At 39.5% G+C, this 72,089-nt stretch overlaps 3 protein-coding genes across 4 annotated transcripts; 1 reads left to right on the forward strand and 2 right to left on the reverse strand.

The window, feature by feature from the left end:
• Positions 1–22,036: 22,036 nt before the first annotated feature.
• On the reverse strand, positions 22,037–33,501 carry LOC139984877 (uncharacterized). The gene is made up of 8 exons (XM_071998991.1): positions 31,974–33,501; positions 27,229–27,290; positions 24,604–24,679; positions 24,366–24,464; positions 23,471–23,917; positions 22,938–23,264; positions 22,415–22,496; positions 22,037–22,129 (listed from the first exon to the last, which is right to left on the reverse strand). The coding sequence occupies exons 1-6, from the start codon at positions 32,273–32,275 to the stop codon at positions 23,237–23,239; spliced, it is 1,014 nt and encodes a 337-aa protein (XP_071855092.1). The 5' UTR covers positions 32,276–33,501; the 3' UTR covers positions 22,037–22,129; positions 22,415–22,496; positions 22,938–23,236.
• An 8,377-nt stretch (positions 33,502–41,878) lies between these two features.
• On the reverse strand, positions 41,879–49,771 carry LOC139954930 (uncharacterized). Of its 2 annotated transcripts, XM_071954944.1 has the most exons (8): positions 46,835–47,135; positions 46,422–46,567; positions 45,513–45,606; positions 45,039–45,236; positions 44,252–44,419; positions 43,667–43,817; positions 43,214–43,344; positions 41,879–42,754 (listed from the first exon to the last, which is right to left on the reverse strand). In XM_071954944.1, the coding sequence occupies exons 4-8, from the start codon at positions 45,183–45,185 to the stop codon at positions 42,434–42,436; spliced, it is 918 nt and encodes a 305-aa protein (XP_071811045.1). In that variant the 5' UTR covers positions 45,186–45,236; positions 45,513–45,606; positions 46,422–46,567; positions 46,835–47,135; the 3' UTR covers positions 41,879–42,433. The 2 variants fall into 2 exon arrangements, with proteins under 2 accessions (XP_071811045.1, XP_071811043.1); XM_071954942.1 differs by lacking the exons at positions 41,879–42,754; positions 43,214–43,344; positions 43,667–43,817; ... (3 more) ...; positions 46,422–46,567; positions 46,835–47,135 and adding exons at positions 47,209–47,228; positions 47,589–49,771.
• Positions 49,772–67,741: 17,970 nt separating this feature from the next.
• Positions 67,742–71,842, forward strand: LOC139954705 (uncharacterized). The gene is made up of 4 exons (XM_071954626.1): positions 67,742–67,868; positions 69,527–69,712; positions 69,936–70,027; positions 70,989–71,842. The coding sequence occupies exons 1-4, from the start codon at positions 67,742–67,744 to the stop codon at positions 71,307–71,309; spliced, it is 726 nt and encodes a 241-aa protein (XP_071810727.1). The 3' UTR covers positions 71,310–71,842.
• The last annotated feature ends 247 nt before the right edge of the window (positions 71,843–72,089 follow it).

Raw genomic sequence — 72,089 nt, forward strand, 5'->3', positions numbered from 1 at the left:
AACTTATGTTAAATTCGGAGGAAACTGAATATAGCAGTTTGTCGATCATTTAACCATGCTTTGACTCAGTGATCATATAGCAGCTGGAATCTTACAATAAACAATTAAACAATGTGAAGCGTGTCACAGTGACAATAGCATTTGATATTTACATGTTATTCAGTATATCACGCCTTTTTGACAGTAATCACAAACACATTCTTGCTATATTTTTCAGAGACCCACGAGTTATCATTTTAAAAGGTTTGAAATTCTGACACTCTTCAAAATGCGGCAGTACTTAATTTTTAATTTTATTCAGTTCCATATCAACAGCGTAATGATATAGCTACATTCCATTTTTGACATTCAACATATTAAACATCACTTGTGTATTTAACGTTACTTGATCGAGACGTAGTTTGCAAAAATTTTCAGGAAAATTCGTTTCTTATATATAACTATTGGAGAATAAAACCATTACCTTGATCCGGCACATGCATATGGATTTCGCTGTGTGTACTACGTATTGTAATGTAGGCGCTCTATTTTTGCCTTTATACGGCACTTATGTATGTTTATTTACTATATATATATATACATATATATATATATATATATAGCCTATATATATATATATATAGCCTATATATATATATATATATATGTATATATATAGCCTATATATATATATAGCCTATATATATATATATATATATATAGCCTATATATATATATATATATATATATATATATATATATATGAAAATCGTAATGAGTTTGTAAATCAAGAACAGTGAAACAAACTTCCAGCCTCCACCGGGACTCGAACCACGGGCCTCCCGCTCTGTACGCGGACACCCTAACCACTAGGCTATATGGACGCTGATTGTATGTCCAGAGGTTCGAAACCGATAGGGAAGGTTTATATGTTTGGGGCTTGCTATTCTGGTTTTAAGACTTGCATGTGTCTCAAGCATGAATGTATTACGGTACCCTCACAGGATAATACTTCCGTGTCTCAGGTATGCATTTCTTTAATGGAATTATATAACGGACACAGGACAATCTTAGCTATTATATATTTGCATATAGGTGCGTGATTTTTACAAACACCACACGTGAATATGCCAATTTTTTGGCATAATGCTTATTTTCTCAAGCGATATAAATTATTTTCGACATTTCCGTAAAAACTAAACTGTAATGAACGTCGTTTACGTATTATACACAGGGACGTAACTAAGGCCTGATGATTGAGAGTGGGTAGGGGGGGGGGGAGAGATGTAGTGGCTGAAATTCCAACTGGATGGGATTTGGAGCCAGAAAATTCCGACTGCTGCCTTGTAACCCGCAGCCCCCCCCCCACACCCTACTCGTCAACGATACAGTCAGTGTCAGTCAGTCAGTCAGTCAGACACTCCATCTTTCGCGACTGCACTTTTGTTTTTTCGGTACATTTGTACCACTGGCCCTCCACAAATTTATTAATCACTCTGGTTAGCGAGTAAGCAATGAGTATAAGTTATCTGCTTGATAAAAAAAATTAAATTGTTCACTTCATTCCAACTGAGCATTGGGAATGAAGTGAACAGTTAAACATTTTGCAGAAAAATGTTGAGTTGACGAGATACGATAAGTTGCCAATTAAACATTTTGCAGAAAATTTTACAATTGCTCAATTGGGATGAAGTGAACAATTGAACATTTTGCCAAAAACATGTCCAATTAACGAGATAAGATAAGTTGTCACTTGAACATTTTGCAGACAATTTTTCAATTGCTCAGATGGAATGAAGTCAACAAGTGAACAATTTGCAGCAAAATGTCCAATACACGAGATATGATAAGTTGTCAATTAAACATTTTTCAAAAATTGTTCAATTGCTCAGTGCAACTAAGCAATCCAACATTTTTCTGTTTTTTTTGGGGGGGGGGATAAGATTTTATCTTGTTATTTTAACAATTTACTGAAAAATTTCACTTTATGGGCAAAGTTTTTCTTATGTTGATGGTCATTTTAAGCTTCCGTAGAATAGAATTGAGGGTTTTAATTGTATGCGTTGTACAGTAGTTTATTAGGCATTTTTTTTTTAGAGTATTCAAAATCACACGAAGTTTTGTATGGTGGAGTATAAGAACCGCGAGATACAATTTCTTAATATGACAAGGAAAACGTGGTAAATATGACTGATTAAAGGTCAAGTTTGACCGAAAATTGTAGGTCACTCACAAATAGCAAGAATTTATGAAAAATAGAGTTCGACAGTCGGAAAAATTAGAGTGCCACAGTCGGAAATTCCGTACTCATAAGCGTACGTATACAATTTTAATCTAAGGCTGATGGGTACAGTTTCTTCCTCGTTATTATCCCCCACTATAATTTTCAGTTGATATATGTAATCAACATATTATGTTAAATTAAAAGTAAGTATAGGTATCATCAACCTATATATGAAATTGATCGCAGAGTCAATCAGGCGTAATAGATTTAGGGAGGGGAAATTGATTGTGGGGTGAGGGGCTTCGAGTTCAAATACGTATACTCATCAAAAGTAGTCTGTAATGGCCCCAAATTACGGCATGCTGTAATTGCTGGAAGTTTTCAAAAAAGTCCTTTCCTGAAGGTGTTCACTCTCCATATTGTTCGCTGACATTATAAACACACACAACAAGATGATTTCCCAGTTAGGTAAATTTCCTCCAAGGTGGTTAATAAAACAGTTTAAGAATTTTAACATAAGGTGACCATATTTTAATATGTAGCATATATGGGACCAATAAATCATACTTAGTATGATAGTAATATTTAGTAGTGTAGGGTCTACTCGTTTGTATTGGGCTAGTGAAGTTGCATATAACAAGGTTTGAACCTAACTGGAGACCAAAACTTCCCGGTATGTAACACTTTCGAAAAATAAATGAAGAGGCGCGGGAGGGGGGGGGGGGGGGAGGTCGGTGGTCGGACAGAGGATTCAAGAAAGTATGTAATATATTGGCTTCTTAAATAGTGCAGTTCCTAAAGGGTCTACTCGTTTGTATTGGATTTTAATGCCTTCTAAATCGCTTAATTTTCAAACGGTTTCTGTGAAGACTACTATATTTCAGTCATACTTTCCCAAGCGTGGGCACAATTCTCCTAAGCGTGGGCACAATAAAGTTACTGTCACACATGCATGTTAACCACTGGCGGATCCAGGGCCTTTGTTTGGGAGGGGCCAAAGTGGCATTAGAGTGATATTGGGGAGGGGCCTAAGGGGAGGGGATGCCCCCTCCCCTTTGGAAAATTTTCTATTGCTGATTGCCCTCAGATGCAATTTGGTGCGACAAAAGTGTACAATGGTGATGTTTATTTACTTCTAAAAAAAATGTTTCCCAGGTGTAATTTTCTAAAATATTTATAAAACAAAGTTGGGATCATCTTTCTCAAGAAATTTTATTTCTCATAGGTTATAAATTTCTTACAACCAGCCTGTAACTGCAAAATGGTGTTAAACTGTAAATCCTCATGCTCATACATTTACATAGCTCCCAACTCTTGAGAAGGCAAATGCTGGTCCATGCCACGACTCGCCGTCATGGGGGAGGGGTATAAGGGGAGGGGTGTCCCCCTCCACTTTTGATTTTTTTTTTGGAATCCTGGTGATGCCTACATGTAAAATGGTGGCACTTAGAAAGGCTTTTGTCACCCAAAATTTTCTGAGAGATATGCATTTTTTTGTGTGTAACATCAATAAATTGAATAGTAGGTGATAATTCATTCTTTCCCGTGGCATGAAAATGTTCGCTGCTTGCCCCAGTGAAAAGAAATATAGGCTAATTTGAGGTTCAAATGATGCTGTAAAGGAGGTTTTATACTCTATTATGCTAAATGCTAAAGAAATGATGGTTGCTAAGTCAAAATTTGATACAAATTTTTGTATGTATACTTGACAATTACAATGCGGTTTTTTCGGACGCTTGTGGGGGGCAGCGGGTTTAGGTGTTAGAATGCGGGTCTAATTCTCGCGAATTGCGGGTCAGTTGGGAGCTCTGCATTTAATTTTAAACCAGAAAACGAAAAGGTTTAGACTGGTCTACCACTGCTAATCCTCTCGATTTTTTTTAATTTCCAATCATATGATTTAGCGGATGTTCGGAAACACTTTTTGGCTCACATATGTATATGGGTGTATATGTATATGTGTGGGGGGGGGGGTCGGGTGTCGGAAAGAGGATTCAAGAAAGTATGTAATATATAGGCTTCTTAAATAGTGCAGTTCCTAAAGGGTCTACTTGTTTGTATTGGGTTTTAATGCCATCTAAATCGCTTAATTTTCGAACAGTTTCTGTGAAGACTACTATATTTCAGTCATACTTTCCCAAGCGTGGGCACAATTCCCCTAAGGGTGGGCACAATAAAGTTACTGTCACACATGCACGTTAACCAATATGTATATGTGTATATATGTATATGTGTCGGGGGGTGGGGGGTCGGGTGTCGGAAAGAGGATTCAAGAAAGTATGTAATATATAGGCTTCTTTAATAGTGCAGTTCCTAAAGGGTCTACTCGTTTGTATTGGGTTTTAATTCCTTCTAAATTGCTTAATTTTCAAACGGTTTCTGTGAAGACTACTATATTTCAGTGATACTTTCCCAAGCGTGGGCACAATTCCCCTTAGGGTGGGCACAATAAAGTTACTGTCACAAATGCATGTTAACCAAAATGTGTTTATATGTATATGTGTCGGGGGGGGGGGGTGGGTCGGACAGAGGATTCAAGAAAGTATGTAATATATAGGCTTCTTAAATAGTGCAGTTCCTAAAGGGTCTACTTGTTTGTATTGGGTTTTAATGCCATCTAAATCGCTTAATTTTCGAACAGTTTCTGTGAAGACTACTATATTTCAGTCATACTTTCCCAAGCGTGGGCACAATTCTCCTAAGCGTGGGCACAATAAAGTTACTGTCACAAATGCATGTTAACCAATATGTATATGGGTATATATGTATATGTGTCAGGGGGGGGGGTGGGCCGGGTGTCGGAAAGAGGATTCTAATATAAAGGCTTCTTTAATAGTGCAAAGCATGGGCACAATAAAGTTACTGTCACACATGCATGTTAACCAATATGTATATGTGTAGTGTATGCGGCTGCGTACATTATACATATGTTGTCTATGTATATATGTTAATCGTACATATGTCTGTATCTGAGACTGTATCTGTGGACTGTAATGGCCGCAAATTAAGCAACTTGCAATAATTGCTAGGAATGTTCAAAAAAATACTTTCCTTGGAGGTCTTCGCTCTCCAAATTGTTCTCAGACATTCTTAATGAACACAAAAGATGACTGAATGTCTAGTGAGGTAATTTTTCTTCCAACGAGGTAATATAACCGTTTAAGAATATTGACCAGGGGTGAGGTGACCATTTTTGAATATATGGCATATATGGGCCAATACAGCATATATACTTTAATCCTTCTACATAACCTATATTAGTTGCATATAACAAGTTTGAACCTAACTGGACACCCAAACTTCTCCCGTATAGCAACGTAAACACCTTCGAAAATTAAACGGGTGAGGGGGGGGGGGGGTCGGAGTGTTTGAAAGAGAATATAAGAAAGTATATGATGTATAGGCTTTTGTCTCACTTGCATTTTCTTCATGGGGCCTTCTCGTTTGTACATGATGTAATGCCTTCCAAATTGTTAAATTTAAGAACAGGTTTTATGACAACTAGCCTAATATATTCCAATCATACTTTCCCAAGCGTGGGCACAATTCCCTAAGCGTGGCACAATACGGATCATATGTATATATGTGTGTGTATAGTGTACGCGGCTGCGTGCAGTACACGTTGTATATGTTTATTTTAATCGTTACGTCTGTATCTAGCCGGTAAGCAATAGGCCCTACCTACAAGTTGTTTTTCATTCTATATATTAATCTTCGTGGCATTGTTCCACTAATTTTGAGGTGAATGTTTGTAAAACGTTTCCATGTTTGAATTCAGAGTTCAATAACATTATCTACAATAGAAAATATTCAATAGAAATGAACGTGGAACACATTTCTGGCGTCAACATGTGTCATTTATTTACACTTGCTTTCTATCGCTGTAACAGAAACATTTGCAGCAATGAATGAGAGAGGAAAGGGAGAGCAAAATCTTTATTAAGTTGTCGCATTCCTGCAGTAAAGAGTGCACCGTCTTAACTACAAATTTATAAATATATACTTTGTACCTCGTAAAACGTGTTTGGTAAAGTATGTTCTTTACTTTGAATCTTTTACTTGCAATTGTTTAGATTTTACACCCCAATACAAAACCAGTATATCCCGCTCCAAAGGTTTGCTGTTTTGGCCCCTAATATACCAGGTATTCAAATATGGTCACCTTTGATACAAAAAAAATATATATTGTATTTGTATTACCACCCTTGAGGAAATTAACATTCAGTCATTTTATGTCTTTAATTTAGAAAGTATAAGAACAATTTGGAAAGTAAAGACCTCCTGGAAGGTAATTTTTGTAAACTTCTTGCAGTTATATATGGGTGCTATAATTTGTGGCATATGCAGACTACCTTTCATCCATTTAGCCACCGACAAATTGCTCAACGGGCAAGTATTAGCTTTGAAGTTATGTTTTCAGGATCACCGCCCTATAAGTGTGTTATATACATGTGCACATAATGGTAGCAGTGTTATACATATGAGCTGTTAATGTTACCCTAAAACTGTGGCTTTCTAGGCATTAACCCATCATTTCATGCTCACGACCCGACCTATAGCCAGATTGTTTAACAGGTGAGTTACAACTCCCTGATTTAACTAGTAATTGACTAGGAAGCACATTAACGCAGGAGGATCGCCATCCTTTTGGAAATTTTCCAGTTCATATACTCCCTTAATGGGGTGTAAGAGAATGTATAGCAAACGCTGATACGTGTGCGAAAATTATCAAAGGAGAAAACAACCTCCCCGTGTGAAAAGAAAACAAAGAACAATAAGAAAGCGGACGTTAATTCAGTAAGAGTATACTATTACTTTCAAACGTAAATAGTATCAGCAGGGAGCCTGTTATGCAACTCCCTGGTATTAGTCAGCCGTACATTTCGTACGCTATTCGCGGTCACATTATTAACCCTCCTGTTGTCATGTAAGCAGTTTGAAAACAAGCGCGTTTTTTTCATGCTAGTTTTGCTGTCGTTTGATTGGAGGATGAACAGCGACTGTTCAGGGAGGTCCAAAATATCACCTCCCTGATCAACAGATGAGGGTTGTTCATTGCGGTTTCACAAATTCTCTACAACAAACCAATTGCATGCACTGTTCTGTTTGATACAGTATAAGGCAGGCCGTATCGTGTATTTTCATTGTTGTATCTGCATATGCATCAAGAAGCAGATAAACCAAAAACGTACCATACTAATCGGACATAAATAATAATAATAATAAATAATAAAAAACGTCAGGCCAACTTACTTTAACACATAAATAATTATACATAAAAAAGTTAGACAGACAGATGAAGAGACCCGTGTATGTGTCTTCTCATCTGTTTTCTCATGATTCCAGCTGTAGGGATAAGAATATCGATCAGCCATGCCATAGCGCCAAACTTAATTCTTTTTGATGGTGAGCTGTTTGTTGAGGTATTATGATCGAGGACCCGCAACGTGAATTACGTAACTTACCAAAATGAGCAACTACGAGGAACTTTGCTGACACTCTCATAGAATTAGCTTAAGGAGTTTTGTTGGTTTGACGGCTGCATATATATATATATATATATATATATATATATATATATATATATATATATATAAATATATAAATATATAAATATATATATATATATATAAATATATAAATATATAAATATATATATATATATATAAATATATATATATATATATATATATATATATATATATAAAAATATATATATATATATATAAATATATATATATATATATTATAACTGAACAAAGTATGAGAAATACATTGTGAGGTACATATGGTTGTATGTATGTGCAAGCCATGCACATTCACATTGAAAGATATATGCTATATTAGAACAATATCAGATATTCAAATATGGTCATCTTTGGTCAAATCCTTTAACATTTTTATATTACCACGTGCACGTGCACCCTGAAGGAAATTTACCTCACTGGACATTCAGTCATCTTGTATGTCCATTTACTAGAATTTCAAGAGAACACTTTGGAAGAGTTAAAAACTTCCCTTTTTGAAAACTTCTAGCAAGTACTTTAGCATGCTATAATTACAGACGAACATATAATGAACCGAATAGGCAGATGATTGTCTCGGTAAAAATTACCCGTCGGCATAAATTAAATGTGACGTATATGGGCGTTGTAATCATACCGTAATCACGTTCTGTGTATTTTTTGAAATTTCCGACGCTTAAGTTAATATTAATCATCTCTTAAATTCCGAATCTTTATTGAGTCAACGTAAGCGATGTTGATGTAATCATGCTGTACTGACACTCGTGGTATGTGTATGCTCTGGAATTTCCGACGCATAAGTGAATCTTAATCTTCCCGTAAATTCCGAATTCAGTGGAGATTACATTCAACGTAAACGCAATGCGTAAGTTGGTGTAATCATGCTGTAATCCCGTGGTGTGCATGCTTCGGAATTTCCGACGTGTATATCCTAAACATGCCGTACTGTGCCTGTTTCAGGTGAACGAAAATAACTTAAACTTGACGTTTAAGGATTTCGTAATCAATACGTAAACGCTGAAATGAAAATATTTGGGTATTTGTAAGTTAATTGTAAATATACAGTAAATTTTTAACTGCACTCGTTTCAGCCAACGTAAATGTTGAAATTTTGTTCATGAGTTGCAGTCACAGGGTAATATCATTATCGGAAAGATTGACATGAGAATTGTGTCCAGTGTTTTATTTCATGGAACAATCAACGTTAACGTCATGCTTAAGTTTGGCGTAAGTTTGTTGTAAACGCGTTGAATCTATGCTCCGAGTTTCCAATGTGTATAAGATAATCGTAATCCTGTCGTAAATTTCTTCGTGGCGAGATTAAGGTCAACGTAAACGTGTAGAAGAAATAAGTTTTAATAAATACGAAAGTAATTATTAACTTCCGATATGTAAGTTGTCATAAACGTAACGGAAATCTGTTGTTCCGTGTTTACAATGTTTACGGATGCGTAAACACATCGTAAACGCGTTGTTCTAAAATGTACGGGTTTCCGATGTTTAAGGTGACCGTAAGCAAGACGTAAACATCCAAGGACTGTGCTTACGATAACTTAAATGCGTGTCTTTTTCCCGTGGAGCCTGATTAATTATGGTGTCTAAATGAATTAGGTCTATAGGAAGCTGAACCTCCGAATGCATATTATGGCAGACCGATGCTTTCACGTGATATCCATGTATAAGCTCATTGGAAGTTGCTCTCCATGTGAGGGCGCTTCATAAGAATACTTTCTAAGGCAAACCCCAGAGAACTGGAAAGATCTGTGAACTTGAAACTTATAATTACCTTGAAAGCTAATTGGAAAGGTACGTTTTGTCAATTAAATCCCGATTTTCCCGTCTTTTAACTCCAAGCGGATGTGACGTAGTCGTGTACGTCAATAAGTCGGAAATGCAAAATTCAATGGCATGATAATTTGTGGCGTATATACAGCATGACATTTTCTCTTACTTCTTAAGTTTCACATCTTTTCTTATACTTGAATAAAAGGCGGCATGTTAAAAAAGACATACAAAAATTTAAAAAATATAATAAAAAAATTACCAGAGGTCGGAGGCAATCGATATGACATTGCAAAACTGAGCTTTGTCTTTATTATTTAAATATAAAATTTCAAGCCAGTCGGGCAAAGTTTATATTGGCGCAAAATACCGCTCCACAATATAACGTCATAAAAATCGATAAAAATACTGTTTGTGATAGAATTGGACTCGCTGGGTCCACTGATGCAATGATCAGGACGATCAAATGCATTATTGTAGGGATTGAGAGGAGAATGAAAGGGTATATAATTATGATATCATTCCGAGTCTATACAGCTAGGGGAGGCCAGTGGCGTAGCCAGAGGGAGCCAGGGTTTTTTTCTTCTTCAAATTTGCTTTGTGCTACAGTCTTGCCCCCCCCCCCCAAATGAGATCCAGTGATGTATTCAAAATTATACTTTTTTTTAACATTTCTTCGAGTTCTGATCACAAGTATTCATACCTCAGGGCTCATGTTCATACTTCATGTAAGGTCAGAACTTGGTAATCAAACCGAAATATTATACATTTTGGGCCTTCATCATACCCACATACGGAGATCGTTGATCAATATCGTCCTACAGAATAAGCGCCAATAATTTGGCCAAATGTATAACCGTTACAAACTAACGCTAGCAACCCATGTTTATTTTCAGCGACCAAGGATGCCACTTGTGGAGAATAGGCCTAGTGAAACTTGTTTCTGTGGGAATCTGGGCATGTTGTGAATTAGAGTAGCAAATTTATTCACTGTATCCTTTTCATATTGTGCGGAATTATGCAGAAACCAAGACGACTGTCTCCGCTATAGAGGTAAATTAAGTGAAAGTGTGTCATGTTCCACTGAACCATTAGATGTGTATTTGTGCAGACGAGGTGCCCGTTAATACATATATATTTCTTGGTAATTCCTACCATCAACCCCTCTTAAGAAAAATCTTGCCCCCTAACAATTGAATGTTGGCTACGCCACAGTGGGAGGCCACGTTGACTTAGAACTTATGTTGTTGGTACAAGACCACAGATGGGACTCACCATTGTTTATAGTCTTGCCCGATTTAAAATGTCCCGTGATTAAAATGGCATGCAAATGTGGCCAAGGAACAGATAAATATTAGTAGAGGGCGCTCTTGTTAGCTTAAATTTAGAGCTAATTTATGTTCTACTTACATTCAGAGCCATGTATACCTTTTTGTTTACATTAATGTAAGATACATAACCTGTCATATTTCAAAGCTATAAGCCTTAAAGTGTTGAGATTCTTCATCCTATCAGACCAACCTATGAGAGGTTATTGATCCCCCCCCCCACTCCCCTTGGCAGTAGTATACTGCATGATGTTGGTGCGAAGAAGAGTTTTGCCTGACCATTGCCTTTTCCAAACTTAAATGATCGGGCTGTTGTTAGCATTATAGGAGTGCTGTTGTAGGTGCAACTTTCCGAGTTTTCCCTACGAAAACACTTGGGTATGGGGGAGGGGGCAAAGTGGAAATGTTATAAATAAATCAGCCTCCCTAGAGAGTCATGTTTTTTGTGGTAACATTAAACAATGGACCCTCACCCTTGCAAAGTCATTCACATCCAGTGTGAGGGTATGACAGATAGGTGGGGGGGGGGCAGGTGAGACATACACAAAATGTTCTGCTCAGTATCCCCAGGGGAGACACACCCAAAATGTTCTGCTCAGTATGTGCTGTAGACATGCTGACGGAGTTAGTGTGAAGGCTGGTTGCATGTGAGATAGTTGTCACAACATCAAATGATGTAGCATCACAGGCAATTGGGTTCATCTAATAATTTTAAATTATTTTATGCTAGAGAGCACCTTGACAAGATTTCAGTCCCTTCCGTAATAATAAAAATGTCCATCTGTCAATAATAGTTAATGAAATAAACAACCAAATACCATTATCAATTGAGACTTGAGTTTATTGAAATCACCAAGTACAGTCCTCTTGTTGCAATGTCACCAGATTAAAGTATTGCCTTTATTCACCACAAATATGCTTTGATATCACTTGAATAACAAAACAAATCACTGCTTTTTTCCAGCAACTAGATCGTAAGTAGAAATAAGCAAGCACAAAGCACACATACTAATTTACATATGAAACACAACCAGCTATGGTATTTCCAAGACACATTTGGCATAGCAAGGTACTGTCAACCAGAATGAAAACATTTCATGGTTCCTGCTGATGCTCATTGATTAACAGGGAACACTCCAATTATGTAATTATGAAGAAAGATCAATAATTGCCTTACAAAGCCACACCTCCTCATAAATACACACGTTATCAATTAAAACACACATCACCATGTGTAAGCTACCTATCAATAACACACTCACTTTTGATGGGACTGTGACTTATGGTTGTCTACTGTAGGTTTAACCCTGTGACCTCATTAATATTCATGATATGAGCACCAAAATGAAAAATTTTTCCAAAAATTATGGACCACCCACCCACCCACCAAATATAGCATTGATCAATCATAGCCCTTGTTGAGTTATCGTGCATACAAACTTAAGTGTCACACACATACACATACACACACACACACACCGACCTGATTACAAAGGTTCCTTTGCTTTCAGCAAGGAACCAAAACTACAAAATGCCGTACACAAAATGCACATAAATTTAAGTTAACTGTTGTTTTTGATCCAGGCACAATGCAACATATGTCAATATATGTCTTGTTAATTAAACAAAGAGGTAATTGCATACTACCTTGACAGCAAGGAAATTTTAATTGACTGAAAAGACTGACTGAAACCACAGAATGCTTAACATACAATGGGTGGGTTCATTTACTGCAATGTTGAGAAAATAACATAATATGAACCCTGCTGAAGGATAACTATTTCATGCCACAAAAAATACCTTTTCACAGTGAAAAGAACCTTTTTAGACTAAATAGATCTGTCAATAAAGGAACAGAACATATATCACCTGTGATTTGCAAAGGGCATATTTCTATAGCGTTTTAATGTTGAGAATTGTTATTAAAATTCCTACAAACCTTTTCTGCCACACCCCCTTTTTTTATCATCACTGAACAACCATTCTAATTGTTATTCTGCTTGCATACAGTGCTTTCTCAATTGACTTGAATTGTGATCAATCATAGTTATTTGGATCATTTGCTTGATCCTATGAAGTTTTACAGTACCTAAATGAGTAAACATCTAAGAATGTCTGCAAAGGTAAAATACTAACTGTATCCAGTTTCAACACAATATGCATGAAAATATGAGTGTGATGTCTTGTATTTTGTGTAGAGTATTTGCCAGTTTTGCCCACTTTTGGCAAAAGTTTTGCAAACTGCCATAGGTGAAATTATTGAATTTCTTGTCATTCAATGTCTGAAAATTTTGCCAACAGATGATTGAACGAACACCGGCTCAGTGACTAAACTGAGAGGATGAACATTTCTAGTTGCCAGAGGAATGCTTGTGGTTGCAATTGTGACATTGCAGAGGAAATTGCATCCAACTTTCACAAAAATCCATCACAAAAAGAGTTTCCAGAGCACTTAAACAACCATAGATAAATGTAATACCACACTCAAGTTGTGAAATTTTAACCCTAAATTTATATAGCTTTTTTAATACTACTGATAAGTTACCAAGTGCTGTAAACTGGTCATATATACCAAAAGATTGATTGATTTGCAAACCCTGAAACTGGCATGTTGTATGATATGCTGCAAATTTCCTGTAAACAAGGCTCTACTTGATTCATAAATAAGTACTCGACCACATCGTGTGTCAACCTGAAAGAAATAGACATAATTTTTATAGAATTCCTAAATACAAACTGTAAATGATGACTCCTAGGCTGCTAGCACAGATACATGTATGGTGAACAAAATTACCACCTTGATGGTTATCTATTACATGTTAACACAACTAGGAAGCTAATTGTATTTTGCCAATTTTGAGCTGTCTACATAAACTTAATAGTTCAATCTTTTGTCAAGCAATCCCACTTGCTCAAACACAAGACTGCACGGTTTAAAGTTGGTAAAGGATGGCTAAGCCAAAGGCTGTCATACAGTCCCAGTGCTATGAGGGGCTTTCACACCACCCATTCAGTAGTTACTTCAAAAAGGTACTATAGAAAGATGAATAACAGATGGATAACAGCTAGATAGATTGACAGAGTGAAGATTCTGAGTCACAATAGTTCAAGTGGCATAGCTTGTTCGAGCTAAAAGTAACATTCCAACATGGGGGAGTCTTTCGAATATCCAGTTGCTCAGACTTACACCAGTATTTTACATACACTGTGCTTGATCTCCATTAACCAGGTGCCACTCCATTAAATATGGAATAACAACATTTTGCTCCAGAGTCTCCGTTCATACAATACCATGATGGCAACTTCCATAAACCAGTCATGGAACCATGCAAAATATTTTGTGTGTCTTTGAGTGCAGCTTAACTTTCCTTTCCAATGTTTTTTGGTTGTGCTTCTATACTGCTAGTACTATCTTTTTTATCAGCATGTTAACGATCATTGACATCTTCTGCCAGGGTGTGTTGTCAGTAAACCATCTTTTGAAATTAAGGCCAGACTGTATAGTCATGCTTTTGAATGACATATCAAGTTCTCTTGGATCTCGTGCTGATCACCTGTCACAATTTTATTAAAATAGCTCAACACCTTGTCCAAACAAGGATCTCAATCACTGCAGTTTACAAAGTCATTACAAATTGAGGGCTTCCAATTTCATCCACAAAAGTCCACGAAATACGTACAGTATAGCCTAGTGCTGAAGAACATGTGGAGTACTTGGTAATAATATTATATTTTTCAAAATTGCAGACAATACGCTGCACATTGTATGATTGTTATACAGTGTACAAAGGACAAACAATGGGGCATTAGACATATTGTGAATCGCCTTTGGGAAAGCACGACACCCCTCCCCTTGGATCCACCAGTACAAAGCTAAGTATTGATCCTAGGCCCTAGGGTACTAATAATTATTAAAATACCAGAGTGAATTGCCGTGCATGACACTGGCAGTACAGTTTGCAGGCCTAAGTAAGGCTAACACAGTTACATTCCTAAAATACAGTTACGCCTAGTAGTAGGCTAGTACTAGTAGTAACTACAGTAGTTAATACTATGCCTACTACTACTAGTTATAGGTAGGCTATATCGAAATTCGGACTTCTCCATCACTTCCAAAGCGCCCGAATCGACCGCTCGCCATTTCTCTATTTCTATGCTCCTTCACCTTGACTATACACGCTTGAAGCACTGATCTGTACAGATCAGTGGCTTGAAGTCGGGCTGGAAGTCGCCATTCTTCTCGTATACGCTTTGCACTTTGTTTACATCTATGGGCGCAGACATCTTGATTTGGGGTGCTTGACAGCGATTGGCTGAAACCCCAAACCTTCTTTAAGATCTATTTTGATTGGTGCTAACATACTGTGACACCGTCACCCTCCGTAAATACAACAGCTGACATCAGCCGTACAATTTAGTTTTTGACGATTAGGTTACGATACGCACGCCCGTCGTAATCCTTCACTATTGTTCGCGCAGCAACGTAGCGTTTGGGATTTAATTACGAAGACGTCTATTTTTTAGATAAAAGCATTTACTTGATAGCAAATATGAGCTCGTTGGGAATTGAGAAAGAATCCCGTGATCGTTACGGGAGGGATCCAGTGTCTTGCAACTGCAATAATGTTTGTCGTAGGAGCAGTGGCCGTGGCGCATGTCCGTGTAAACTTAGCGGAAGATTGTGCACGAAATATTGTACTTGCGGAACGAAAAAGTTACAATGTACTAACCGATCTAAAAAGAAGCGAGGTTCTGATGATTGAAGTAGTAGTGATGTAAGTACGAACATTTTTTTGTCTTAAAAATTTATGATCACGTTCATGTGTAGGCCTACGTGCAGTAAGCTGCATTATATACATACATAATACAACGGCAGTGCTACTACCAGGGAGTTGTTATGGGAACTCTCGCTACACTTTCGCTACGTTACGAAATATTCCGACCGCAGACTGTTTGGTGGCCGTGAACCAAGTGTTATTACGGTGTGTGAGGGGTTCAGACAGTGAAAGGTATTGTTTCAAATCAATCACAGTAGAATGACTGTGGAATGCTGTGTAGGGTAAGGTTGAGATGTGTTTTCTAATTTGGATAGGAGAACGACCAGGGAATGTTATACCATGGAGCTACAGACTACATGGTTATGCGTACTACTTTCAATGGCCTGTTATAATTTGTATCTGTTGGACCAGGGAGTAACAACTCACTGGTTGGACATTTGGGAATTCTTTACACACATTGCAGGTTTACCTCTGCACTAGGGCAAACAAATTTTTATTTTTAGTTATTTCACCAATGTAATGCACAGTGGTAATTCATATGACATATGTATGGGTGTAATGTCTTCATTCTGAAGGAACATATATTTGGAACACATGCCTTACCCTCCCAATATCATCAGTAATCATGCTCTTGACACAGTGGCTGATGATTCAGATGTGAGGAGTGTGGGGGGGGCTGGGGAGGGGTGTGGGGAGGGGGATGTGGCTGCTAGGAGGGGACTTGCTCATATTAGCTATTAAATGATAAATAAAAAAGAACCTAATAAACAAATGAGTGAGAAAAATGAAAAACAAGAAAAGAGACAACTTACAATGGTTCTAATGTTTACTTTTTAAATGTCAAATGATGATTCGGGGGCCAAGGCTGGGGTGCTTACCAACCACTTCCAGCAGCCACAATTTGGAACAAATGATGGGTACAAATTTCCTACCCTCTTGGATTGTCAGAGTACAGCCTTCTGCAGTATCATTGTAATATTTTTGACTGACCAGATCTGGGTGAAACTTTCTTTCTATCATGAAAACTTGGATCCCTTGCAATGGATCCCTTGCAATGGATCCCTTGCAGGAGGGGGATTGGGCTTAGTTTCTCCTTCAATCTTGCTATTTTATTTTTGTAAAAATTTTCCCACTGCTCATTTTGAGGCCTTTCAGGGGCTATTGTCATAGACTAAAAATGGAAAATCAAGAAACCAAACAGACCACTGCGCAATGATGGCCAGTCATTTGTGCCCCTTCAATTGAACATTTCTGGATAAGCCACTGTGACAATCGCACTCTACGTACATATTTACTCTGCAAAGCACATTGCTCCACTTCACGCAGACATGATACAAAACATGTATGGCAATTCCGCTCTGAAGAATTAACTAGGCTAACTTCTTAGTATATTACAAAGGCAGAAATGGTAACAAACATACTCTAATGATGAACACTAATTTGATTGTTATCAACTCTGTATGAATGATCAGTGAAAAAGAACAAAAGCTACCTCAATGAGACAATGTAAGAGTATTATAGGTTGTCTAGGCTTTTCAAAAGGGTAAAAGTAATAACAAGTGGAAACATTGGACAGTAGGAATGACCTATCTTCCCAATGTTATTATACTATTCAATTTCTATTTTTCGTTTCATATAGGAGGAAGTAAATGTTTCAGCTGCAGTTTATGTACCCTTGACGAAAAAAATGAAAGTGGCCAAAAAAAGTAAGTGCCTATGTGTTTCTTTCCTCCCTGTATCTGTAGAAATTCCTTTCACCTTATGACTTATGTGACAGTATTCAATAGCACCCCTCCCCCTAAAAAAGTGAACCCACCCCTGGAGGTGGATCAAATTCATTTGCACAAGCAGCATGATTTGGAAAAGTTAATAAAGGGTAACCCCCCCCCCCCTTCCCACCACTAAATACAAAAACATAAGCATATTCTTAAACCAAATAAGTGAGTGAAACCATATTTAGCTAAAACAATACTAGCTTTCAGAATGTCATACCAAGGAAAAATTTGGGAACCAATGCCTTATCAAAAATTTCAGGTTGTGCCCTTCACCCAACTTTTATTTATGTTCATCAATATTTCAAATTAGAAAATATTGATATAAATACAATCATTTACTTGCTGTAAAATCAATGTGCTTCAACAGACATGATGAAAAATTGTTGGCACAAAAAAAATCATGATATCATGTGGTGAACCAGGCCACAACATGGTTTTAACTTATTAAAATGTAAAGGAAGAATGTATATGAGAAAGACATAGCAAAGTAACATAATCTATGTTTACCATTGATAGATAAATAGATAGACAGCAAATATATAGAATGGCTAAATTGAGCTCTTGGTTGTATTTTGGTATAATACCAACGCAAAAGCAAAGACAGAGACTTGCTGCTAACAGTTACGTTTTTGAGCATGTTTCAATGATGACTTAATGGTGTTGTCATGGTACACTTTACAAGGCTAAAATGTACTATGTGCAGGCTTTCTTTAATTGGTATTGAAATATATTAGAAGATGACTCCTTTCTTCCTTTTACAATAGAAACACTCAAGCGAATTGACTTCAAATGCAACGGCCCCGGAAACACCTACAACAGTGGATGGAGCGGTGAACAGAGCCAAACAACTTTGAGGCTGATGTTACGGTTTGTGATTGCCATAAATTTTTTATAGCAATACGTTGAAAACAAGATCCATAAGACATCTTTATTCTTGTACAAGTAAATTTTAAAAGTAAGTGAAATTATAAAAATTTATATGGCATTGCTCATGACAAAGTGTAAGTTTGGAGTACTACTGTACATCAGTGTCACCACAGGATACCTTCAATAATTCCAAAATAATATGCTAATGGCTTGCCATAATTTAGATAGTTTAACATGCAAATGCTTATGACTAGGCTTGCGAGAGCCCTTCATAACATTCATTCAGAACGTGAGAACCAAGGATATCATATGATAAGACTTATACTTCCTGATAGAACACAGCTAGAAGCTTCAATATCAATATCTGATTATGCAAACAACTACTACCTTTCTACCATTATGTAACCAAGAAGTGCACAAAGTTGGACAAACAAACAGCTGAATAAAATGCACCTTTCGTAAACAAGTGTTCTCACTTATTTCTTTGCAGACTTTCCTCAGTGGAAAAGCAGAAGGGGAGCTAAGAGAGCTTTGCTATGGTCTATTGAGTAGACATCCAGAGGAATGGGAAACCATAGCAACTAGAGAAGACAGTGACTCTGAGGCTCCGGATTGGTGCTTTTGTGGAAAATGTAGAGCCATGCCAACTGAGAGAGAAAGTGTGTGCTGTAGACAGAGACATAGAACCTGTGTGACCAATAGCATACATTTCAGGTCACTGATCATGGACCCTGAAGCTTTGGATCTGGCAATGATCCAAAGATATGAGCTACTGGTACTGGGAGACAGGCCAGGTAATAATTCCTACAGATACGCTGCATACAGGTCCTTCATATATTGGAAAGCGGGCAGGACTGGACGTTATAATCGTATAGTCATCCCATCCTGTGCAGTTTGCTGCATAAGGGACAGGTTTCCATCAGAGGATGGTCACTACACAGGATTTAAAGTTGGCAGATTTTAGATACTCATATCCAAATGAAACAACATCTATCAAAATGATTGTTTTAATACCTTATACTTTTTGTTATCGGTACTGAAAGGACAACATTTTGATTTAGAAAAGAACAATACATGCTAGACAAGTTTCTGCATTTATATTGGATATTGTTTCTCATTGTCATATCCATAAATAACTATATCAACAAATATAAGAGGGTGGGTAGTTGTGGAAAGGTGGTGGTTTTCTTTGCAAATCAGCTAACCCATGCCTCGCTGATATGTCCACAAAAATTACCCTCAGGTGTCACATATTTTGACAGAAGTGTAATATACGCAGATTTAGTAGTTCTTATACCAATTTGGTGACTTCAGTTGGTGAGATGACATTATAGTGGCATGCATTTAAGAATGTTTGCTTGCAGTATGTTCCTTTTACTGTGCATTGTTTGGTACATTTCATTACAGATTTGTGGGAATGAGCTTAATAAACTTATATTGTTCTTTAGTTCTTCTGTTGTTGGTTTAGGAATGGTTGACATTCTTGGTCTAATATTTTTAGGGTCATCAGGTAGGGTTCTTGCAGCCTGATTGAATGAACAGGGGTTAACTTCCCGAGCTTTCACTATGTTCTCCAAGAGCTGTGGAATGTATCCATAGGTTTTTGGTTCTTTGACAGGCACCGGATGCCATTGTTTGGTTGCTTTGGAATACTTCGCCTTGAACCTGAAAAGAAATCATAACAGGTTGTGGTCCTAATTTTGCCCTTCTTTTGTGCACGTCCAATTCATTTTATGTGATATACTCAACATTCATGGTACTTTATGAAATATCTATACATTTTTAAGGCTGCTGTCAAGAAATTTTGTAAGCTGTTTTTACTAACAAACACATGAACCAATTACCATCAAAAGGGGTATTATAACTGTATTTGCATGTACTATGTAAATAACCTGAAAGTGTTTCAAACCAATATCACGTTTAACCGCATGTAAGACAAAAAGAATCGACATACCTCCAAGTGCATCTGTGGTTACAATGTGAATAGTTTGTTGTTAAGTCAAAAGTTTGAATAATAGTTATCATTTGAAAATGGCTTTAACATCTTATGCCATTCAATACACATTTTAAATAAGCATATAATAAAAGCATAGAAGGAAACACACTTATCATTTCCATCTTCATCTTTCATGTTGAGACGGTTTCTGTGATAATTAAAATCAATGGCTGCCAGGCGGTTTCTTGCCACATATCCAACATAGCTGTGAAAAATGGCAAATATATGGGTCATATGCTAATTATTAAGTTTGGTTATGCAAATATCAGGGTTTCTTTGCCAGAATATATTCAAAAGAAGATTCTTCAAATGTTGTCCATTCTCTTCAACTTTATCATGATTTGAAGCCTCGCTTGGTAATGCATTCAACTGCTATAACTCACACACTTGTACAAGAGGATCAATTGTCCCTGCATGACATATTTTCTATGACAGTCACTAATGTTACCTTACAATAAAAGAAATGTCCAAAGGTTGGTAGAATCTTACGCCTCAAAGATGGGACATAAGCCCAATATTTCACCAACAGAAGAATGAATTTCTACTTACCTAAATGAGTGACGCTTAGAAGCATACATCAGAATGTGGTTGTGGAAACTCTCAAGATAACTGGTATGTCTGTGTTCAGAGGAAATTTGACACAATGTTACTTAACAAAAGTACCTTTTATGAGTCAACAGTGAGATATTTGGCAATAAAGGTAAATCTATAAATGTTAAGATTGTTACAATATGTGAAGAAAGTCTTTTTGAACATAATGGAAAATTTCTGAATATTTGTTTTTCATTGCACTTAGCTTATAAAATACTTTCAATTCCAATTGTTCTTTGTGCCCAAAGACTGAACAAGCACTTAGCACATGCAGTTTGAATATTTTCATGTTTAACCTATCAACTTGTTAATATTCATGATTTGAAAACCAAAATCAATAGGGTTCCTCTAAGGGCCATTAATCCACTAAGTATGATATTGATCAATCAAATACTTCTTTCTAAGTAAGTGTTCATAGCCTGACGACACAGTTTCCTAACTTGCCTTTACTGTACCAGGGAAGCAAACACAGTATCAATTATATAACATTTAATCAATGAAAAATACAAACTGTACTTAAAATTATCCATTCTGACTATTTTATCAAAAGAAAAAAAAAAAACACCTAAAGTTTCGATAATAAGGTACTGCTTTCATAAAGCGCTTATCAAGCGCTTATCAAAGATTACATCAACAAACTCTAAGTGGGCAGGTGAGTTGACCTCAATCCATGGCTTAGTCTCATTCTCGGAAGAGAGATCTCCATGGTTACATCCACCATCCGTGTAACCCTCCAAATCCAACCAGGTATGTTTATTAACCACATGGTTGGCAACTTTGATCCAGTTCTCCTGTAAATACGAATGACAGCATTGATGCAGATATCAGAGACAATAGGAGATGGATTTTATCTTTATCAGTAGAGAACATGTTGCCATTTGCAAAGGGTCACAAAAAAATCCCATCCAATTTAAACCTTTTGCTCATGTCCTGTCAAATTGAAAAATTTGCTGAGGTGTAATGAGTTTACTTGTCTAGACAAACTGAGGTCACATATGTCTGATGCCTTATACTGTATGACACCATCAATGCGTGATATGAACATATCATTTATTTTGGATTCCTTGCTAATTTCTTAATAATGGACAATACTGCACAGTGCCAATAGTTGCATCCAATTGTAAATAAGCTGAGCATGAAGTCCTGAAGCTTTCAGTAACCAGAATTCCACTCACCTTAAGTTTTGTTGCAATCCCCTCCACATGTTTGGCATGAATACCAAAAATGATTTCTCACCGCAGCCATCCACAAAAGGATAATCCCACATTCTTTTTTCTTCCCAGTCTTGAAAGGGATATGAGAGGAAATAAAGTGTAATGAAAGTATAGTTTCATACTTCCACAGACCAGTGTATATTTTTGACTTTCATATACTTTGTATTAAAGCAAGTGTCATGATATAAATCCCATTTCTTATAGCTTTTGTAAAGTTGTTTATTCAATTGTGATTATTTAGCTGAAAAATTTGCTTCTAAGCATATCTACACAATTTAGCATTACCTGTTTCTCCTACTTTATTTACCAAAATCTTAATCAAACATGATATGAAACCCAGACACATGATACTTACAGCAGAGAGTCTCTTCATGAGGTTTTGCTAGCGTGCCAGATGTCCACTTGGTGTATAATGCCGGACAACATGTCATTGGTTCCTGGAATTAAATGGAAAATGTTTAAAAATTGTTACCTTCAAGGTAAACTTACATTAAGATTTTTGCAGAAGGTACTCCATTCACATGCTTTAATTAGTCATATCACATTGGAATTTATGATGAGTTTTGCCAACCTAAAAAGCAACATTAACATGTAGGAAAGTGCATTTCAGGTACAGTAAAGAGTAAACAATAGTAAGACTTTATCTGTAGCCAAACAAATAGCAATACCACATTGTGTAGAATGATTAATATTTAAGTGATGTTGTTTTCGTCCAACAATGTAATAAACTTTCTAAAACTTTATGACATGTCGCTTGGGTCTTTGGGCATATCACATCATGCTGACTCAAAATTTTGGTTAAGCATTTTCCTGTGGAAATCACTGCAGTAGCCTTCTTCTCCTGTCTTATATACCTTTCCAATTTAAAAAATACCTACTCATCATGTGTTTGATCTGAATGTGGCCATCAGTGACCACTTCGCCAATCTTCACACCAAGCCGTCGTAGGTCGTCAATCGCCTTCAGGAGGCCAACACGTTCCATATCATTACTATGTTTGGCCTGGCGAACATCTATACACTGCATACTCAAGACACACTTCCTGTCATGGTCCATCAGTGAATATGTGCAGAATTGAGCACTGTGCCCAGGAGAATCCATGCGACCATCACCAGCCAATATCACGCCATTGGCAACACCTTTCATCAGTTCTCTCCTTGACTCCTCCCAAGCATCTTCAATTACAGGGTGGAAATCTCTGTAAACTGAAAGGATCATAATTGTCAAACCAACCACTTTTCTCAACATTTCTGCCAATAGGGGCACCATAGTTCAGTAAACTAATCAGTAGACAGCAGTTCAATTGTATATACATATTGTAAAACATTACCCATACAGCTATTATTTCCTGCAAAAGAAGTTAGAGCATGATTAAGGTGTAGTTGGTTATGGCAAATTCTAAACAAAATACCTGTAAAACTGTGATGCTGCAGGAAACCGAACATTGGCAAATTTCCACATCAGAATGACCTTCAACAGGTTGTTCCCAGACAAAAGGACAGCAGCCGGAAGAATCAAGTTGCCAGCATACATGCCTCCTACACGAGGCTGTGAGGACCAAGAGCCACTTGCTGCCTTCTTACAGTTTTCACATTTCCATGTGATTACTGCACAAGATCCTCTTTTGGTTGTCTGGAAGGTCCTTTCCCCATGGCACCCTTCAACAGGACAGAGTTTGCCTACAACTTTCATCACCAGATCTTCCAGCAATGAAACAAAAGCTACACACTTGTCCTGCATGACAGCTTGTTCAGGGGTGCAATCCCCTGTTAGCCCTTCCTCAACAGCAGGGGAGTCTTCCACTTCAGCATGCGTGAAGCAAAACACTTCCTCATCAATATAACTCTGTTCCAAAATGCTGTGGGAAATAAAGTTATCATTGGTATCATACTGACTAAATGAATACTCCAGCAACATGGGAGATTTCCTAAGCTTCTGTCATACAAAAGTGCATTTGTAGTGTAATTCACTGACTCATCTTAAACAACTGTTAAATATCACAAAAGTGATATCCCTTAGCACATTCGGTCATTAACTCAGGACCAACACAGGATTTAATAGGAGATCATCAAACCATATACAGAACATCCTGTGTTAGGCTAGCATACAATGTTGTACTTTCGATGATAGTTTGCCTTCTAAAATTGTACTTTTCTGGAAAATTCAGCACTTTCATTAATATTTCTTAGCCACTAAATGGCTTTCCATAAACTTGACATCCAAGACAGTTGAATGTTCTTTCAAAGTAACGAAGTTCAAAAGCTGTGTTATAAACAACAAAATTGCAAACAGACAGACCAACATACCTTTCACCTGACTCATCAAGGGGTTGGAACGCCTCTGCCAAGGAGTCATCACTATCCTCACTGTCACTGTCGACACAACTAATATCACTGGGAAACGACCTGATTAGAACAGAACAAAACATTTTGAATTGCATCAATGCTCTGATTATCGTGGATAAACTTCAAACTTATAAAATGAACATTTTGACACCCGTATCAGTGCATCAATATATTTTGAATACTTGACTACTGGACTTACATATTAACGTCTCTCTGAGGATCAATTGGTGTTGAAACGAACTGATTGGTTAGTTCTTCAACTTCTTCCACAGTACCTGAAAACATACAGTAAGAATATAGATAGTACATTAGTGTTGAGGCAGACAACTTTGAAAGGATTATGAAGTGATGAAAAAAGAAGCAACAACTTGATTTTAGTCAACTTCAGCATTGACAAAGAGTTTCTGGCTCAGTTTTATGTTCATGGTCATTCCATGCCAATAAACAAATATTCTAAAATTTCTCCAGTAACCCCACTCATTTTGATAAAAGACCCACAGAGTATTGCATTCTAGCCAAAAGTAAACCAGAAAGCCAATGGGCTTTTCTGTGATTCCTTGCCTCTTGAGATTATAATCCCAAGCATTTGTCATTTTTTATTAAATTGATCATCAAGGTTCTCTCACTGACTGTGGACCTACCTTCTAAATATGTTGTTGACTTACCATGTATATAAGTCTTTTTAGCAAAAGTCAACTAAAGCCCGCCCCCTAATAACAGTGCATAATATCACATTGAACAACATTATCATGTACCGGCTATCTACCAACACCTCACCTTCACACAAAGTATGATTCAATTTTGAAATGTTTTCATTTCAACCTGTAACCTCATTAATATTCTCCAGATGAGCACCACAATCAATATGGCTCTTCTACCCCATTTGGCGCATACATGTACCAAGTATGACTTCAATCCAACTTGTTGTTATTCAGTTACCATGTTTACAAGCTATATTTGTGAAAATAGCTTGAGCCCCCTAATAAATATGCATAATATCAACTTGAACATTTGTTACCATGTACCAAGACAACCATCTACCAAGACATTAATACCAAGTATAAATTAAATTCTGACTTTTTGTTACGGAGTTATTAGCATTTGGAGATTTTCACATTTGACCCGTGACCTCATTATAATGCATGAGATGAGCACCAAAATCAATAGGGTTCATCTACCCAGTGTGGCGCATATGTACCAAGTATGACTTCAATCCAACATGCCATTTTTGATGAGTGATCGTGTTTACAAGACAAGGGCGTCACACAAGATTCCTTGAGCCTTCTGGCAAGGAATCAATAAGGTGAAAAAGAGCAACAAGAAGCGGGGGTGACAGAGGGGAAACAAGGGGGATTGAAGGAGGAAGCAGATGAAAGGTTACTCATGTCCTTCCTGAATGTTGAGCCCATGATGATGAATCGTGCCAAGGTCTTGTATTCAGTCATTCTCTCTACTTATACGTACTAGGTCAGAAGGGCTATCTAGGGATTCAATCCCCTGTATGGACATGTCATTAATGGACACAAAATGTATGTGACAAGAACTAGTTGTGAGAGTTCTGAGTAATTTTAGTATTGATCAGTTAATATACAGGCAGTCTTCATGAAATGCTCCAGATTCCAACACTGTACAACTCAAAAGATTAAATACATGCATTCATATGATGAGGTGAAACGTACAACTGACATCATTCACATCACCATCACTCTTACTGTAAATGAACTTTAAAAATATGAATGGGCCTTGGTAGTGAGTTTTAAAGTGTGTTGTTGTGAGGGTCAAATGGACAAACTGTCCAAGCACATTGTGTTAGGCAAGTGTTATGTATCCGGTAAACTCTCAGGGGTCTATCAATAAACTAATGAGTTTGTGGAGAGCCATTGAAGAACCTTTTCAGAAGTAAAGACCATTGAAAGTAACTTCCTGTAGAAGTGGGGATTAAGATATAATCCTCTTCAATACTTTTTTCTTACTCAGAAATTCATTGCAGGATTGTAACAAGGATGTTTATTAATTGTGTTACAAATAAACTATGGAAAGCAGTAGTATATTTGGTAAACTCTCAAGTATCTATTAATATACCCATTAGTTTGTGGAGAACCATTGAAGAAACTGTCCAGAGGTAATAAAGCCAATGAAAGTAACTTCCTGTGAAAGTATGGATTAAGATAAAACCTTTTCAATACTGTTTTTCTTACTCATAAAATGTTTGCAGGCTTGTAACAATGTTGTTTATTAGCTGTTTCACCTCACCATCTGACAGTGTACCAGGATGGTGGATGTTACCAACAAAAGTAGCAAGTGGCAATGTGACATATTTGCCTAGCAGCTATCCAAAAATAATATGCAATGTGAGAAAATTCTCCAACCAACTAATGACACAGAACAAGTTTTATAAATGCAACTTCTTAATTGGTGGATGATAACGGTTTCAAGAAGAAATTAATGCGACAAATCTTATTGAACCAATCAAATTGGATATGTGGATGGGCCAAACAGCCCATACACCAAGGGTGGTACTCAAGCTACAATTGGTCCCAATGAACAATTTTTAAGAAGTTTTTATCTTAAGACCCTCTATAATATTGCCGTCAAATGAATGTGTGCCGAATTTGGAACTTCTTGGTGCAGATTCCTGAACAATAACCAAATAACTATTGTGCATATTCCACACAATATATGACATCATATATAACACACAGAGATGTAGACTATGATCAGTAACCATACCTTTCTTGTGGGTTATTTTGACGTGTTGATTGAATGTTTTAATTTTCCAACTGATGCCAGATGGAATGAAAGTCAGTAAACTCTAAGTACTTACTTTGATCAATGGAGGGACTGGAGCTACTGGTATCAAACTCTAAATCCATTGCAAAAGGTGAGCTAGTGACAAAAAGAGAACATACTTTTTGAACACCCATAAAGCCAAATTATAAAGGGATTCTTTGCCAATATAAGAATATGTAAATATCTCAAACGTTCCACTTCGATTATCAGAATGGACTAAGCATCACATTCAAACACTGCACTCATTCAGTGATAACTAAATTCATACTGTTACTGTACCTATAACTGACCTAAAATGACATTGACCCACATGAAAACAACAGGGATCATCTAATGACCTTTGACTTGTATAAAAAACAATGAAGATATTCTTCTACAAAAGAAACATCTACTAAAATCAAATAATGCTGACGAACACACAACACAAACAATGTTTCATACCACAGGCTACATATCCCATACTAAATAAGTCACTAAAACAAAATGGGATAGTCAACTTGAGGTCTAGTAGTAGTGCTGCATTTATATTGTTCATGCTTCTTGCATTAGCAGGAAATGAATAAATTATATATCAATCATAATTCGTAAATTTTCAGTAGGCCATGTGTAAATTTTACCATAAATAAAAAATTCAAAAGATGTTGCTAATATTTGTGCAACCAAATGTTAGCTCATTGGTAATGGGGCATACACTATAAATGGTATCCAGTCAAAACGTCCCATTACCAAAACGTCCCCGCTTTTTAAGACCAAAACGTCCCCGCTTTTTAAGACCAAAACGTCCCCGCTTTTTAAGACCAAAACGTCCCCGCTTTTTAAGACCAAAACGTCCCCGCTTTTTAAGACCAAAACGTCCCCGCTTTTTAAGACCAAAACGTCCCCGCTTTTTAAGACCAAAACGTCCCCGCTTTTTAAGACCAAAACGTCCCCGCTTTTTAAGACCAAAACGTCCCCGCTTTTTAAGACCAAAACGTCCCCGCTTTTTAAGACCAAAACGTCCCCGCTTTTTAAGACCAAAACGTCCCCGCTTTTTAAGACCAAAACGTCCCCGCTTTTTAAGACCAAAACGTCCCCGCTTTTTAAGACCAAAACGTCCCCGCTTTTTAAGACCAAAACGTCCCCGCTTTTTAAGACCAAAACGTCCCCGCTTTTTAAGACCAAAACGTCCCCGCTTTTTAAGACCAAAACGTCCCCGCTTTTTAAGACCAAAACGTCCCCGCTTTTTAAGACCAAAACGTCCCCGCAGTCAAAACGTCCCAGCTTTTATAATTAGTTGGAATGCAAGTGTGGATGTTTTTAGTTCAAATCAAACAGTAAGGATAAGTATAGTTTAGGTTGAAAAAACAGTTTTTAGGAGTGGAAAGTGCCGATTATGAGGGCGGAAACATTTTTCAGTATAATTTTCTGAGGTAAGATAATATAAATAGAAAAGGGAATGCAAGAGGGCTGTAGGGTATTAGGATTTTTTTAAACACAAAGTTGGTTTCTGAATGAATATATACGATATTGAGGGAAGGGAATAAAAAAGATTTTTGTTTTGTTTATGTACAACAAGTTACTTTTGGAATATGCGAGACGGGCTGGATGAAAGTGATATATTTTCCTTCAGCACATACGTTTATTTTTTTTTCTCAAGACACTTTATATTTTTGATTTTCGTGATTGTTTGGCTATTTTTATACCCTTTTCCAGAATTTATTCTGCCTTCTTATATTTTTGATGGTCTAGAAGGGGGACTACGGCTAAAGCCCCCAGCCCCCTTTCCCGTCTCTGCCCTAAACGATATAGTCCTTCATGATTTATTTAGCGCTTGTAATCCAACTTGCTTGATATATATTCATAACTGTGAATGAATGTGATAGACGGGGACGTTTTGACTTACAGGGACGTTTTGACCAACGGGGAGGTTTTGACCAAAAGCGGGACGTGTTGGTACGGGGACGTTTTGGTAAAGGGACGTTTTGACTGGTATGCCTGTAAACATATTGATCTGTATTATTTTCCTTCAAAATGATGACTTCTCATATTCCTTTGAAACACTTCAAAGTCACAAGTCTGCAAAAACCTACACTGGAAGTAAAGATTGCTACTTAGTGCATTGCACTGCAATATGCAGCTTGTCAACAGCTATTCTGGTAAGCATATAAAATGTTTGTAGAATGAGTATGCCTACAGTACATCAAATGATCTTTTTGTGGCCCTTTTGCCTGACGCAAACTACCATGAACAAAATTAGGTCTCCTTGCATTCGTATCACTACCACAGTAACTGATGTTAACTGCACTAATAAAATACTTCTTTTTGGACACAAAGTACCGATTAGGGCTGTAACGGTTAAACGGTTAACCGGTTAACCGACCGAACGGCCGGATAAACGTCCGCCGTACATCGTATAAGTTTAACCGTTTTTGTAATGCCAATTACGCAGTCGCAACGGCGCGTCTTCACATCACTTTATTCCCGAAATAGACCGCAACATTTGCTTGCCGAAAATCACGTAACAATTGCAAACTTTATCACGCATCCATACAAAAGATTTTTAAGATTGGCGGTATGATTGAAGGGATTACCAAGCGGTATGCGACCCGTGAAGCGCCTATTGTTACCCCGTTCGACAACGTGGCGAGTCTGCATCTAATCCTTTCAAATTTATATCGTATTTAAGCAGTAAACGTTTTCTTTATTATGATGTAATTTCAGTTCAGTGTTCCCTCTAAGGTGCGGGATTCCATTCAACAGACTCAGTAATCCCACAAAGAAAACATTTGTCTGCTGGAAATCCCCGCATCGTTTTCTTGCACAACGTATACACTTGACTGTAAAAAAACACTCTGAAAATCAGTAGAGAAATAACCAATTGTGTACGAAAAGTAAGTTGGTACACCTTTCAAATTTTACGAAAGATCGAGCAAAAAACTTTCAAAAAATTCACGCGAAACTGGCAAATCGTGCTAAATGCAACTAATGTCATATAAACAAGGCTCTAGTACACCCAATTATGAATAAAACGTACGAACACATCTGGTGTTAAGTGGCGAAAAAGTATTTTCTAGAATTTCCAAAATTACGGAGAACATAATATCCTACCATAGTTTAGTGTAAAGCAAATAGCCTAACCACCTCGTCGGTTACGGATCTCACGTAACTACAAAAACACAACTAATTGTAGGCCTATATTGCGAAGTTTACGTTTTCTACAAGAACATGGAAACAATATTAAGCATTTAGTTAATCAAGTCAAGTGGCCTTAAACATGTGTTTACAAGGTTTACTTTCATGTATCATGTGGAATAGATTGTCTTGTTCATGCGGAGGAGTCAGTTGCCTGTTTTATTTACCTAGCTGTTACGGGGATCATATTTTACCTACTTTTCTTAAACGTCTAAGATAATCATGTCATGTCATTTCAAAATTTTCATCAGTTTCGTGACAATTTAAATTAAAAAAGTTGTCAGTATTTTGCATCCACAGCTGCGAATATTTTATCGCCAGACGCGCCAAATTTTCCGGGGCGTAAACCCCTGGACCCCCACAAGGGGTTCCACCACATGACCCCACCAGGGGACTACCCCACGCCTATATGCTACGCGTGCTAATTGTGTTTGCTGCGCGAACTCCGGCGGGAATTCGACAGGGTGTTCGCGGGAAATTTTACAATGTTATCCACACTTCCCCCCAACCCTCTCTGCCTCTGTAATTGCGTAGGCCTAGCCCTACTATCGTACACTTCTGTAGTAATCGCTTCCTAACAACCGACTTTCCTAACCTTGGCCTAGCTGGTGAAAGCCTTGTAGTCTAGCACTCCATATGATCGCGAACTTCAATACACAATGCCAATATTAAGTAGGCCTAGTAATATTAGGCTTATAACTGCCATACAATGCCTGCGCTATTACAGTAGGGGCTACGCAATTAACGAAGAAATATTTGCTTCAAATATCTCTGTAACAGTTACCGATGAACTGAAAGAGAAACAAAAATCTGTTTAAAACTTCATGAAAACGCGCGATTCGTCTTTTTCAATGCAACGATCGTCAAAACTAAGCAAATACAACCAAATTCTTGACATACGCGTTACGAAAAAACGATACTTGCAGCGCTATTTTGAGAATGTACTTCCGCATCAAAGTGATGGCGCTCTTTCGGAATTATAATCTGAGCTATATAACTCTGATTTTCGGCTCTTATTTTGAGGCAACAACACGGGTTACGTTTAAACGTTAACCGTTCGGTTAATAGAAACGGTTAACCGGTTAGTGAATTAACCGGAATGACACAGCCCTAGTACCGATTTGTAAAAAATGTAGACACAAAGGTCATATGAACGCTTGGATTAAAGACATAGCCTATAACAGTTTAATTGATTCACTAGCTGCTTAAAATAACAACCCACCGGCAACCTCCTGAGTCGTAGGCTAGCCTTACACAGATAGTCATTGAGAAGCCTACTGCCGTAGTATTATCAAATTACTATCCTACTCCAAGCGTCCAAGGCTTCTGGACTTTGATGATAAACGAGGCTAAACCCCAGCCGACCGTGGTGGCGGCAATTCATGATAGTCTTCACTTTACAAATAGACTCAGAGAGCCTAGGCTAGATCGGTTATTTAGGCTACGCCTTTTGCTAAATTTACGGTATTAGTTACTACTGTGTAACATGCACCTTCGACTACTTGGATGTAGGCGGCCTTGTCAGTAACGTTATATGCTAAGCACAAAGTGCCTAGCTAGGCAATCAACAGCGTTAGTTAAATCGGTAATGAAAGTTGTTTCACTTACCTAGGCCTACTCCGACTGCGGGACTCTTCTGGTGCTAACTGGGCACCTCCACTTGCTCCTAAGCACGAACTAGCCCTTTCCCAGTTGGCAGAACACTGTTCATGGCTGCAGTGAGCAGCGTGAATATCCATTAGATGCCTCGCAAGCTGATTGTGGGTCCAACCACCGGCTTCCTTTAGCGCTTTCCAGTCTTCAAAAGAATCGACCAGAGAGATTTGAGTCTTATTCGAATTCCTTTTCCTACGTTTCTTAGTAGAGCTGGAAACTGTTCTTGGGCGACCCACATTAGGCGGTGTAGCCATTTCGATATTAAACTGTAGGCACCAGCCTATACGTATTGTACGTCTCTATACGGGCCTCGACCCAAATATTTATTAACTGGTGGAATACGGTGAATTACTACTACGGCCTTGAACGACTGCAGGCTAGCTCTGTATGCGGAAAGGCTGTGATACACAACGTAATACTGCCTTACGTACGTCGATTAGATCAGTGTGTGTATATATTGTTAGCACTACTAGCTGTGTGAAAGCTTACTCGCGCATGCGCTTAACGCAATGGAAGCTCGTTGCCATAGGGATAATTTGCACACGGCATTTTGCTCCCATCAAGCGCTGCTTCTCTCGGATTCATTCTATAGACCCTTTAACAAAGGCAACAGGACTTCCTTGGTTCAACCACAGAAGGCTAGGGAGCGGGTTATGTGTAATGAGCTGCCATATGACGTTACAGGTCCAACAGCAATAGATATAACGAAGGAACATCAATTCAGCAATTGCCGGTCGAAAGCAAGAAAGGACCTCTTGGCTAAGAAAAAGCATTTTCCAAAGAAGGGAATTGAAAACCTAATTCAAAGAAACAAATTTGAAGAATCTCAGAAAAACGAAAGGTGTTGTCCAAATTGTAATGAAAATTTAAATCTACAGCACTGCTACATAGTCACCAAACTCATGTTTCATTGTTTTTAAGTTGGGTAAAGGCAAAATACGTAGTATTGGGTAAAGGCCCTAAATACATAAGGTAGAAGCAGATCGGTGCATTGTGAGAATATTTCAAATTTTCAAGACAGCTTATATGTAAATAGTGTAGTTAGTGAAAACACCTTGCCAACCCCATGCCAACCTAGACATAAAGTTTGATTTAAGGAAGAAAGAGCGAGAGATGGGTAGGGGTGCCTCTGTCAGAGGGAGTTTGCTGGAAACCCAAATAATGGTATACCGGTTGAACTCTCCCAACCCACTTGCTGTCATCTCTGTAAGAGTTAATATAAAGCTTTCTATAATTTTTAACAACCACCATGTTAATTAATTACAAACATGTTTTACATCGACACAAAGAATACACTCTGGACCAAGCATGGGGGGAGGAGGGGTGTATGATATCCCCCATTCATATGTTTTACATTAAGGATTGAAGGCAATCCAAGTATTGTAGTTGAACTTGTGCACTCACCACACATTTGACCATCCATTACCTGGCTGAATTATCAGATTTTCCATATTTACCAACATTGGTACCATAATTGTACCCTGCCAGCAAAATATTTGTTTGTTTTTTATTAGTGTTTTTTATTAGTGTTTAGTGTATGTCAAAAAGCAAATTGCAGGAAAGTGTGCCTTGTATATTACTTGTCGAACTGCAATTATGCAGAAAGTGGTTAACTTAACAATTTTCTTGACAGTTTATTAAATTCGGATACTTCAATTTTCATTCCAAAATACAAAATGATAGCATCTCTTATAAATTTTCAGCCATTTTAGCATTGACATCTACTCCTATAAAGGGGCATGGCGGTCGCCTTTCCCTCCCATCTACCTCCTTTTCTGATGAGGATCTTCAACCTCTAGACCAAGAGCTTCAAGAAGTTGAAGCCAGTGGAAACATTGACATTATTGTAGCTGGAAAACACTAAGTACAATTCTATTCTCATACTACAAACATTTTTTGACTGCCTGTTAGCAGATTAGGAAAGAATGGTTTGTGGTGGGAAAATTTCTTTACAGCCATTAAACTTGCAGTGACAACCGAACAGATGTGTATACTGAACAAAAAGATCAAGAGCTAGATAGTGTAACAAAGTATTACCTTGGTTTGAGTTATTCACTTGATTAGCTATCAACAAACTATGCATTAAGGAAGAACCCCTTTGGTATGGATATAATCAACTAAGAGGAAGGTGTGAACATGAGAGTGCCATGAGAATCACACAGGGAACTAGAAGATAAACATCAAGAGATAAGTAGCCCTATACTCTTGTGAAAGCAGCAGAATTGTGAGATTACTTTTACAGTGTTAGCAAAACAGTACACACTTTTGTTTGTTGCTGTTCATTTTGAGATGTCCAGCCAAAAATAAATAAAACATGCAAAGAAAGCAGTGAACAGTCCTGGAAGAAAGGGAAAGGCTCTTAATTGTTTCATATGTATAGCTACAATCTAACACTTATGCACATTGCATAATACCCTTATTTATACCAGGGAGTTCCATAACAACTCCCTGATTATACTCATGTCCAATACTGTACATGTATGTACAGTATGTACAGCATGTATGTAGTAGCATATACAGTGCTACACTGCAAAGAGTAGGATTTTACTTTAGGCAATTATCTTCTGTCATATGTAGTTCATCACATGCATGCAGCTTATGTGTATCATCATGCTACATGTACCAGCTATTAGCTCTGTGCCGAAGCACTCCGAACTAAACGACAGTGTTTGATGTCTGTCATGGGGGAGGGGAAATGTGGGGGGAGGAGGGTGAAAAGATCAGTGAATTGTTTGGGAGACTTGGGACCTTCTAAGTCCGTGTGAGTCTACCCGTAGTTGGATTATAATGATGAAACAAGTGTTTTCAGTGTTGTTTAATGTATTGTAATGTTAGTGATATATCTTTACATAGCTACTGATCAACTGTAGATCAATTTAGAAGAAAAAAAACCCTTTTTTTTTTTTTTTACAAAAGTAGCTGAAACATTATTACATTATGTCAAAATTAGTTACTTATTGGCACTTGTAAGATATATCATCAAAGCAGAAACTCAAGGATCCACATGGAAAAAAGGGAATTTTTGTCATATACTCAGGACTACAGTGTGAGTTACAATTGGAAGAAATTACACAATTTTAAGCATGTTTTGTTATTACGGCCATTAACCAATGCTCTCTGTTTCATGATGAATTCAAAATATGTTTATCATAATAGTTCCTGAAAATAAAACCTCTGAAACCCATTTACATATTTTGTTTAGAAATATTTTGAAAACCGTACATGCAAAATTGTTCACCCCTTTCTTAATTCGCATCACAAATTGTACACAGAATTGGAGCGTACTATTTGATAACATTTTCTTTCATTGTAATGCCGTATATGATGTGTGAAATCTCTGTTGGTGTGTTTCTTAGCAAGTTTGGTTAGACAATGTCATTTGATAAAAGGAGGGCAGAGTCTTGGCAATATAAAAGACAAGTTTATCCAAAAAGAAGTCTGCAAAGCTGTTAAGTACCATACCTTATTGTATGCTTTCCGTAGTAGTTTCTCAAATGCAATGGCTTGCGGGAGACCAATGGATAAGACGTTTTTGGCCATGTTTGAACCAGTAGGAACCTGCTTTTGTTTACCATTGATATTTAAGAAAACTTTTTTCAAAGAACAGGGTCACGGAGACCTCAAATATGAGGGATTCTTGTAGGTACTTGTGGTATTTCCTCCAGCTCCAAACCAGCTATTGATCTCCCAAATTTACTGAAGTACCCTAGAAAAAGCTGTCCCAGAGGTTAAGGCTCTACCAGATGTAGGAATCTCCTACATACAAATATTGATATTGTAGATTTATTCCAATCTTTTGTAATTGCGGGATGTCAAGTGAGCTGCTTGGTATCCTACGACTCCATTACTTCAAATGGTTAGCTTACTGTACATCCAATATCATATCAGTTGCTCGATATTGTGACTAAATGGATATGAGAGGAAAGCAAAGCAAAGTACTATTATCTTTCTGAAGGATCTTTTTTCAACTGTTTTTGGTTCCTTGCTGAAAGCAAGGGAAATGCATTCAGGGTGGCATGTGTCTGTATGTATGGGTGAGTGTACATGTGTGTGTGTGTGACACTTTAGCTTGTATGCACGATAAATCAACAAAACAAATGATCATTTACCATACTTATCGTGTGGGTGGCCCATAGTTGATAAACCCTATTGATGTTGTTGCTCAAACACTAAAACTAATGAGGTCACATGGTCAATTGTCAAAATCTTCAAATGGCAATAATTCGGCACAATTGGTAAAATATTCTTCAAACTTGGTATGACGATAGTGGTACACTTGCTCCAATTGCTAATGTATGTTGCAAATCATATCATATCAAATCATAGCATATCATATTAGGAGGTGGGGCTGAAGGTTATTTCAATATGTAACGTTTGTATGCACTATAACTCATCAGGGAATGATTACCATTGTTGCCATGTGTGGGTGGGTGTATGAACCCTATTGATTTTGGTGCTTATCATGAATATTAATTCGGTCATTGGGTAAAATATGAATATTAACGAGGAGTGGCTTCAGTGTTTGACAAAATTTGAGCATCTAATTTATGTAGAAATTCTACATCTTATTTCTTAATAGCATAATGCATTTCTCTAAGATTTTCTCATTATTAGATCTTTATATTACACATTGTATCACTTACAATTTACATATATTTTTCAATGTATTTATTGTTTCCCACAGTAACAAACTAGAGATCAGTGCAGTGGAGGATGACATATTTCAGTTAAGAGAAAAAAGTGAGAATGGAAGTGATACTAACAGTGATAATGAGACTGCAGCAGCTGCAGATGACAGGCAACTCACACCCATTGCAGGAATGAAAGCAATTGTTTGGCTTGGCCAAATCCTTAAGCTCCTGCGAGATGTGAATGGCACTGTGCGCAAGCATTCTTTTTGTACAAGAGAACTTCAGTATACAACAAAATTGGTTGTAAAATGCAAATGTGGGGAAAAGTACCACCCCAGTGGTACTTGGTGTCCACAGCCAAAGCTGCGTGGAATGTATGCAGGGGAACTTACAGCTACCTGCATAGATTGTCGTTTCAGGCAACAGCTTCACGAAAACAGGGCAGCTGTTCAAAAGCATGAACTTGAAATGTATTTCCAAGGACACCTTCTTCAGGGTACAGAAATTGTATGTCGCCCCAGCTGTTGAAGATATGTGGGCAAAGATGCAGGAGACCCTGTTTACTTCATTGAGGGACAAAGAAGTGGTTTCTGGTGATGCCAGCAATGATTCTCCTGGACATAGTGCACAGTACTGCACTTACACTATGATGGAAGAACTGAGCAGTGGTAAGGTCCTGTCCTGCATATGGAGATCGTGGGATGTAAGAGAAGCAGCTTGGAAAAGCCCAAAGATGGAGAAGATAGGCTTCACCCGAAGTATGGATTTTCTCGTTCAGAGAATCAATGTCGATGAGGATGTGACAGATGGCCACCTTCAGATTGCTGCTCTTATGAGAAATTGTTCAAAATATGAAGGCATCATCCACGAAATGATGTATGGCATGGTAGCAAAAGCCTCACGAAAGCTGACAAGGCAAATGGTGATGCCAGCAATGATTCTCCTGGACATAGTGCACAGTACTGCACTTACACTATGATGGAAGAACTGAGCAGTGGTAAGGTCCTGTCCTGCATATGGAGATCGTGGGATGTAAGGGAAGCAGCTTGGAAAGCCCAAAGATGGAGAAGATAGGCTTCACCCGAAGTATGGATTTTCTCGTTCAGAGAATCAATGTCGATGAGGATGTGACAGATGGCCACCTTCAGATTGCTGCTCTCATGAGAAATTGTTCAAAATATGAAGGCATCATCCACGAAATGATGTATGGCATGGTAGCAAAAGCCTCACGAAAGCTGACAAGGCAAAAGGGAACAAAGCGATTTTGGAGTGGATGCCAGCCATCAGGAAACATTTTTGGTTCTCTTCCAGCAGATGTGATGGAAACGAGATGAAGCTGAAGGCATCCCTTCTCGGCATCCTTCACCATGTAGTCAATGAGCATGAGTGGGCTCTTGGAGCATATGGGTTTCCGGGTAAGTGTGCTCATTAGGAATAGATGAAGGCGAGCATGACAAGGGTCAGCAGCACATAAAACATTAGGGAGGTTGCTGACTAGCTAACGCTTTATGAAGAAGTTAGCGTGCTACAGGAACTTCAGGCATACCGGCAACCTGGAGTCATTTCATAATCATTTACTTTGTACGCACCAACGCGACACTCTTACGGGTTTCTTGGGTTTGCTACTCGAAGTAAGCTTGCAGCGATCGTGAGCAAGCTGTCACCAAGGACGGACATCTTCGATACAGTTGCTAGTAAGCGAACCCGCAACTTCCATGAGGAACCATTACGTGAGGCAAAAAGCAACGGCTATATAGCTGACTTAATGAGAAGTATTGCTGCCAAGCGATTAATAACACCTGGCCACCTTTCTCAGCATGTCTCCCTCGCGCAAGATGATCCAAGAAGGATCCATCCAAGGATGTCAATGCTTCCTAGGTCATCATTAGATAAGCTTGTAAAGGATCATCTCAGTCGCTTTTCACCCCAGCAGATATCTGAACAACCCCCAGAGTGAAGAAACCCATATTTTTTTGTAGTTTTATTGGTGTATTTCTAGTAATTAAGCTGTTGCCAATCCAATATATCATATATGACTTTAATTTACAAGTAAGTCTTCACTGTTGTGTTGCAAAATATGTGAGATTCATAACAAATTACACATCAAAACCACAATGCTTTCAAATATTCTGCTTGTCAACGTGCAATTTCAACTGGTTTTTAATTGTTATTGTTTTACTGTGCTGGCAGCTTATGTAGAAAAATGTATTTTCCCATTGAGGCTTTCTCCAGTGTTAGTGATGTATGTGTGTGTGAAAGGAGCAAGGAAAGATCACCATAAGTAATTACTTATCATAAAGGACTGATATAGTTGCACTACTCACTGATTTTCTGGAGTGCTGTATTTATCTGTACTTGAACAGGGGCGCAAGTCTTGCCCATTACTTTTTTGAATGGCATGTGGTATTTAGCCCAAAAATTATGGCTAATATGGGAAGTTCTGGAATGTTATGTAACGGAATGTATCTTACTCTTGTCTAATACACTATACAACACAGTGGTAAGTTGGTTGTATCCAAGCGAGAGGTGGGAAGTTTGAATATGCTTCCTTATATACTTTATTTATTTGTTTATACTATTGTTTATGAAATAAAGTTGGTATGGGTTGTAGGCTATTGCCTTTGGAAGATTTTGATGGTTGTTAAATCCTGTGACCTCACAATATATGTATCATGTGAGGCCCTCAATCACTAGGGTCATCTAGTCTAAATGCTCTATCAATCAACAAATTTATAGTCTTAGTTTCTTCTTAGTTGTTGAATTAACTGATATGTAATGGCATGTATGGTCTACTACTTTCATTTTGTGAAAATGCTGCAAATGTAAATACAAAATGTTTCTACTTTCTTTTTAGCTGCTGCTAGGAATCACTTTTACAATGGTGATATATATGGTCAGCTGTTATACTGTTTAGTTATCACCAGGCCTGGATATAACTGTAATGACATCTTAATGCAACTCTTACTTTTCTATGTACTAAACAAATTGTAGTAAAGTTGACTAATTTGTAGCAAATTGAAAATTTTAGCCTTTTATTTTCGTGTTACTAAATTGCTGTTCTTAAATATATTTTTGAGAAAGAATTTCATTTCATATATAACAGTACAATTAAAGATCAACTATGGAGACTTTTCGATGAACATAAGATCCCACCATTTTGCATCTCTGTAATCCTTAACTCACTCCAATTACATTGCTGTAATTAACTTTACCAATTTCGAACGTTAAATACGTGAAAAATGGGAAGAAAAGTCAGTTTTTATGAAACCTATTTCAGACATTCCTGAAACATTCCGAAAACATCAGGTGACCATGTGACGTCACTGATTGTATACCTCACTCACAACAATACTTTTAGTGTGTAAAATTTTATACTTGAGCTGCCATAAACATCAACGATATTACTCCTTTTCCCCCGAAATGCCACAATTGTGTTGTTTGAGGTTGCAGTTATACCTCACCCAACAAAAGCATCAGCTTTTTTAGATTTCCGAGTAAAAGAACCCACGTAAAACGCCGCAGACTTTGGATCCATTTTGTGAGATCCACGCGGAAAGATTTTCAGCACCCGGAGTATCTCATGCCCATAAGTCCACATGCATGACCCTGTGTATGCTGCAAATGTCTCGTGCGAAAATTATATACTGTCGATAGCTGTGTCGGACATAGCTTAATGTGAAATTGATCCTTTCAAGTCTCCTCGTAAACAAGCTGTGGACGTCCTTACATGTAACATTATATCACGCAATTGACGGTATAATATTGACTGTAAGAGATGACCGTGTAATTACCGTGCCTAGGGTAGCACTGTTAGTACATGTAGTGAGTTACAACTCACGGCATTCGTAAATAGTCATATTAGGATCTCATTTATCTATTTATATCATTTATCATTTGTTGTATTCCAGTGTCGTGAGTTCGTGATACATTGTGTTATATTGTCCGTTATGGTTATTCCGGCATCTGCATGGTCCAAGGAGTTGAATATAAACGGTTCTATGTAGCGATCGGACGTTTCATTTCGTTACTGACTGTCTTGTGATTGTGGGATGTTACTGGTCAAGGCCTGTTTCAACTAGACCTAACTCTATGGAATTACACAGAGTCGTGGTAGTATTTCGCTCAGGATTGAACGAGAAACGTGGATTTGGATATTGACTGCTAAATTTGGTTTATTGAAAGGATACTTTTTCTGTGTTTGTACTTTGGGATATTAAAACGAGTAAGTACTATGTTCAGCTGAAGCTTAGTCATGTATATGCTACCCTGGTCGATTCGGGTCAGCGTCTTCTCGTAGTTGTTCGATTATCTTTAGTGTCTTTTTGGTAATTCGTTGACAGTAACGTAAGCCATTTTCCCGTCACATATCACGCATGAGGCATCTTATAGGTCTATTCTTCTGTTCAGTTTACGGTATCTTGCGAGAAAATTGTGTTATGGAATCGCCAAGCTGCTTGCATGTTCTACAGTATATTGTACCGTGCGGACCTATTGACGCTCCGCTATGTGAAAAATGCTTCCATTTGAGTGGAAATTTGGCTAATAAAATAGAAATTTAACTAAATTTTATTAAAATTTTATTAAAACTATTTGTTTACATTCATGTGTTCTTGTTTTAAGCTATTGGAAGTCAAATACAGTACAATTGTTCGCTATCTGTGTATAAACAGTGCCTATATGAGCGTTTGATTTTCGCGGTATACTCTCTTAATTCGTAAGATTGACTTTTCACTCTTTAAGATTGAATTTTAAATCTTTGGCAGATTGATATTAGGGACCAATCGGCTTAGATTGACTTTCAATCTGTCTTAAGATTGAAAAAAAATTAGTCTTAAAAGATTGAAAGTCAGTGTTTTTTAAGAATTGGATTGACTTTTAAAGCCAACGACAATTTCAATCTAAAACGATTGTAACTATCAGTCAATTAGACTGATAAAAGTCATTCCATATGATTGACTCTTTGATCATAAAAACTGACTTTCAATCTGTTATAGATTGAAAAGGTAGAAATCTAATAGATTGACTTTAGAATCTAATTTAGAATGACTATTAGTCTAAAAATGTTTTTTATTTATATCATTGGGACTGTCAATCAATATGGTCATGATTTTCACTCGTTTTGCAGTTTGTCTGTTTAAGCTTTCAACGTTAATTTTGTAAAGATATATTGAAAACAATTGGTTTTGTCACCCAATTAAATTATTCTCAAACAGAAGCTATAAACAAGTATGTCCACTTATTTTCGCTTGAGGAAAACACCAGAAACACAATGAACAGAAAACACACAATGTACTATGTAGACAAATTATATTCATTTACTGATGCAGTGAAGAACAAAACATGCAGAACATGGGAAATACTGGAGTTCCATAATTCTAACATGTTCAGGTGCTAAAGATGAAGGCTAAAATAAAACAATTAAAACACTGGCGTGCATTTACTGATGCAGTGATAAACAAAACATGGGAAATACTAGAGTTCCATAAGTATAATCATTTTCATGTGCTAAAGATGTGCTAAAGTTAAAGAATGAAGTTTGCAATAACATACTGAAGATGTTATGAGGTGTAAAAGGAAAATTTGAATAATTAGCCTTTCCTATAGATACAATAGGCAAATAAGAACCTGAATTGGATTAAAAAACTGAGGCTATGTCCCTTTTTGTTAAAACAAAAAAACCTGGTAAGAATACCGAGCTGAACTAAAATTATGCATGCTCGTTTTAAATGCTAAGTCTATTATTTATATTTCATCAGTAAACACCATTTTAAGTCAATATCATTACTTGGGTGGTGCTCTTATTGCTGCACCAAGAGCTCGGACCTGTGGCTTTGCTGTTGCTGGAGGTATAACTTCGTAGATCATTGCAGCAATAAATTCCCAAAATTGTTGCAGACTTGGAGAGTACTCCACATTAAAAACATAATGGCACTTGAACAGTCTGTCTAGAGCATCCACCACATGAAGCCCTCCTGAAATTGGAATACGATCCAATATTACAAAAAACTGTTTCGGATCTTTTTCTGCACCAAGGGATAGCAACAATGGTTGTTTGAAACGATCTTCTTTCAACTCTGTTGCTTCTTCTACATCTGTTCCTTCCTGTGGATAACAAGTAGAAAAGAGTAATAACTGTAACACATGGTAATGCTCTCCTTTCATCCATTTTCTGAAATGAGGATGATTTCTGCAGTTGAGCTAACTCTTTAACGCTTAAGCTTGAAAAATATGTTCAACTGCTTTTCTGAAGAACTATAAAACAACTTGCCCTTCTATCAGTCGTATTATTAAAACTGTTCAAGAGATGTTAACACTACCAATTGGTTACTCATCCAAGACTTCCAGGTATAACACACTTGCATTACCAGTCACATTAATGAAGGGTATACATAAATTCTCATCTTAAAATATTTGTTAACTTCTGGTGGATCAAAAGATAGCAGAATTAATTTGATATGAATGCCTACAGCAAACACTGCATGGCTGCCGCATCCTCAATACCTCAACAATGGAGATATTACAATTATAACATTTTCCTAGTGGTTAATATACATTACTTACAGGCACATTCTGGATTAGGTATTGCATAGCATCTGCACGACTAGACGATGACGTCTTTCCAGATTTTCCTTTGGTCAAGTTCACTGACCTGTGCAGCATGTACGTTAGTACACTCAGAGCACAAATATCTCCTATGTAAAAACAAATAATATAAATATGGTTTAAAGATATGAAACATTTGTATGCAGGGTTGGGAATACTTCAGTAACATGCATGCATGACTACTGCAGCCTACACATACTATATCTACTGTGATGTGTGCACTCTGGCTGTAATAAAATTTTCTGTTTCCACAAATATTCAAAGAAAAGCTGTATTGTGAACCTATTTATGTTGTTATTTTATTCTACTCAGTAGAATTACTGGAAGAGTGTTTCAACAGTGATTTCTCTGAGTATAATTTCATACAGCTTTTAAAATATATCAAAGTACATTGAAAATAATTGTACTTACTGTTGCCATCCTTGTAGTTTTTAATCAGCCCTTGAACAGCTGGATACTGTGCCTCTCCGAGGGCGATAATTTTTTCCCGGAAACATGTCTCCCATTTTGTTATAAAATTGTCACATCTCTCTGGATACATCATTTGGAATTCCAAGTTGATCTAGAATAATATGCAAAAATACTCACTTTTAATTTACAACACAAGTAGTGGCCTTTAGCGACTTTTGAACATAACAATTAAGTTAAGCAAGAAAATCAGGAATGGGCGAATCTCCCACACCAACACCAAAACCTACCACAATATCCAAAATATGTCAATTTGCATTCTTAAAGGTATTTACACAAGAACTGGATTGGAAAATATTGGATTGATTAATTGAGTTGGCTGCAAACAAAAAAACCAACCCAAACCTGGCTGAAAAATTGGATGCTCTAACAAAAAGATAACCAGTTGGTTGGTCTGTTAATGTTGAGGACAGTAATATATGCATGCATCCATGAATATTCAATAATGAAGTAGATGAAAAACTGTTCTTGCAATCAACTGTATCAGCTGTAGCTTTTTCATTATCACAGAACAAACAGATTGCTTACCAATTCTGGCATGTCTTGAAATCTGGGATATTGATTCACAATATCCGTTATTGTCAAGGATGATGGTCCTTCAATGATGGCCCGTCTAAAGTTAAAAGTATCCTTCAGGTACTGGCGATGTTTAGCATGATTTTCATGCGTCGGTGGCATGTATTTCATCCAGTTAACCTGTAAATAAGAAATTTGAAACATAAAAAGGAATTCCTCAAACAAAGTTTCATACTAAGAAGGTTATGTTGTGTCATTTTTTATATCGCTATAATGGATACAGTATACGTTGAATGATACTAGGAGTTGCATGGGACTTTTGAGAAATCATTCCACTCAAGTTGTCCTAGAAAAAATATTTACATTGGGTCAGCTTCAAGCACGACAGAAAATAACATTTTGAAGATATATCATCACTATTTCATTAAATCTTAAAAGGAACCCTTAATGTTAAAGCTCGTCCTTCACCTTTGCTTATACCTCCTTATTCTTTAACCACAAATGGTGCGTTCTGAATCCCAATAGCCACCCCAATGAAAACACCTAATATCTCTGATCTATTCTAGCTTTCCCATTGACAAACTTGATCCTCCGTTACAGATCAGATCTGGATCCCATTGCCTACTCATTTTCAATTGGGAGTACACCCAAAGCACCTTACATTCAGGTCAAACACCATTAAGAATATACTCATTTACAATTAATGTTGTGAAATTACCTTTTAGAACACACTAATATTCATTTTCTTATGTATTATTTGACGTTACAAGTACCCAATGAGCACTGGCTATTACATTACCTTCTCAACTACATCATCATCCTGAACAGTTCCTTCACTGCTAGATGGTGATATCAAACTCCCTGGAATTGCTCTCGTTAGGCTCATCTGCTTTGACTTGGAAGAACGTTGCCTTCGTTTTTCATCCTGGGGCCTTGTGGTCCTCATATTTTTTAATCTCTACTCTATAAATCCATGACCATTGTCATAGAAATGTTCCTGTGTAAATATAATAAGTATTTAGGACTTACATAAAAAAAAAGCTTTCAGTACACACGTTTAATTTCCTGTCTCTCACTGAGAGTATCAGCTGAGTTGAGCAATGGGATGTCTAGCCACAAATGCCCAGGTTAAGGGGTTTAGCATGTTAAACTCTGTTGGTGTCACAGCACTGCAAATACATGTCTTTTCTGACTACATATTTACATACATAATCATACAGTATAGATATACACATCTGCAGCTAAAGAATATATATAATGTTTCATCACTTACATGGCCTTCCAACCCTGGTGTGGTGTCCATTGTTGATGGGTAGGTTTTGACAATTTCTTTCGCTAATGCCATTTTCTGTTTGGAACTTGGATATCTGAGTAGGAATGAAATGCTTTACCAAGGTTATTTTCCAGATATTGAAACAATTCTGGACTTCAACAAAAGAGTACATGCAATCAGCATATGCAATTAACCACCTGCATTATTTATTTCTCTTATTTATTTTTATTTCTCTCCCTATCCACTCCTGACATTTAGTGTTCGACCGATTATATGATAATCGGTTATTACCGATTAGTTCATGTGACAATCTGGCCGATGCCGATTACCGTTTATTTTATCCTTTTCGTGGAACTGGCCTAATATATGATTAAGTGTTATGTATGATTACCAACTTTCAGGCCCATAAAATCAAAGCAGTTGAATGGAATGATCTACATCCTGTTACCTTGTGGTTGTGGTGAATCAAAAGCGAGATAAAATATAATCGCAATATAATCGCTTCTGCATAATCGGTAGCGCAATGAATTTTGCTGATGCCGATTATTTTAACCAATTGTCTGATAATCGGCCCGATGCTGATTATCTAACCGATTATCGGTCGAACACTACTGACAATATATATATATATATCCCGATTGCCTACATTATTGCGACTAGAATGCAAAATGCATTGTGGTTCAAATGCCCTTTCGAACAAGACTTCACTTATCCTATCAAATATGACTGCAGTGCTCATTAACATGCAAGATCATACTGAATGCATAGGTCCATGCCTTCAGCACAGAAAACAAATTGATGATGAAAGCCAGGTTTCTGTCTTTTGCCTAATTGGAAATATTTGCAATTCTAGTTGCTCCTCATAAGCATATGTTATTTGTAAAGCAATGATAATGAACATGTACTTACAGACCATATTTATCGACCATGCATGCCACGGCTAGTCTCACCAAAGTCCGCCTTTGTTTGCTGGAAGGTATCCCGCCTTTTGTAAGATGGTCATCTACTATTCCTCCTTCTGAATGGTCTTCCATTACCTTCTTCAGATTAAATGTCTGGAAATTGGAAATGACCACATAATAAACACAGCATTAACAGTGGCTTTTTAAAGGAGCGAGATTGCGATAATTAAATCCAGTCTGAATACATTTGGATATGACCAGAAAATGGAAGCAATGTAGGGAAATAGTACATCATTTCTTTAGACATTGCCCTGTCTATTTCCTATGCTGGCAATAGCACTATGTTTTAGTGAAACCTTAACTATTTAACAGGAAAAATACCTCACTTTTACACTTGGAAAATCAATTACTTTTTCTTACCAACACACTGTTGCTTGATGAAGATGATTTGATATTCTGTGAAGTGGGAGGAGGAATGCATCTCACTAGGGTTGAAGTTGTAGGCTGTGAGACAGACTTTTCTAAACACACATCATCATCCAAGGTGTCGAAGCTGTCATCTATACTGCTGACAGTGCTGCATGAATCCTAAGTATGAAAGGTTAACTATATTGCATCACTAGTATATATGTACAGTATATATTGCATCAAACTTACTGTGTTCATTCTCACGGTTGTTACTACGTATAAAAAATAAATGTGTTGAAAATCTCTCACAGAAATACCCTATTAACAATATACTGTAGAGTATGTGATGTATTTGCCTTCTATTTCTTTCTTTTAGTAAAAAGGACCTGCATGTCAACATCATTGTCTGAAGGAGATGATTTAGGGAACTATATTCAATTACAGCATACAGAATACATGTGAAAAGCTTAAATGAAGAGATACTATTTTGGGCATGGGTTCTTTTCTTTCACAACAATACCAGTATCCTTTTTTTTTGGGAAAAGATATATTTTGTGTCTCCTGTCTTCCAAAATGATTTGTTTGCTTTAGTTTTTACTAAATTCCACAAAATGTTTGATGTTATCTATAGACAAGGAACAGCTGATGACATGGCATCCTTGAATTCATTGTTATGGTGAGCATACTGTAACTATAAAGACATCATGAAGTTACCCAGTACTTAATACTATGTTATGCTCTAAGATATTTATACTAGTGTATGTACCTAGTTTGATGAGTCAGAGAGTAGCGAGGGCACAGATAAATGGGTGAGTTCTCCTCATAAGATCTCAATCCAGACAATGGCAGATGATCCGTCAGTGAATCAAGTGTCACAATACTAAAAACTGGCTGGTCTTGCATAGCAACTTCATATGCATGGTAATGAGTATTAAAGCCAATGTTCTGACACTGAGACACAACGAAGTAAACATCATCCGGTGTTTGTCCACACACCAATATGCTGCTTATTTTACCAAATTTGAGTTGGGAAGCATCGTCTACAGCCAGTATTAAATACAGATTTGCTTTGTATTCTGTTCCATAGAGTGACACTTGACTTGCCACAAAGACATCACTGTTCTCATTACACTGAAGTTTATCAGCAATGGCATCATTACCATCTAGAGATTCAATAGCAGTCATACTACCTCCTTGGCATTCAAAATCTAGCATATGTTCATTTCCTGACCAAACGATACACTGCCAAATTTGATGTTTACATGCAGCTGACTTGCATATATTCTTAAAATTGCAGTTTATGGCAGCTAGTTTTTTGCTGAATGCATGTTTCATCTCATACTTGAGACACTGCATTGACGTCAAGGGTCCACACATTCTGATACAATTTGGATAGTGAACCATATGATGGTGCTTGTTAATCATCCTATTTTGAGGGAAAATTGATGCAAAATGGTTGTGATGGTCATAAATCAGATGTTTCAAATACACAGTGTGAGATACTGTGACCAATGGAGCGTAAATGATATCCATACACTGCAATAGTAACAAAATTAACTTGTAGTACACATTGTCATGAGGAACACGATCACCGATAAGAAGAGGTAACATTCGAATGAAGCACCACATTTGAGAAGCTTTTTGCCCGAGTTTATGGTCAGTAATATTTCTTAACCGATCGGGCAAAACTGCAGATGGCTTGTTCTTCCTGTCATTAAAGGAATAATGAAAAGACTTAATTCGCTGATTTATCTCGTTAAGAGAGATTAAGTGATCCATCAAAACAAGTTGACGTAGTACCAGTTTGACTTCATATGGACAAGCTCCTTCAAGCATATCGTGCATGATATCCAAGTTGTAGTTAGTTACGCAATGGAAACTCCTCAAGTCATTCAGGGGACATGGCCTTCGAACTCCAGATAGTGGGTCTCCACGCTGTCTCTGCAAGGCAGCTTCAGCACAATCATCATGATCATCTACAGTTCTCGGCTGAAAATCTTGTTCTAAGAAATTAACTTTGATGTCTTCACGAGATGCTTTACACAGTCTACATAACCTATTTGCTGATGGGCTCATGAAACCAAGCAAATCATGCGCAGCTAATGAATCGCCACTAAATGAAAATAAACTGCCATGGAGTTCTACAATTCTCTTGTCCAGTTGCAACTGAACACCGTTGTCACTTTCTAATTGCTGCATTTCCATGATAAACGGGTGCAAGATTGGGCCAAACCCATACTTTTTCAAGTCACCAGCAAAGCATACAGCAAGCAAGTGAATGTTTTGCATTGCCGAGTTTAAATGCTTTGGTAGGTTTTGGATAGAATAGTAAAACATGCCAAGTTTGTGGATACCAGCCTTACTGCCAATAGGATTGCACACTTCTACATCATCATAAAACAGCTGTAAACGAATAGCATGCGGATACTCCTTGAATATTCCCAGCTGACTGTACTGCTGCCCATCCTGGTAACCTCTAAGGAACCCTGGCATGGAATGTGCTTCATTGTCAATGAGCTTGGTCATTTTTTTATTATTGAGAATAAGTTTAAGAACCTCCAAAACTGGAACATACTGGAATGTTTCTGTCACCACTTTTTGAATAGTTTGTCCTGTTCTTCTGTCCACCTGCTGATCAATCCTGGTACCCAGAGCAATCTCTTTTAGTAAAACCAAGTTTAGATTTTTCATCATGTATTTGGTCTGCTGCTCTGATGTCTCAATGCCTAAGAACGGATTCTCAAAACAAGAAAATTTCCCACAAAGCTCCTGCACATCTGCAGCATGTTCATCTACCCCATGATTGCTCAACACAGATAACATATTGTGCTTCAGTGATGACAGTGAGTCTTGGAACATATCCTTCACACCATTCATAACATGTTGAATGGCAGAAAATGGAAGTAAAGAGGATCTTAGCTTAAATAGCAAAGAAATAGCAAGTGCTTTCAGTGCATCTTCATCAAAGTTTACTAAGTAGTCCTGTTCCTGTTCACATGACATTAAATTATCAGAAACATCCACACATTTCCATCTTTTTCAATTTCATCATCATGAACATTTTCATCACCAGGGTGATTTTCATCGTTAGGGTTGTTTTCGTTTTGATCCTCTGGGAATTCGTTTAAATCATCAGCAAGGTGTTGAAGTCTTATGTGCCTCAAATATGAATTCATTAAGGTAAATGTTTTCATGCAACCATGTTGACCACATACCAATCGTTCAAATGTAGGTATAATTGCATGAAAAACACGTAAATGCAAAGCTAATTGTCTAGTGTCCTTCACAGGTTTTCTACACTTAAAACATGTTAAAGCCATCACTCAGCTTTGAAGGAATGTTCTCTGGTAATAGGTCCACACCAACATCACTGTGGTAGTTGCACTTTATCGTCCCTGGGATGAAATGTTCCATCTAGAATAAAATATTATATGTATAGTCAAGTGGGGTAAAAAAAAAAATTTACCTAAAGTTTGCTCTAAAAATTGATGAGTAAGCGGTATTGTTTCGGTTCCAATGTTCAAGTGTGTGGAGTGGGATTCTCTTAAAAAAAATGCAACAAAAATAATTTTTTTGTAAATGGAAAGTGTAGTTTTTGGCGAAAAATGTATTTTTTTTTTACCCCCAAATTTTCCTTAATTCGGGGTAAAAAAAAACAATGCAGGGGTAAAAAAAAACAATGCTAGAAAACAGCTATTTTCTTCATGAATGTATCTTAAAATCCTGTTTGCATATAATTACATCTAAGTATGAGCTACAACCTTTACATGCAAAAGGAAAAAAATTGTGAAATTTTATAAATTCGTAATTATAGATGGCTCGTGTCACATGTCATGCTCAGCCATAATCATACTGTACAGTGAGTATATGATGCTACATAAATGTGCTGTAATATAGTAGAACCATTAGAGTTGAGCCAATTTCAGTTCTGCCCAATTGTTTAACATTTTTGACACATGACAGACATAAAAACTATTTGCCTAACCTCTAAAATCAACTTTATGGAAAAATTCATCCATTCAGGCAAAATAGGGAGTACACTGGAGCCGGAAAGTACTTGTTTTTTAAAAAAAACAAGGCCCCCCATGAAGCGTGAATGAAGTTGAAGTAATTCTACCATGGGGGAGTTTAATATCACTAACTGCTATGCTGTAACTGCTGGAATAATCTCCACATCATATAAGCTGGGTATGCAGGAGAAAGTTTCGGATATGTGGAACAAACTTCAAATTTTACTAGTTTAGCATTTGCTTGATTCGATGAAGCGGTGATTGGCAGCGAAGTGACATAGAATTCCACAAATTATAAAATAATAAACTAGACATATAGGACTATCACCCAAAATAAATTGGAACTTTGGCTAAATATTCCCCTTCTATAAAAAGGGGTTGTTTTTTTTTACCCCAACTACCCCCTTGTTTTTTTTTACCCCAACTGACTATACTGTGTAAATTTGTAGTAAAGCCATATGAAATGTTGGTTTGTAAAACTTACTGTATTTCAATTCCAATAGGATACAGTACAGGTCTATAACAGAGAGCATTTTACTGTTATCTAACCTTCCCCTTACCCTAGGAACATATTTTCAATATCTTAGCTAGTAGCACAGACAGGAAGTTCTTACATCACACCTCCCAGAAACCACCAACTTATTAGTTCCAGGAGATCATCCACACTGTAACCTCCAGTGTAACTTTCTACAACCAAAACCCTACACCTGTTTGTGCACCTATTGTTATGTAATCTTCAGCAGGAAGTGTGGTCAGCTTCACACTAGCTTAACCACTGTTTATGTAGACAGAGTAACATCCTGTCCCATCCTCTTGTAGTCCATTGTAAAAGAGTGTATAAGATGCAACTTTCACCATTTGTACTCGGTAACATATACCCAGCCAAGAGAGATACGATATACTCTGCATTAAATTCAACTACTTGTTTGTGCCTTTATTTTCTTGTTCACATACCGCTGTGACAGGTCTGTTATCTACAGTGAACATTTGTGAAAATACTTGAAGAAATGTCCATAACTACAGTAGGAAATACATATAATCTTTGTACTAAGGATTTGGCTCAACTGAAATGTCACTTTAATTTCAAGCTTTTAAAGTAGCATTTTGCGTTTGGTCGCCGTATTCTACTTTTTGGACATGATCATCAAGTTTTTTACATATCAATCACAAAAGAGCAAACTAAGATATTTATAAGATATTTGCAGATAATGAGAAAAGTGTCCACGACAAACTCGACATTTAAAATTAATCGCATTCAGTTCCCCCAAACCCACTAGTTTGAATTCAACCAATCAGAGATATGCAGGTTTAGTGATGAGCCGTTGCTAAAAATAGATTCAAGACTTTGCGTTGGTACAACCAGGGAGTTGTAATGGAACTCCCTGGTACAACTGACATATAGACTGTACACAACTCAAGCATGGTGCTGTATTATGGATTGGTAAAGGACGTTCGCAGTGTTTAAATATTCATATTATGGGTGAGGTTTATTGGGATTCCAACGGAAAATATCTCGGAGAAAAACACACTTTTATACCATCATTTGAAGTAAGATTTAAATAGATGGGCTTGTTTTGTATGTCGTTATGGCATAGTGGAGTCAGTGAGGTTGAGAAAAATCCTAGAAAAGCACGCAAAATGCTGCTTTAAGTTTTAACTTGTTTTATTGCACATGACAAGAGAAGTCACAAGCCTTTACCAATTTTAATGAGCAGTAAATTTCTTGCATATAAGTTTTAGCCTGCTGAAATACTAAGTTAGACTAGGCCTATGCAGCTATTGCCTTAGAACAGTGCTGTTTCCTTACACTCCCCTACTGCAATTACTCCTGTCGAAGTGTCCCTGTGAGATGTCCACCAAGCCAAACTTGTAATTGATAAACAAACAAGGCCTTCAACTGTCCTGACCCTAACCTTATGTGTAATTAATCATTTCAATGACCTGACTGGGTTCATAGTTATCTCCATGGTAAGAGTAGTTCTGAGTTACACTTTGGAATTCAACCATTCCCAGTTTGGTATAAATTAAAGTATGTGACATTCCAGCAAATATTATTAACATGTAGATCTCAAAAGGTTTCTTGTGGTCTTTATACATTTACAGAATGTAGTTAGAATAGTGTAGAATAGCTGCTCTACTATCTTCTCTTCAATACAACAAAACGTACATCTGCTTTCCTCATTAAAAAAACACATGTTTGTCTGTAAAATTCTGGGCATGAATTTATATTGAATGTATTGCAGAATTTGTGAAAACAGTGAGAATTGTTTTTTTTTTCTCATTCTGTCTGAAATAGTTATGAATGCATAATCTCATTTCTTTAAGTGGATCTGCAAGCAAACATTATATATAGAAAAAGTGCAGGGGAAAAGTATGATATGATGGTGTTAGGACTAAATTAGTCGCCCATTTACAGGAGTTTCAAGGAAGATTTTTTTACTCTCTTCAGAGTAAAAGATTACTAAGGTGAGCACACACAGTGAAGTACATCCATGCCAATATTTTTCACCAGTTTCTGAATTGACAATTTAGGACAATTGACAATTTAGGACAATGTGAAAAAATGCCCTTGGAGTAATTACTTTATTAGGTTCTAAACCACAGCACTTGACTGGACTAAAAATGTCTTCAAACCACAAAGTATCCCTAAGTTAGACTTGAACGAACTATCAGTCCCCATCCCATAATGAGGGGCTCCTTTTGTCATGAACTGTCTATAATTTCAATGATATGGGGCATCAAAGCAAATATATAATGCATAGAGACCAAAATGTGGTTATTTAGCTAGAGCCTCAATCCCTGCAATAAAATCTTTGTCATGAAGGGCACGTGGGGGGGGGGGGGTTGCACTGAATGAGCTCAACCAATGTATTTGTAACAACTTCGATTTTAACGGGAGGGAGAAGGGCAGGCCCCCAATTGTTTGCACCAATACTTGTACATAATTAAGCAATGGTGATGAGAGCAGGCTATATGCAGAATTGAAAGTTGGTATTGAGTAAGATCTGAGACTTTCCCAGTCAGAGAAGAATGGGATAGAACTCATGCAGTAGAGGGGGTTGTAAGTTTAAAAGGTTACTACCTCCAAATTAACAGTCTGAGTGAACCGTGTTACATTAATAGTTGCAGAGCTGAGCCAATTATTTTTCTATGCACCATGCTCTAATAATGCCAGTGTGTGAATCTCATCGGAGACAAAACATTACAGTGGCCCCTTCACCTGCTGGTCACTGAACATACAATTGTACACAACATGATATGTACAAGCATTAAGCATCACTACACACTTAACCCTACAGAGTTGACAGTTGGCTTTCGTGGAGTGCAGACGTGTTTTTCGCTCTCGCTCTACATCTGATAACTGTTTTTTCACTGTACTGTGCTATACTTCCCGCCAGGCGGGTGTGCGCCAGTTCGTATATCGTATATCGTTATCGTATATAGTCATCGTATATTGTATTTTATCCAACCTATCTTTAGTTTGTTTTGTTACTCCTCTGTGGCCCAGCCACCTTCGGTATCATGGCATCGCGCCGTGATTCCAAAATTGTTAAGTTAACCTTCACCGGTGAACAAGCGGTTCCACCGGTGCAAGTTTTTAGTATTTTAAAGAGTAAGGGTGTTGTTGTGCCTGGAGAGGTTGATGCGTTGCAAGCTCTCCAGGGTCGTAATACTTATGATGTACGTTTTACAAGTGACGTGACCCGGCAGAAGGGTGTCGCGTTGCTGAGTGGGGTTGAAGGTTTGACAGTTACTCCGTACGAGCGTTCCGTATGGGTAACTGTCATCCACGTAGGACTAGAGGTGCGTCAGGAACTTGTCGCAACTGTTTTAGGTCGGTTTGGGGCTGTCAAGGGCATCAAAATGTGCTCGTACGCACAGGCCCCTGGGGTGTTGAACGGGCACCGACAGGTTCGGATCGACCTCAAGCAGGACATTCCCTCCTTCCTTTTTATTGCCGGACATAAAGCTCACGTGCGATACCCCGGTCAGCCCCGTACCTGCTTCAGGTGTGGGGAGACCGGGCACGAAGCCAAGGGCTGCCCAAACAAAAAGTGTGGGCGCTGCCTTCGTCTTGGGCATGATACCTCTGCTTGCCCAAGCGAAGTTGTGTGCTCACTCTGTGGGAAGGAGGGGCATGTTTTTCGCGCTTGTCCCTCCTCTTATGTCTTTATGACAAAGAGTGGGGGTCAATCAAAGGCGCCAAGTTCTGGCGCACCTACTGCCTCGGAGGAAGCTCCACGCAAAGAGGGGGGGCCGGATGCACCTAGTTCACCCTCCCTTGAAGTTGCAGACCCCAACCCCGTGCCCGCACCGAGAAAGTCTCCACCAGCTTCCCCTATCAACTCGTCCAGTTCCGTCCCCAGCCCGCCGCCGGTGTCGCCAGATCTGGAGACTCTGTCCGACGGCGACTCCGGGGACTCGGTGGTCATCGGGTCTCCGGAGGCTCTGTCTGACAGCGACTCCGGGGGCTCGGTGATCGTCGAGCCAAAACGTGCCACTGGGACGAGCTGGTACGACGAGATGGGGGAACCCTCTGTAAAAAGGTCGGCCTCAAGTGACGACTCGGACGACGATATGTCGTCTAGAGCGCGCTTGAAGCTTACAGAATCGTCGTCGGCGTAGTTTTGCCCCATTGCCCTCTCATGGCCCATACATTCTCAGTTGCCACTTTGAACGTGAATGGCATGAGGGATCATCGCAAGCGCAGTCGCATTTTCCAATATTGTAAATCAATGGAGGTCGACTGCGTTTGCCTGCAAGAAACACATATTTTGGAAGAAGATGTCCCTCTATGGGCTTATGAGTGGGGTGGTGAGCTGCATGCTTCGTTTGGTTCGTCTTCATCCTGTGGCACTGTCATCCTTCTGTCAGCTCGTCAGGCGGGTTGTGCCACTAGGGTGGAGACGGATCACGAGGGCCGATTGGTTTGCATTCTATTCAAGTATCCACAGGGTAACATCGCCATTTGCAATGTGTATGCTCCCAATCGGCCTTCTGCTAGACGAGATTTTTTTAACACGCTGCCTTCCTTTGTTCCTGGTAGTGCGCCGTGTGTCATGGTCGGAGACTTTAACTGTGTCCCAGACTCGGGTCTTGACAGACTCGGAACTTCTGTGTCTGCAAGTCCCGACGCTGGGATCACAGAATTGGACAGATTCACTTCGGCACACCTTTTAGCCGATGTCTGGAGGCATATGCACCCGTGTAGTACGGTGTATACGTGGGTGAGGCCTAACGGAGAAGATGCCTCCAGGATAGATCGAGTGTATGCGCCCGTAAGTTTTACATTTTCGGGTTGCGAGACGCTCAGCTGTCCGCTCTCTGACCATGACACTGTAGTAGCACGTTTTGTTTTGCCTTCCATTTTCCCCATCGGGCGGGGCCTGAGGAAGCTTAACTGTCGGATTCTTGGCGAGGCAGAGTTCCGCCAGGGTTTCGAGACCAGGTACAAAGGATGGCAAACATTGAAGCCGGCCTTTGCTTCTACATCCCAATGGTGGGATGAGGTCAAGTTGCGCATCAAACGCTACGCAATTCAGTATTGCGTGACCCGCGCACGGCGTCGAAGAGAAAAATTCTCGAAGCTGTGCGCGGAGGTGAAGTTTGGCGACCCTTTGGCTGTCATCGCTTTGCAGACTTATCTCGATGAAAAGTACCACGGTGCCCGCGTCAGGGCCCGTGTCGAAGCGGTGGAAGCCGAGGAGCGCCCTTCACTGAGGTTTTACCAGTCCGTTAGCTCATCGGCAGGTGCCAGACGCGTCCCGTCTGTACGCGCTACTGATGGGACCGTGGTTAGTGACCCTCACGGCATTGTCCGCGTATATAAAGAGTACTATTCGAGTTTGTTTACGCGTGGCAATGTCGACTTGTCGGCACAGGCCGATTTATTGAGGGGAATCTCAAAAACCGTTCCCCATGATGTCAATGATATTTTGGGGGGCGAAATAACCACTGTTGAGCTTTGGAAGGCGCTTTCGAAGATGAAGAATGGCAAGTCCCCGGGTTCGGACGGGCTTCCGAGGGAGTTCTACCGAACCTTCTGGGCAATAATAGGACCCGACATCAGAGCCGTCTTCGAAGACGCCTTCCAAAACGGACTGTTAAACGAAAGTCAACGTCTGGGCATGATTACTTTGCTGCCAAAGTCTGGGGACCCCTTGGATCCCCATACCAAGCGTCCGATCACCTTGTTAAATGTGGACTACAAGTTGCTGGCTAAGGCCTTGTGCAACCGCCTTGCACTGGCTATGCCGCATCTTGTTGGTGATCTCCAGACTTGTGCAGTGAAGGGTCATTGCATCCAGCAGAACTTGTGGTTGATGCGCGACTTGACCGACTTTGTTATTGAGCGTGATCTGCCATGTGCATTGGTGTCTCTGGACCAGCAGAAGGCCTTTGACATGGTGGATCGCGGTTTTTTAATGAATGTATTGGAGACGTTTCAGTTGCAGCCAAATTTTCGTAAATGGATTTCTGTTTTGTATGAACAAAGTTTCAGTTCTGTTATCGTAAATGGGTTTTGTTCGGAGGTTTTTAACGTAGAGAGGGGGGTGCGCCAGGGGTGCCCTCTGTCTCCATTACTTTATGTTTTGTTTAGCGAGTCCCTCTCTCGTCTTTTGGAAAGGGACTCCAAACTTGTTCCATTCGTTGTGCCAGGGGGTGCCAAAGTGAAATGCGCTCAATATGCAGATGACGTGACATGTATTGTTTCGAGTCTCGGCTCCTTTCGCGCACTCTCGCAGGATCTATCTATTTTTGAGAGAGCTACCGGGGCGAAGTTGAATCCAGAAAAGACAAAGGGCCTTCGTCTTGGTAGCTGGAGATACAGAAACTTACCATTCGGTGCGTCGTGGTCGGATCAGAATATCCAAATTAATGGTATATGGTTCGGCTACGATGCACCTTGTGATGTCACCTGGAACGAGAGGGCTGAGGTATTTCAGAGCAGACTCGAAACCTTTGGCACCAGCTGGCTTTCGATCTTGGGGAAAGTCACTGTTATTAATCGTTTCGTTTCGCCCATCTTGTGGTACCCTGGCGCGGTGTATCCTATTCCGCGTCGCGTCCTGGTACGGTTGGAGAGGGCGATTTTTTCATTCATATGGTCCGGTGGTACAGAGCTTGTCAAGAGGGCGGTATTGTACCAAAAACTGGAGACTAGGGGGGGTGGTTCATCTGGGAAGTAAATTGACCTTTTTGTTATTTAAGCAGTTGTTTGTAGCGGTAACTGACCCAGGGTTGCCTTGTTCATATTTTGTACGTTTTTGGGGCGGTTTGCACCTGCGTCGATGGGTCCCGGCGCTGTTTAGCAACAGAGAACCGCATAGTAGTACTCCAAACAGGGCGGTGCGTGTCATCTGCTCCGCGCTGATTGAGTTGCCCCCTGTTGACCTGTCACAGCCGGCCCTCGTTCACAGTTCGTTGAGGGATAAGGCCTTGAATGCAACTTTTGTCCAGGGACTTCATTCTGCAGAAGTATGGCGTTCGGTGCATTCAAGGCTGAATGGTTGCAGGCTCCGTGATCTTGCATGGAGAGTTGCACACGGTGCCTTGGTGACCAACCTAAAAAGATATCATTGGCGATTGGGTGATGGACTGTGCCCTAGGACCGGCTGTGGCAGCTTAGAGAGTACTGCTCATGTTTTTTGGCATTGTTACTTTGTAGTCAACTTATGGGAGTGGTTCCAGACCTGGACCGACCGTGTTACGGGAGACCGTTCATGGTCGGTAGGGCAGGGCTTTATTTTATATGGGGTAGACCCTCCAGTTTGTTCGGTAGCTGTGTTGCACCGCATCATTTTTGTTTGCTCTATTGTAAAAAAACATGTTTGGCGGAATAGATGTAATTTGGTTTTTAGGGGGAAATTTGCCAGTTGGCAGGCAGTCCTGGAGGCGGTGAAGTCTGACATTCGCCTTCAGATTGAAGGCGATTTTCGCCGTTTATCTGGGGCTGCCTTTTTTGGACGCTGGTGTGCTGGGGAGGGGTTTTTCGTTTCGCTGCGTGCGGGTCGTCCTTCTGTACGTTTTTGAATGTTTCAGTGGGGAGGGGGTTGGGCGTTTTGTCTCTGCAGGTCGGCGGGCGTATGTTTTTTTGGCTCGCTGGACCTTAGTTTCGTTTGTCGGAATGGGATGGTTCGGTAGTGCCGTTTGGCCGTGACGTTTTGTATCCCGCATGGCGGGTCACGTAAAAAGCACTTAACCCTACTGTCCAGAGAATACACTTTTTTATATATACTACACGTATATACAGTTTCAGTCAAAAGCATTATGACCAACCCACAGCTGCTGACCCTGTTCTGTGAACTGCTTGTAGTTCAAGGGTCCCATTAATCTTTGGGCAATAAGGTGTCTCCTCATGAGGGTTTCTCCTAGCTAGTAGTAACTGGAATGTGATTGATGATTTATCATTTGATGACTTTTTTCTCCTATACAATTCTAGCGTGATATTATACGATTGTAGACTGTCACTGTGTGAAGAATTTTGTACACTGTGCACAAGGGATGTGGTGGGAAGGTATGAAGGAAACACAGCACTGTAGTGTTTAGCAGTTGATATAGCACTAGCAAGGGCCAAGGCTAGGTCTAACGTTAGGCCTTGCCTGCCATAGGCCTAACAAATTTCAATGTGAATATGGCGATGGTCTTTATCTATCATGCTGCTAGATTACACAACCGAAGCTGAATGAATGTTTCAAATGTATCACGATAAAGCCTAGGCTTACTGTAATTGAATCAAAACGCATGAACATATGCATGTGATTTTTCTTTGTGGTGCGTTAAACCTTATTACGCCAAAAAATCACAATAGTCCCTTGCGTAACTTTAAGCCTAACGTTACTTATTTTATTGAAACTTTATTTAATTGAGGGCGACTCGGTAAACCAGAGCTTATCTTCCCCGAAGCCCTCAGTTACAAAGACAAACAACTATAATTAAAGTAGGAAATGCAACAATAAAAGAAAAGGAAAACTGAAGATGGGCAGATACACAAATTAAAGGAGAAATGAAAGCGTATGAAACAAGCATTTTGAAATACAGACGATAAGAGACGCCTAACGTTAAGCCTAACGTTATCATAGGCTTAGTAGATCAGCAACTAAGCAGACTGAACAGCGAAATGCTAGGCTACATGATCGACAACTAGCTGCAAGGTGTTAAAAAGTAAAACAAAACGAACCTTCTAGAATAGTGATTATCTCCTCCGTGAACTCTTTCTTCGCCAGAAAATTTCTTACGGTTTCTGCCATCTTTCTTGAAATGAGAAGGCTTCTTCGAAAGGTTTTAAGAAACTGAACTAAAATACAACGCTGTTTTGGCACAATCACTCAATCACCAGCAGTACTGTGTACTATCATATACGTTTCATACAGTGCGTTGTGCGGAGCAGTATATAGAGACCGGTATAATGTATTACGTTGTGTGTACGTTCGCGGTGCAGCAGTGGGTATTTGGTTTTGAAAAATCTGATTGGACAATAGGCAGCGTAGGTATTTGTTTTGGCGCATTCTGATTGGATAAAAGTCAATCTTTACAAGACTGACTTTTATTTGCACCACGTGACTTGATTCTAGCGTTTTCATTGGATATATCTGTAAATCTAAAAAACGATTAAGTCAAGGATAATACATATCCAATCTATTAGCTTAGATTTCAGTTCATTTTCAATCAAATAGATTGAAAACTACTGTCAATCTTAGCTACCACTGACTTTGTCAATCTTACGAATTAAGAGAGTACAAACAATGACGTCAAACGGTGACCAGAGGCTCCTTTGGGTCAATCTCTGTTTTCAGACATTCCAGAGGTTCATGTCACGTGACTACCTAAAATGTCCATTTTCGTGGTCTTTTTTGATGGGTTATAGTACGTTTTCGAAGATTATTTTTTACACATGTTGATTATGGGTTTGTTAACTCCCAAATTAATGGAAAATCCCCCCAAAAATGTTGTCTCCATAAATTTGTCTTTAGGTCAAAGAACAAATACGTGAATGGACATGATCTTAAAAAAGCCTCTTGCGTTGTTGATTGCGTGTGTGTGTGTATGAGACGCCTTTGGCCCGTGCTTTTTACGTGACCCGTCATACGGGATACAAAACGTCACGGCCAAACGGCACTACCAAACCATCCCATTCTTACAAACGAACCTCAGGTCAAGCGAGCCAAAAAAAGTACATACGCTCAACGACCTGCAGAGACAACACGCCCAACCCCCCACTGAAATATTAAAAAACTACAAAAGGACGACCAGCACGCAGCGAAACAAAACACCCTTCCCCAGCACACCACCGTCCAAAAAAGGCAGCCCTAGATAAACGGCGAAAATCGCCTTCGACCTGAAGGCGAATGTCAGACTTCACCGCCTCCAGGACTGCCTGCCAACTGGCAAATTTCCCCCTAAAAACAACATCACATCTATTCCTCCAAACAACAGAACAAACATAAATAATACGCTGCAACACAGCAACGGAACAAACTGGAGGATCTAATCCATACAAAACAAAACCCTGTCCTACCGACCAGGAACGGTCTCCCGTTAAACGGTCGGTCCAGGACTGAAACCACTCCCACAAGTTCAAAACAAAGGGGCAATGCCAAAAAACATGGGCAGTACTCTCTAAGCTGTCACAGCCGGTCCTCGGGCACAGTCCATCACCCAATCGCCAGTGATACCTTTTCAGATTGGTCACCAAGGCACCGTGTGCAATTCTCCATGCAAGGTCACGGAGCCTGCAACCATTCAGCCTTGAATGCACCGAACGCCATACTTCGACAGGATGACGTCCCTGTACAAAAATTGCATTCAAGGCCCTATCCCGCAACGAACTGTGAACGAGGGCCGGCTGTGACAGGTCAACAGGGGGCAACTCAATCAGAGCGGAGCAAATGACACGCACCGCCCTGTTTGGAGTACTACTATGCGGTTCTCTGTTGCTAAACAGCGCCGGGACCCATCGACGCAGGTGCAAACCGCCCCAAAAACGTACAAAATATGAACAAGGCAACCCTGGGTCAGTTACCGCTACAAACAACTGCTTAAATAACAAACAAGTTAACTTGGTACATTACCGCCCTTTTGACAAGCTCTGTACCACCCGACCAAATAAATGAAAATATCGCTCTCTCCAACCGCACCAGGACGCGACGCGGAATTGGATACACCGCGCCCGGGTACCACAAGATGGGCGAAACAAAACGATTAACTACGGTGACTTTCCCTAGGATCGAAAGCCAGCGGGTGCCAAAGGTTTCGAGCCTGCTCTCAAATACCTCAGCCCTCTCGCTCCAGGTGACATCACCAGGTGCATCGTAGCCGAATCATATACCATTAATTTTGATATTCTGATCCGACCACGACGCACCGAATGGTAAGTCTCTGTATCTCCAGCTACCAAGACGAAGGCCCTTTGTCTTTTCTGGATTCAACTTCGCCCCGGTAGCTCTCTCAAAAATAGATAAATCCTGCGAGAGTGCGCGAAAGGAGCCCAGACTCGAAACAACACATGTCACGTCATCTGCATATTGAGCGCATTTCACTTTGGCACCCCCTGGCACAACGAATGGAACAAGTCTGGAGTCCCTTTCCAAAAGACGAGAGAGGGACTCGCTAAACAAAACATAAAGTAATGGAGACAGAGGGCACCCCTGGCGCACCCCCCTCTCTACGTTAAAAACCTCCGAACAAAACCCATTTACGATAACAAGAACTGAAACTTTCTTCATACAAAACAGAAATCCAATTACGAAAATTTGGGTGCAACTGAAACGTCTCCAATACATTAATTAAAAAACCGCGATCCACCATGTCAAAGGCCTTCTGCTGGTCCAGAGACACCAATGCACATGGCAGATCACGCTCAATAACAAAGTCGGTCAAGTCGCGCATCAACCACAAGTTCTGCTGGATGCAATGACCCTTCACTGCACAAGTCTGGAGATCACCCACAAGATGCGGCATAGCCAGTGCAAGGCGGTTGCACAAAGCCTTAGCCAGCAACTTGTAGTCCACATTTAACAAGGTGATCGGACGCTTGTTACGGGGATCCAAGGGGTCCCCAGACTTGGGCAGCAAAGTAATCATGCCCAGACGTTGACTTTGGTTTAACAGTCCGTTTTGGAAGGCGTCCTCGAAGACGGCTCTGATGTGGGGTCCTATTATTGCCCAGAAGGTTCGGTAGAACTCCCTCGGAAGCCCGTCCGAACCCGGGGACTTGCCATTCTTCATCTTCGAAAGCGCCTTCCAAAGCTCAACAGTGGTTATTTCGCCCCCCAAAATATCATTGACATCGTGGGGAACGGTTTTTGAGATTCCCCTCAATAAATCAGCCTGTGCCGACAAGTCGACATTGCCACGCGCAAACAAACTCGAATAGTACTCTTTATATACGCGGACAATGCCGTGAGGGTCACTAACCACGGTCCCATCAGTAGCGCGTACAGACGGACTGGTAAAATCTCAGTGAAGGGCGCTCCTCGGCTTCCACCGCTTCGACACGGGCCCTGACGCGGGCACCGTGGTACTTTTCATCGAGATAAGTCTGCAAAGCGATGACTGCCGAAGGGTCGCCAAACTTCACCTCCGCGCACAGCTTCGAGAATTTTTCTCGTCGACGCCGTGCGCGGGTCACGCAATACTGAATTGCGTAGCGTTTGATGCGCAACTTGACCTCATCCCACCATTGGGATGTAGAAGCAAAGGCCGGCTTCAATGTTTGCCATCCTTTGTACCTGGTCTCGAAACCCTGGCGGAACTCTGCCTCGCCAAGAATCTGACAGTTAAGCTTCCATAGGCCCCGCCCGATGGGGAAAATGGAAGGCAAAACAAAACGTGCTACTACAGTGTCATGGTCAGAGAGCGGACAGCTGAGCGTCTCGCAACCCGAAAATGTAAAACTTACGGGCGCATACACTCGATCTATCCTGGAGGCATCTTCTCCGTTAGGCCTCACCCACGTATATCCCGTACTACACGGGTGCATATGCCTCCAGACATCGGCTAAAAGGTGTGCCGAAGTGAATCTGTCCAATTCTGTGATCCCAGCGTCGGGACTTGCAGACACAGAAGTTCCGAGTCTGTCAAGACCCGAGTCTGGGACACAGTTAAAGTCTCCGACCATGACACACGGCGCACTACCAGGAACAAAGGAAGGCAGCGTGTTAAAAAAATCTCGTCTAGCAGAAGGCCGATTGGGAGCATACACATTGCAAATGGCGATGTTACCCTGTGGATACTTGAATAGAATGCAAACCAATCGGCCCTCGTGATCCGTCTCCACCCTAGTGGCACAACCCGCCTGACGAGCTGACAGAAGGATGACAGTGCCACAGGATGAAGACGAACCAAACGAAGCATGCAGCTCACCACCCCACTCATAAGCCCATAGAGGGACATCTTCTTCCAAAATATGTGTTTCTTGCAGGCAAACGCAGTCGACCTCCATTGATTTACAATATTGGAAAATGCGACTGCGCTTGCGATGATCCCTCATGCCATTCACGTTCAAAGTGGCAACTTAAAGTGTATGGGCCATGAGAGGGCAGTGGGGCAAAACTACGAAGACGACGATTCCGTAAGCTTCAAGCGCGCCCTTGACGACATATCGTCGTCCGAGTCGTCACTTGAAGCCGACCTTTTAAGAGAGGGTTCCCCCATTTCGTCGTACCAGCTCGTCCCAGTGGCACGTTTCGGCTCGCTGATCACCGATTCACCGGAGTCGCTGTCAGACAGAACCTCCGGAGAATCGATGACCACCGATTCTCCGTCAGACAAAGCCTCCGGATCTGGCGATACCGGCGGCGGACTGGGGACGGAACTGGACGAGTTGATGGGGGAAGCTGGTGGAGACTTTCTCGGTGCGGGCACGGGGTTGGGGTCTGCAACGACGGGGGAGGGTGAACCAGGTGCAGGGGAGGGTAAAATCCCACCAGATTCCCCCTCCTCTCGTGAAGTAGTAGGTGCGTCGGAACTTGACTTACCCCCACTCTTAGTCCTAGAGACATAAGAGGAGGGACAAGCTCGAAAGACATGTCCCTCCTTCCCACATAGTGAGCACACAACCTCGTTTGGGCAAGCGGTGCTATCATGCCCAAGACGAAGGCAGCGCCCACATTTCTTGTTTGGGCAGCCCTTGGCTTCGTGCCCGGTCTCCCCACACCTGAAGCAGGTACGGGGCTGACCGGGATACCGCACGTGGGCTTTATGCCCTGCTATAAACAGGAAGGAGGGAATGTCCTGTTTCAGGTCGATCCGAACCTGTCGGTGCCCGTTCAACACCCCAGGGGCTTGTGCATAGGAGCACATTTTGGCAGCCTTGACAGCCCCGAACCGACCCAAAACCGTTACGACAAGTTCCTGCCGCACCTCTAGTCCTACGTGGATGATAGTTACCCATACGGATCGCTCGTATGGAGTAACTGTCATCCCCTCGACGTTACTCAGCAACGTGACACCTTTCTGACGGGCCACGTCACTGGTAAAACGTAAATCGTACGTATTACGACCCTGGAGAGCTTGCAAAGCATCAACCTCTCCAGGCACAACAACACCCTTGCTCTTCAAAATACTAAAAACTTGCACCGGTGGAACAGCTTGTTCACCGGTGAACGACAACTTAACTATCCGAGAATCACGGCGCAATGCCATGATACCGAAGGTGGCTAGGCCACAGGGGAGTAACACAAAACAAACAAAAGACAGGATAGTGAAACAACAAACGATATACGAACTGAGGAAAACACACGAACACAAGCTATCACACCCGTCTGGCGGGAAGTATAGCACAGCACAGTACAATAACAGCTGTAACAGATGAAGAGCGAGAGCGAAAACACGTCCGCACTCCACGAAAGCCAACTGCCAGATGCACAAATAGTAGTGTCAGTACACTTAAAGGGGCCACACAATGAATCCAGCCAAATAGTTAACGTCAATCGCCCTCTAATTTTCTCCAAACTTATGATTACGTAAATACAACAGCTGACTTCAGCCGTACAATTTAGTTTTTGACGATTAGGTTACGATACGCACGCCCGTCGTAAGCCTTCACTATTGTTCGCGCAGCAACGTAGCGTTTGGGATTTAATTACGAAGACGTCTATTTTTTAGATAAAAGCATTTACTTGATAGCAAATATGAGCTCGTTGGGAATTGAGAAAGAATCCCGTGATCGTTACGGGAGGGATCCAGTGTCTTGCAACTGCAATAATGTTTGTCGTAGGAGCAGTGGCCGTGGCGCATGTCCGTGTAAACTTAGCGGAAGATTGTGCACGAAATATTGTACTTGCGAAACGAAAAAGTTACAATGTACTAACCGATCTAAAAAGAAGCGAGGTTCTGATGATTCAAGTAGTAGTGATGTAAGTACGAACATTTTTTTGTCTTAAAAATTTATGATCACGTTCATGTGTAGGCCTACGTGCAGTAAGCTGCATAAACACGATATGATCACCAATGGCAAGTGGGATTGAACTCATTCCTTGGATATAGATGCACCATACTGAATGGAAGAACCCTCTTGATTTTACAGGAAGGAGGGAATGTCCTGTTTCAGGTCGATCCGAACCTGTCGGTGCCCGTTCAACACCCCAGGGGCCTGTGCACACCCCAGGGGCACATTGAATAACTTGTGCCTTAACGTTACAACAAGCAAAACTAAACTGTTTTTCCTCTCTCCGCCTCAGTTTTAAATGTGACTTGGTAGGCTGGTGCTTGGGTCCCTACTGCCCGTGGGATTGAGAGATCCGGGTCACAACAAGTTGAATCTCTTTACTCACTGCACTCACAGTAGTTTCTTTTAAAGTTTGTGCAACCAATTTAATTTTTTGGAAATTTGTGTATGAAAACTTGATTGACAGGCTGTGGATCTGTTACTGTACATGCATTTACTTTCAGCCTCAGACCTTTAATACAAATCGTACGTTCTAATACATACTTACACATTTGAATACTGATATGTCTCGCTTTTTGGTTACATTTATTATAGTACTCTATTCTGATTGTATTACTGTACCTTACTAACGAGGTATACAGTTGTTAGGCCACAAGAGTTACCAACCCAGGCCTGAATCTACGGGGGTATCTGTATTGCAAGACGGGTATAACCTTACTAAAGCTTCGTTGGATCCCGCGGTCACATTTATCAAGAAAATGGAGCCACAGAGCTGTACCACGAGCAGTCTCACACAAGCACCCAAAGAGACACCGCAGGAATTCCTTGCAAGGGCCCTTGGTATTCGGCAGCGGGTTTTATTCGCCTCGAAAGAGTGAGACCAGCCAGCGGTACGAGGAGCCGCTGGTGCAGGCCATATTTTGCATGCATTCTCAAATGGCCTGACCAGTGAGTCGATTCGGGCCGAAAATCCATCCATCTCTGATGAGCTCCTCTTGGAGAAACTGCACAAGAGCGCCAGTAGTGAGAAACAGTCCAAAACGAAACCATACCAGGCAGCTCATGCTACCGAGGAAACCTCGAAAAAGGTAACAAAAAGGGAATGAAAGCCTATCCTCTTGGGGAATCCCTAAATGGTTTAAGGGTGTAAATGGTTTAAGGGTGGACATTGAGGATCTGAAAGAGTTAAAAATGCAGGTAGCCCAAATTCAGGAATCCTTGAGCAGAGACAGGCCGGCTAATTACAATGGAAAAAGGGGCTATCCTAAGTGCAAATCAGAAAATGTGGGTGATCGGTGTAACCACTGCTTCCGATGTGGAAGTGGTGACCTATGCCCGAGGGTGTCCACAGAGGCCATCGGGAAACGAGGGAGGGTCACCTCTAAGGGACGAGGGGGGACCCAACAGTAGAACAGTCATTTGGTGACATTAAACCGCCCACTGCACCTGTCCCTTAAAAAGTTGGAAAAACTAGTAAGATTGGTTGGTAATAGAGGTGCATTGTGCGGGCCTCCCCCAATGTATGTGTTGTGGGACACGGGTTCCCAGGTGTCGATAGGATTGGATTCGGGAGAATATGCCAGGGGTCATAGTCACACCCGTGGAAGAGCTCCTGGATGGTCTTCACCTGGATGGGTGGGTAGCAGTAAGTTTTGCAGTGGGCACACATGGTGTAATAGAGGTACCCATGTGGGTGTATTCAGGGGATATGGATAACCCACTCGTGGGCTATAACGTTATCGCCTACCTACTGAAAGACACAGACAGGGGGTTCGGAGTTGAATGAATGATCTAAACTCTGCACACCCTGGGAAAGGGAAAGTACCCTTATAGTGGGGCGGATACGTGTACAAATTTAGTTGAATTGTGGGTTCTGTGGTAAAAGCACCAAACTTGGTGTATATAAAGTTGAAGGCATACTTCATGATTTAAGATATAGTAGACAATTTTTGGGTGGCATTTGGTTCCATGGCTCAGTGTAAACGACTACTATGTCAATCAGCATGATAAGGGTTAACCTCAAGGACATTACACCAGTTTTTGTTATTGGACAAAATGGCCTAATCAGAAGCAGGTTTTGAACATGGTGCACAAATTTTCTTGATCTAATCTATATCTTAATGTAATTCCTTTCACAACGAAACAAAACTAAACTATGAATACAAGCACGTTCATAAGGCAGGTAGGTTATGCCACAACTTTTAAGGAAAATAGTAACCTCCTCAATTTAACTCGACCACACTCTCATGTTATTTTGCTGCCCCATCAACAAATTTAGGAAACATTTATCGGTTCTATGCCTAAGTAGTGACACAACTATCCTATATACTATATCCTATATAGTACTAGTAGGCTAGCCTACTAGTTCTAGCTACAATCCTCCACGAAAATGATGGGACAGTATGAGCAGCAACGAGCGATATTGGTTTAAGCGTTCAATTGGTTTTGGTTCAATGGATACTGGTTTAAGCGTCCCCGTTCAATGTTGTAGCCAAAAGCGCTCAGAAACTCCAACATAGATACGGGGTAGTGGGGTGTCCCATCTATTTTTGTCGACGATTGTAGCTACCATTAACGTTACCCATTGTGTTCCGTGAAGACGATCAATTTCGACATCGCTGTCCGATCCCGCTTCCATCTTCGCTGGTCTCCGGTTCGAACATTTAGGGAAAAACTTCCCCATGATTGTCGACCATGTCCTCCATTTCCCGGCCTTCTTCGCTATTGCTATCTGAATACTGTGAGTCAATGCCACCGGCAGCCATTGCGCGATATGTATAAGCTATGCTGTGTATGCGGTGCTGTGTATATATGCGTACTACAGTGCGTCTATAGTGCTGTATGTGTTAGCAATAAGCAGTTCCCTGCGACGATATCATGCACTTTTGACTTGGTAAATAAATGACGTCATTTGTTTTCGACTTTCCCTGAACGAGTCAATGTGGGCGATTTTTGCGGAGTTTATGTTGCTTGATAGGAGGAAAATGCAAGGATTTTGGAAAAAAAGAAGTCTTATGTATGAACTTGTGATTTTTCATCTAAATCCCAATCTTAACTTTCTTGTAACAGAGTGGTGAGAAAAGTAATATTTTGGATCATTTTGAGATTTCTACATACTCAATACACTGCGCAGAATATATACATGTTTGCACTCTTCTGCGCTCTCCCCGTGACGTCACTGAATCTATTACGTAATCGTACTTTTTACCGATGTCTACCCCTTTGGAGACGAAAAATGATCGCGTTGTGTTTTTCTTAACATAAGAATTTGTAACTTTTAAATTATGTAAAGACCTTTTAAAGGTTTTGAAAATCGGTGGGGATTTCCCCAATGTGTTGGCGCGATCGACGGATCCCATATTCCAATAATTTCTCCAACTGACCATCCAGCTGATTACTATAACAGGAAGGGATTTCACAGCATTGTATTACAGGCGGTTGTTGACTTCCGCTACAGGTATGTAACATATATAACCAGGGGGAAGAAGGGTATGTAATACGTCAGATATTAAAGTAATAATTTAGCCTGGATTTTTTGGCTCATGCATACATTTTTAAGAAAGTCAGCCAGGAAAGAACCTGGGCACGAAACATTTTGACTGATAGATGCTTAAGAAATCATTGCCCAAATGAGCGAATTGATCTATGTAAAAATTACTAATTACTATCACAAGAGTACCTATTTTAATTAACCACCTGTTCATTGTGACAGTTAATGGTGTATTCGCATGTTTCGCTTTCAATAAACACCATTTAAAAACGGAAGAAAGAAGTTCTTTGTTCATATGTAAACATTTGGGAAGTGTTAGTACTATTTATGTGCGACCTTTTTTTTATATAGCAATATTGAAGAAAAACATAAATTCAGCTTTCATCCACCGGTTGCTTTTTGCGGAATCCGGTCTAATTGCCACTTTTTCCAATTCAGTGTAACTTGTTTGGAGACATTCTGCAAGTTGTAAATATGTTCCAAACGGTTCATTATACAGTGTGTAAAATTTCAGGGAAAGGCAGACTATCAGGCGAATCCACCTTCTTTGGAAGGGGGGGGGGGGGGGGTAAAGCCGTGGTTCACTTGAAACTGGTTGAAATACCTGCATTGTACGGTAACATACGTTGTTTGTTGATTTATTTGAAACTGAATATGAACCAATGGCAGCAATGATGCAAATTGGCCACAAATTACTTGAAAATGAGTTAAAATAGTATAAAAAAGAATGACATCCAAATGACCACAGATAAAGTGTTCCATAGGTAAGCATTCGCTGAACTATATTAAAAAATCTTTCAAATCAGTGACAAGTCACCAACCAAAAACTTCCAACGTTTTAATAAAGGCAGCGTTTTTCGCAGAATTTCGAAATGTTATTTCCTTAGTATTAACGATGTTGCTTACAAGCTTGACTAGTGTAGTTTCACTTCCAATAATCACGTGAAATGCTATAAATTCTGAATTGTTCTGACTCGGATTCCAACAATAACATAACTAGTGTAGAAAAGTGCCCGAGCGTCGGAGATGTGAGTAACACATTAATCTGTACGAATATGTTTGAGAAGACTCAAAATGCGGACTTGGATTGCTGTTATGTAATGTTGTTATGTTTATGTATGTTTATTCACTAGACAGACATGATTTGTATTTAATATTCACAGCTGTGTCGCACCGTTCAAGGTCAGGAAGTTCCAATAGTTATCCTGGGAGACCCAGCCTATCCACTCCTCCCTTGGTTGATGAAGGGGTTTTCCGACACAGGCCGACTAACAGAAGGCCAAAAGGTTTCCAATTACAGACTTAGTAGAGCACGCATGGTCGTCGAAAATGTTTTTGGAAGGCTTAAAGGAAAGATGGTGTTGTTTGATGAAAAGGAACGACACCAGCATGGAAAGTTTACCGACCCAAGTGATAGCCTGTTGCAGTCTACACAACTTATGTAAATTAAGGAGGGATCATGTGAATGATAACCGGCTTGAGGAAGCGGAGGAATATAGGCAACAACAGTTATATGAAGATCCCCATGACGGCCAAGATAATACCCGTGCAATTTCTTCCAGGGATGCACTGCAGTATTTCGCGGAACGATATTAATTAGGCGTATATATTTATTTCATGATATATTTTAGAAAATAACTGTATTATAACTAGAAAACTTCATACTCAAGTTAGATCCAGATTTTCCCTACACGATGCTAGGTACCTTTAAGCGAATTTGCTCGTTACATTTGCCTTTTGTACTTATTTCTTCCCACGGGCTCTTATTATGTGCTTCGCGGAATTTCCAGAGGTAGCGAGCGAGTTGGAAAGTGTGAAAATCTGCTCCCCCCAAAAAATTACCAGAGTCCATTTTCCTTATAGTCGAGTACATTAGAACTTCGCATTATATTGACGCATTTGAATTTATCTGATATAAGGTTTTCTAAAGTAGCAGTCAACAAGTGCAAACAATGGCACGATAGTTTCGCCAGATTAATTAAGAACTGTGTATCATCTTCCACTTCAAAGGTGTGATTGTCAGGTGTGACAGGACAAGACACTTGTTGTTTGACTCTTTACCTTATTTACCTTATTTCACAAGTTAAACAACACATTTCTGGTTGACTTTGATTGCGTAACGTGTACCAGTAGAGTTGCATTGGGAAGTGTTAAAATCTAAACCAAAATAGGTACATGTGATTGAAATACATTTTGCGTATTAATTTTCTGTGCATGTTGAATGAAAAGAGCTCACCCATATGCAACCTGCTACATCCATTCAGAACTGTGTGGAAATTTTCATCACAATATATATTTAGCATTTAGCATGTTGTTTTCTTACATGTCCTTTTCTGAAAGCGATTTCTCCCAACACGTCATCCTCCTTTAACTGGG

Source organism: Apostichopus japonicus, chromosome 17 (genome assembly GCF_037975245.1).
Source record: "Apostichopus japonicus isolate 1M-3 chromosome 17, ASM3797524v1, whole genome shotgun sequence".
Taxonomy (NCBI): domain Eukaryota; kingdom Metazoa; phylum Echinodermata; class Holothuroidea; order Aspidochirotida; family Stichopodidae; genus Apostichopus; species Apostichopus japonicus.

Bases quoted from the DNA above. Each gene is read 5' to 3' on its own strand.
- LOC139984877 (XM_071998991.1), bottom strand. From the start codon at position 32,275: ATGGCTACACCGCCTAATGTGGGTCGCCCAAGAACAGTTTCCAGCTCT. The intron at 24,680-27,228 runs GTAAGTACTTAG...GTATGTTTTCAG, and splicing joins CAGTCCCTCCATTGATCAAA to GTACTGTGGAAGAAGTTGAA. The intron at 23,265-23,470 runs GTATTTTGTTTA...TGATCCTTTCAG, and splicing joins GCAGCATCACAGTTTTACAG to TTTACAGAGATTTCCACCCT.
- LOC139954930 (XM_071954942.1), bottom strand. From the start codon at position 49,699: ATGAATGGTGTGAAGGATATGTTCCAAGACTCACTGTCATCACTGAAG.
- LOC139954705 (XM_071954626.1), top strand. From the start codon at position 67,742: ATGTATGTGTTGTGGGACACGGGTTCCCAGGTGTCGATAGGATTGGAT. The intron at 67,869-69,526 runs GTAAGTTTTGCA...GACCTTTTAAAG, and splicing joins ACCTGGATGGGTGGGTAGCA to GTTTTGAAAATCGGTGGGGA. The intron at 69,713-69,935 runs GTATGTAATACG...TCATTGTGACAG, and splicing joins TATAACCAGGGGGAAGAAGG to TTAATGGTGTATTCGCATGT.